Genomic DNA, 61,157 nt, shown 5'->3' on the forward strand with positions numbered 1-61,157 from the left:
CAGTCCCCAGCTGACTCTGAGAGGGAAGGACTTTCTGGTGACCATGCTTCAAGCTGATTGTTCATTACAAGTTGTTTCATTTTTCACTCAAGCTAGCAAGGATTTCCCATTTCCCAAAGATATGTTGCTGTATGTTTATTCTGCCATATTCAAGGCTGTTAGATGTGAAAGTAAAATCTGATTATTGATTTTGGTCCTGCTTTAATTGGTGAGAACATGAGGAAAACATGCACTCTGCATTGAAATAACTGCATTTTTGTCAGTTCCTGGTAAGTTATCAGTTTGAGTTATTGTGTTCATTGTCTCAGGGTCCACCAAGTCGCTGACCTACCACCAAGCAAAGAAACACCCTGCCCAGGTAAGGGCCGTCTCATTCATGCCATGGCCAACAGCCCAGTTAGATTTCTAGCTGACTTTCAGCTTCTCTTGGTGTTCATCCAGGAGTTTCAGCGTCGACCGTGTGATGGAGCGGGTGATGGAGCGCAACTATGACTTCGATCTCACCTACATCACGGAGAGGATCATCTCTGTCTTCTTCCCCCACTGTTGGAGGAGCAGAGATATAGGCTCACCTGAAGGAGGTGGCTGCCATGCTCAAGTCCAAACATCAAGACAAGTTCCTGGTGAGGGACTCTTCACTTCCGAGAGAGAGAGAGAGAGAGAGAGAGAGAGAGAGAGAGAGAGAGAGAGAGAGAGAGAGAGAGAGAGAGAGAGAGAGGAGAGAGAGAGAGAGAGAAGAGAGAGAGAGAGAAGAGAGAGAGAGAGAGAGAGAGAGAGAGAGAGAGAGAGAGAGAGAGAGAGAGTCCTTTTGCTTTCACACCATATCAGATAGAGCGATTCCATCGGTGGCCATGTTGTCAGGACTATTTTGTGTCACTCCTTTGACAAAAGCAAAATGAATTCCTTCTGCAAATTATTTTTACAGCATTTCTGCCTGCCTTCATACGTACAATGAACACTATTCAATGGAGGTAGACAAGAAATAAGGGAGAGATGTCGGTGTACAATAGATGGATTCATAATAAATAATAACAAATATAATAAATAGTCAAATAATAAATTATTATATAAATAAATCAAATTATTAAATAATATCATGAGATTATTATTGTTTTATGAATTATTATTTATTACTATATGAATTATTTTATATTATTTATTATAATAATATAATATGATTTATATTATAAAATTATTATTTTAGAAATTATTATTTATTATTGTATAAATTATTATTTATATATTATTGTGTAAAATAATATAATAATATTTTTTAAATAAATAAAATTATCAAATACTAAATCATAATAAATAGATTCTACAATGAATAGATTATATGTGCCTTAGCCTGATAAACCATCCGGATTCCACCAAATAACAAATCAAAATGTTATTTGGCTGCCCATCAAATATTTGCACCCTATCTATATTTCCTCATCAGTGTAAGCATAACAGAAATACAGCTGCAGGGATAGGTGTATGGCTGTGATACAAAACTGACTGGACTGAATGAAGACAGCTTTCATTTTATTTGTACTGTAGGTGGAAGCATCTAGGGAATGCTCAGGTATTAAACAAATGAATAGCAGGTTTAGTTGCATACCCAACAAGCTGGGGAGGTATCTTTTGGCAGAGTACTGAGCTGAAACTGAATTATTTTGCAGCTTTTCAACCTCTCCGAAAGGCGCCATGACATCACCGGCTGAATCCAAAGGTAGAGCGGCTCTTTCTGTCACCCACATTGTTTTGTATTCTTAATGCAGTAAATAGTAAATTCATATCAAATACTAACTCAGTATAATCCAAGTGTACTGATGGCTCCCCCCCCCCTCTCTCTCCCCTACCCTTCCCTGCCGTGCCCCCTTTCCACTCCAGGTCCATGACTTTGGCTGGCCTGACCTTCATGCCCCACCCCTGGATAAGATTTGTGCATGTGTAAGGCCATGGAGATGTGGTTGACCTCCGACCCCCAACACGTGGTGGTCCTGCACTGCAAGGTCAGAATTCACAGGGTCAACACGTTGCAAGCCTGCCCAGATGCCACGGCGTTTCCCGTGCTCTGAGATGGCGTTGTGGAATGGGGCCGTCTTTAGTTTCAGACAAAAAGAAACTCTGTTAGGCGTTTGTATTTCTGCATTTCAGGTCACAGCTCAGCAGGGGGCAGAATGAGAAGGACGGCACCTTCTATTTAAACACAAATAAGAGAAACACATCCTTGGGATGAATTGAACAACTTGGGTAAAACATTGGAAATGACAATTTTATCTTTCCACTGCTTCTCATTGCTTAAATAAGCAAATCTGCCAGGTTAAGCATAATCATGTAGTGATTTTATTTTAGTCATGTTTATGGGAAATTGTGGCATCCGGGTAGCGTAGCGGTCTATTGACTACCAACACGGGGGTCGCCTGTTCGAATCCACGTGTTACCTCGGCTCGGTCGGGCGTCCCTACAGACACAATTGGCCGTTTCTGAGGGTGAGAAGCCGGATGTGGGTGTGTGTCCTGGTCGCTGCGCTAGCGCCTCCTCTGGTCGATCGGGGTACCTGTTCGGGGGAAGAGGAGGAAATAGCGTACGCGCTATGTCCCTCTGGTGAAACTCCTCACTGCCAGGTGAAATCCTCACTGCCAGGTGAAAAGAAGCGGCTGGCGACTCCACATGTATGGGAGGAGGCATGTGGTAGTCTGCAGCCCTCCCCGGATCAGCAGAGGGGGTGGAGCAGAGACCAGGACAGCTCATAAAATAGAGTAATTGGCCGAGTACAATTGGGGAGATTAAAGGTGGAAAAATGAAGAAAAAACAAGTTTATGGGAATTATGTGGCAACTATCACTTTTGGGGTTTCTTTTTTCTTTTGGTTTGGCGCTCATCCGGCATCTGTAGAACGTTTTTCATTTACATATCATTTTCCTCCTGAACACTAAATACTGAGACCTGACTATGGCTCCAGTCTCTAGTTTTTCCAGCACAGGCAACTTTTCCCAGACTCAGATTATGCCAAGATAGAAGGAATCGTTTTTGTTCTGCAGGTCTAAACCTAAAGCTAGTTTGTCTGGGGGGAACCGACAGTGTGACGATGCAGGTCCTGTAGTGGAATAGCCTTCCCGTTCATTAGGACTGTCAGTCTGGCGTTGTCCGTAGGGGTCTGCTCAGGAATTTGAAGCTGGGATGTCTGGAATATTTCAGGAAGTAAGGAGCACTCTGTGTGTGAGGAAAAAAAAAAAAAAAAACACCATGGGAGCTTTTTAATTTGTTTTTTTTTTCAACTCAAAAGCAATCGACTTTATCCTGACTACAGCCTCTGTCCCCCAACAGGGCAACAAGGGTAAGACGGGCGTGATCATCGCAGCCTACATGCACTACAGCAAGATCTCTGCAGGGTAAGTGTGTTTCGGACAGCTTTCCACCCTGTGACGTCTTCTTATTCGTCAGAGCATCCACTCATGGAAACTCTCTGAGAGTTACATAAGAGGTGTTCAGAGACGGACTCGAACAGAGGGCACAGAGGCCACGTGTCTTTTTTTTTTAAAGATTCGGTACAATCTAGCGAAAGGCTTTGATTTTGGCCCGTCGGACATAAGCGTCACGATTTCCATATAAAGTCGTTGATAAATTGTTATTTTATGTTAAACGAAGCCCTGCGGATTTACACAGGAACAGTGGAAACTGGTTTATCCTGTGGCCAATGCCAGCTGTATCCTATCCATGTACTTTCTGGCAACCAGAGTCTGGTGCAAGTCCCGTGATGGAAAACATTGGCTCACAGTGTGTGTGTGTGTGTGTGTGTGTGTGTGTGTGTGTGTGTGTGTGTGTGTGTGTGTGTGTGTGTGTGTGTGTGTGTGTGTGTGTGTGTGTGTGTGTGTGTGCAGGGCGGACCAAGCCCTCAGTACTCTGGCCATGAGGAAGTTCTGTGAAGATAAGGTGTCCTCCTCCCTCCAGCCGTCCCAAAACAGGTACAAAACCGAGGAGGGTGATTTATGGACAAGTGAGGGGTGGTCACACACACCCCCCCAATCAGCACACTTGATTAGATTTAACCCAGCGGCAGGAAAAAACAGCTTTTTTTTGAGAATGTGCAACTTCATATGTACAACCGCTTTCTTTAACTTAAAGTAATTGTCATGGAAGACTGGAACGACTATTGTCATTTTGACGGTTTTGGATTTTCGAAGTTGGATAACTTTGTGAGAAAAAGATACGGACCGGAATGCTCCTAAAACTGCATATATTTGCTTTAATGAGTCTTAGATCAACTGCACAAAAAAGTTATAAGATCTACCCTAAAACGACCACGAGTCGTTAAAATGACCGTCTCGTAATTTGCGCGTCATCGTGTGCGTCATGTGACTATTTATGACGCGTGTCGGTGGCGTCATTTCCTTCGCGAAGTTCGTTGCTCTGTCCTAGAAACACACTAGCGCCCTCCAGCGCAGAGACATAGTCTAAAGTTGATTTCTGATTATGTCCAACATGTCTGGTTACAGACGCACCATGACTACCAACGAGGCGCTGCAGTATTTACAGGCGCTGGACAGCGGCCATTTTAAATTGTTTGAAAAACAGTATCAAAGTTGTTAAAATGTTAATTTTGGTGTCAGTTAGTTTCTTAACAGACATAGTAACATATGCAATGCATTAATATCTCAATTGGGTATTTATTGTAAACTACTAATAATACACGTTGGCCCCTAGCTAACGGGTCTGACCCTTTAGCCGAGCGGTTAGTGACGTTGCCTTGTGGTGCAGTTCACTCCGTATCGAATCCCGCTCCGGGCAAGAAAATAACCGGTTACCTTATCGTGACAGAATATAGAGTTTAAAAACGAGACTGTCCTCTACCAGAAAACGACGCACGAGCAGCTTATTACGACCTATAGTTGCGTTTTACGCTGCTTCCTCGCGGTCCTCCGTCATTATAACACGTCACTTCCCCTGTAACGATAAGCATCTCCTTCCATAAGCTCCCGTGAGAGGAATATTAATAAAAGCAAAGTTTAATGTCACATAGCGGTTATAATGTCCACGCTAGCTGGATTCCTATCTTGTGGCTAACGTTAAGTTAGCTCTTATAACGTTATTCATGGGTAAACATGCTGCCAATAGCAATCTCAGCTTCTATACTAGACGGCGAAACGACACAAAAACGCACTGAATACATATTGTATTGTTCTCACATTACTTTAAAATCCCACAATGCACTGAGGCGAAAAGTATCTGTTGCATATCTCCTGCCGCCGGTAGGGGGCGCTAATTTAGGAACCGCTCCTGTGGGTCGTATTAGAGGACAAACGACCCATGTGGTCGTATGGGTTGGAGGACTTAAAATCCGTGGTGGTCATTTTGACGGCCCACGGTCGTTCTCGTAGTTTTTAAGTTCCGGTCGTTGTTTGGGACTGTTTCAATATTTATTTTCAGTTCTTTTTCTCCATTCCACGTTTTATAGGCCTTGTCATGTTTGTTAGATTAGCAATATGTGTTTTCGGTTTTGTTTTTCAGGTAACAGTTTCCTTTTCAATTGCGCAATTCAAGTTCGACCATGTGTCTCTGAAGTTTAAACTGTTTAAAAATAGTATTATAGTTGTTAAAATGTTAATGTTGGTGCCAGTTAGTTTCATAACAGACATACTTATGTATGTAATGCATTAATATCTCAACTGGGTATTTATCTTGACAGAATATCGAGTTTAAAAACCGGCGGTCATTTTGACCGCCCATAGTCGTTTTAGGTAGGAGTGAAATCCCGGTCGTCACAAGACCTGCATTTTTATTATCACACCTCTCCATGCATCTGTCTGCTCCATTATCGTTCGCATTTTTGTCAACTTTGTTTGTTTGTTTTGCGTTTCTGTAGCCTCATCCACCCTCCCCTCTCAGTCTACTTCACTGGCATGGGTTTTTGTTTTCTCTTTCATATTCTCTCCTTCTTTCCATCTCATCGTTCCGCCCCGCCCCCCGCTCCCCCTCTCGTCTCTCCTCTCTCAGGTATATCTATTACTTCGGGGGTCTTCTGTCCGGGGCCATCAAGATGAACAGCAGCTCTCTCTTCCTCCATCAAGTCCTCATCCCTGCGCTCCCCAACTTCCAGGGCGAAGGAGGTGCCTGTTTTGTGTTGCCGTGTGTATGTTTGTGAGTGTGTGTGTGTTTGTGTGTGCCTGGATATGTGTGTTTATTTTCGTCTCCATTTATATGTGTTTTACCTAGTTTTTTATCGGAATCCAAATATGTGTTTCATATTTTATCCGTCCATATGCACCTAGATGCTAGTGTGTGAGTGTGTGAGTGTGTGTTCTACTGCTTGCCTTGGCACGACACTGAGATGCCATCTGAATGACAGCACTGTGTTGTGATAACAGCGTTCTTAGATGGTCATCTTCACTCACCCACCCACCCATGCAGACACACTCGTGTGTTTATCTTTAATCTGATGATGGAGCGCAGGAGGAGGGGTGGCAGTCAGCACATTCCACCACCGTGTTCATCAGAGTAATGCTGGCTCAGTCTGCCCCCCCTCCCGCAAACCCCCACATATATCTCTAAATCTATCTCTCTCTCTCTTTCCTCCCCCCCTCTCTCCCCCTCCCTTTTTCAAACCAGGCTACTACCCCTTCCTGAAGATCTACCAGTCCATGCAGTTGGTCTACACCTCGGGCATATAGTGGGTCTCCACCCCTATCATATCACCAATTGATAACACAGATAAGCAGAAGGACAAGGATGGGTTCTTCCCTGGGGGGGATTTTCTCAGCATTACAGAATGTTTTCCGTACAGTGGTGGTGTATTCAAAAGGACAAGTTTCAGAAAAAAAAGGGTCTGCTCACTGTGTCACATGACGTCACACCCAGTCCATCTGGTGTTACTTTCGCCGTGTCCAACCTTACCCCATACTTGGCTTGTCTCTTGTATCTTCATTGGCTGATACATGATATTATTTGCTGTGTTGTTGTAAATCTGTAGTTGACGTGCTTAACGTGTCCTGTGCTATCTAACACACGTGGTTGGCTGTACTGTGTTGTTAACAGTGACTTACAAGGAACTGGAGGCAGGCGGCTGTGTGTGACCATCGAGCCAGCGCTGCTGCTCAAAGGTGACATCATGGTGAGTGTGAGACTACAAGGAAATGACCGTTATGACAACCTCTTCGCTCCTCGGGGACGGGGTACCAGTGTTGACTCACTGACTTTGATTGTCTTCAGTAGAAACAATCAAAAACAAAACCTTAGGACGTCCAGATGGCATGGCGGTCTAATCCGTTGCCTATGAACATGGGGTTCGAATCCCCCGTGTTGGTCGGGCGTCCCTAGAGACACAATTGGCCGTGTCTGCGGGTGGGAAACCGGATGTGGGTATGTGTCCTGGTCGCTGCACTAGCGCCTCCTCTGGTCGGTCGGGGCGCCTGTTCAGGGGGGGAGGGGGACAGGGGGGAATAGCGTGATACTCCCACACGCTACGTCCCCCTGGCGAAACTTCTCAGGTGAAAAGAAGCGGCGGGCAACTCCACATGTATCGGAGGAGGCATGTGGTAGTCTGCCGCCGTCCCTGGATCGGCCACAGGGGTGGAGCAGCGACCAGGACGACTCGGAAGAGTGGGGTAATTGGCTAAGTACAATTGGGAGAAAAAAAACAAACAAAAACAAAACCTTAAAGCTACACGATGCAATTTTGGCATGGTGGTCACACTTGTTGGCTTCCTTGGTGCTTTCAGTATATATTACGTGGCTGCAGTGGCATACGTAATGAAGTCTCGGTGTTTCTTTGTCGACCCCCATTAATTAAACTAACCACAACTACTGAAGACGCAACTTCAGTGCTTGTCTTCCATAGTGTGTGATAGCCATCTTGGTTTGTCACTGACAATATCAAGAGACCAAAACTGCACGTGATATGTGAGAAGCCAGCTGGTCACACCAGACCAGTTGAGGCTCTAACAGCAAAATGATTTGGTTTATTGAATGGCCAGTGGATGCAGTCTGTTCTGTATAAACTCAGAAACACTTGAAGGGGCTTTTAGGGTGATTTTAATTTAGAACACATTTTATACCGGGGACCGGAGGGTGTGCTCCACAGCCTCCCTCAGAAAGTCTACTCTAAGGTGCTGGAAAGGAGGCTCCGACCGATTGTCGAACCTTGAATCCAGGAGGAACAATGCGGATTCCAACCTGGCCGTGGAGCAACGACCCAAATCTTTACTCTTGCGGAAGTGCTGAGGGAGGCATGGGAGTTTGACCAGCCAGTCTACATGTGTTTTGTGGACTTGGAGAAGGCTAACGACCGTGTACCCTGGGGCACTCTGTGGGGGGTACTGTGGGAGTATGGGGTACCGGGGCAGTTGCTGCAAGCCATGTGGTCCTTGTATAGCTGTCTCTGCATTCTCGGCACAAAGTCAAACACGTTTTCGGTGGGTGTCGGACTCCGCCAAGGTTAACCCTTGTCTCTGATTCTGTTTGTGATATTCATGGACAGGATCTGAAGGCACAGCCAAGGTGAGGAGTATGTCTGTTTTGGGAACCTTGAAATTGCATCTCTGCTCTTCGCAGATGTTGTGGTTTTGTTAGCTTCACTAGACACCACCTCCGGCACACACTGGGGCGGTTTGCAGCTGAGTGTGACATTGCCGGGATGAGAGTCAGCACCTCCAAGTCTGAGGCCATGGTTCTCTACCGTGAAATGGTGGATTGTTCCCTCCGGGTTGGGGATGAGTTGTTGCCTCGCGTGAAGGAGTTCAAGTATCTCGGGGTCTTGTTCACGAGTGAGGGTAGGATGGAGCGGGAGATTGGCAGGCGGATTGGTGCAGCATCAGCAGTAATGTGGACGTTCTACCGGACTGTTGTGGTGAAGAGGGAGCTGAGCCGGAAGGCAAAGCTCTCAATTTACCAGTCAATCTTTGTTCCAACCCTCACCTATGGTCATGAGCTTTGGGTAGTGACCGAAAGGACGAGATCGCGGCTATAAACGGCTGAAATGAGTTTCCTCCGTAGGGTGTCTGGGGTCAGCCTTAGCGATAGGGTGAGGAGCTCGGACATCCGGAGGGAACTCGGAGTAGAGCCGCTGCTCCTTCGCATCGAAAGGAGCCAGTTGAGGTGGTTTGGGCATCTGATTAGGATGCCTCTTGAGCACCTTCCTTTGGATGTTTTCCGGGCACGGCCCACTGGGAGGAGACCCCGGGGTAGACCCAGAACTTGCTGGAGGGACTACATGTCCAATCTGGCCTGGGAACACCTTGGGATCCCCCAGGAGGAGCTGGAGGGCATTGCTGAGGAGAGGGACATCTGGAGTGCCCTACTTAGTTTGCTGGCACCGCGACCCGACCCCAGAGAAGTGGCTGAAGATGAGATGAGATGAGATGAGATGAGATGAGATGAGATGAGATACTTAATTTGAATGCCCACAGTGAATTGTAATATGCCGTTTTTTAAAGTTGTATGCAGGCAGTTATCTCCCTTTTTGTTGCAGCTTGTTTTTTTGTTTTTTTTTATGAAGGCCAATAATGTGATGTATCTTTCAGGGAAATCCAATATCTCCTGATGTACCCGGTTCAAGTCAAGTCAAGTCAATTTTATTTGTACAACCCAATATCACAAATTACAAATTTGCCTCAGGGGGCTTTACAGCAACACAACATCCTGTCATTAGGCCCTTGCATCAGATAAGGAACAACTCCCTAAAAAAAACAAAAAACAAAAAAAAACCTTTAACGTTCAGTCTGTAAAACTCTTACAATGTTGCTAACAAACGACCTACTCTAAAGGTAAAAGGGACTTTAAAATGTATCAACTATCGCTAACAACATAGCACAATTTGTTTTAATGTGTTCCTTGAATCGTTTTGAAAAAATAGCCAAATACAGTTTTGACTCTCTCTCTCTCTCTCTCTCTCTCTCTCTCTCTCTCTCTCTCTCTCTCTCTCTCTCTCTCTCTCTCTCTCTCTCTCTCTCTCTCTCTCTCTCTCTCTCTCTCTCTCTCTCTCTCTCTCTCTCTCTCTCTCTCTCTCTCTCTCTCTCCCATCTTTCTGCGCCCCCTGCAGGTGAAATGCTACCACAGGCGAGCCCAGAGTGCTGACAGGGACACGGTTTTCCGCCTGCAGTTCCACACCTGCACCGTCCACGGATCCCAGCTGTGGTTCGGCAAGGGAGAGCTGGACGAGGCCTGCACAGGTAAAAAGAGTGACCCAGTCGTTTGCAGAGGGAAAGTGGGCTGTGGGGGGTGGGGGGGGGGTCGGGGAACAAGGCAGAGCCAGAAAATAGGTGACATGCGTGACTTCATCTATGAATTTCAGAATCAGAATCATGCTTATTGACCATGTAGGTTTGTACCTACATGGAATTTGACTGGTTTCGTGGCTCTCTCGGTGTACTTAACATAGAATATCAACACTACAACACAACAATCTTCACATATATACACAAGGACTGACATACAGGTGAAATAACAGGTGATAAGGTGCAAAGGTGCAGAGGATATAACGGAGATACTGAAATATATGTTAGCAGGTTACTTACATACATGCCTGAGGTAAATGTACAAGACAGAGAGTACCAGTATACGTACAATGTACAGTACAGTATATACAAAATGGTTGGATTTATTTGACAGTGCTAAGCATTTATTTGAATGACAGCCTGAGGAAAGAAACTTTTTTTGTATCTGGTTGTTTTGGGGTAGGGTGGCGCAGTGGTTAATGCGGTCATCTCACAGCAAGAAGGTCCTGGGGTTCGAGCCCCGGGGTAGTCCAACCTTGGGGATCATCCCGGGTCGTCCTCTGTGTGGAGTTTGCATGTGGAGTTTCCGTGTCTGTGTGGGTTTCCTCCGGGTGCTCTGATTCCCCCCCACAGTCCAAAGACATGGAGGTCGGGTGAATCGGCCATACTAAATTGTCCCTAGGTGTGAATATGTGTGTGTGGGCCCTGTGATGGGCTGGCGGGCCTGTCCAGGGTGTCTCTCCGCCTGCTGCCCAGTGACTACTGGGATAGGCTCCAGCATCCCCGCGACCCTGAGAGCAGGATAAGCGGTTTGGATAATGGATGGATGGATGGAGTTTTGGGGTACAGTGCTCTGTAGCGCCTACCAGAGGGGTGGTGTTGGAACGGGTTGTGACCAGGGCGTGATGGGTCAGCAGTGATGTTGCCTGCTCGTTTCCTGACTCTGGAGGTGTATAAGTCCTAAGAATTTGAAAGAATGCATAGCACCCCCCCCCCCCCCCGGGGAATGATGTGGTACTTTTGTTCTGTCCAATTTCAGTTTTCCTCTACGGCTGTTGGGGGATTATGTTATTAAGCTGCGGTGGGATAACCACCATGTTGGACTAATTGGCATAATGGCAGCTCCCTGTAAAACAAGCGTAGAGGGAGGCCATCCATTGTATTTGGCTGTAGCTAACCATAATAATATGGTTGAAAAATGAACTTTAATAGCGGACGCTAAATCCTAATATTGGACAAATGAATATAATCATGGATCTCTGGGGATTGGCACAGCGAGATTGTTCCATCTTCTACGCAGAGAGTTTCTGTCTTAAATGATCCCGCAGGAAGAGTAAAGCGAGCTCGGTGTGTACTGGGGTTGTTGCTTAATACCATAATGAACACTCTCATTACCTCATTTCCTCATCGGTTTCGCATTCTGTGAAAAGTAAGAGTACTTCCAGCAGAAAAGCGTGACTATGGAGCACAGAGGAGGCACTGTGTGCTGCAGTCATCCCACCGGACCAGATGAAGCATACGATATGTAAACAGGACGCCCGTCTCACTGGGATGCCTGGAGAAGCCACCACTATGTTTTATGTGTTAGAGTAGGTTTTAAAGAGCAAATCAAGACCTACTCAATAAGGGTTTTGAACTTTGGGCTGGGATCTGTTTTTTTAAGGGGGGGGGTCTCCTCATCACACAATCCGTGGAAGTTGCAAAGGATTTAAGGGGGCGTCCGGGTAGCGTGGTGGTCTATTCTGTTGCCTACCAACACGGGGACGGCGGTTCGACGGCGTCCCTGCAGACACAATTGGCCGTGTCTGCGGGAGGGAAGCCGGATGGGGGTATGTGTCCTGGTCGCTGCACTAGCGCCTCCTCTGGTGGGTCGGGGTACCTGTTCAGGGGGGACTGGGGGAATAGCATGATCCTCCCACGTGCTACGGCCCCCTGGTGAAACTCCTCACTGTCAGGTGAAAAGAAGCGGCTGGTGACTCCACATGTATCGGAGGAAGCATGTGGTAGTCTGCAGCCCTCCCCGGATCAGCAGAGGGGGTGGAGCAGCGACCAGGGAAGGATCGGAAGAGTGGGGTAATTGGCCGGGTACAACTGGGGGAGAAAAATAAAAAAGTAAAGGATTTAAGAACACATGATTTAGAAGCTCTGATAAGATCATGGTCGCCTGGTTTAACGATCTGCCATCATCAATAATGTCTGAGGATGTACAGACAATGATAACATGTAACTGCACAACTTCCAATCTTATATTTTGTCTTGTATTTCTTGGATCTTGTATTTTCTTTCCTCCCCCAGATGAGCGTTTCCCAGCCGACGCGACGGTGGAGTTTGTCTTCTCCTCTGGACCGGAAAAGATCAAAGGTTTTATCAGTCTTCCATTTCCTCATTCACGTTTTCATTTACTCATGTAGCAACTCGTGAAGTCAGTGGCATCAAGTAGCACATATATTCATGTGTCAACCTACATACTAACAGAGCAGCGGTTCTCAACCAGGTCCTCAGATACCACCGGCTCTAAAACCTCCCTGATTGGAGGCTGGAATAACTGGGGGAAAAGGGGTGAATGTATTGAACTACCAGGCGGAATAGAAAACCAGGGGGCGTCCGGGTAGCATAGCGGTCTAGCCCATTGCCTACCTACACGGGGATCGCCGGTTCGAACCCCCGTGTTACCTCCGGCTTGGTCGGGCGTCCCTACAGACACAATTGGCCATGTGTGCGGGTGGGAAGCCGGATATGGGTATGTGTCCTGGTCGCTGCACTAGCGCCCCCTCTGGTCAGTCGGGGCGCCTGTTCAGGGGGGAGGGGGAACTGGGGAGAATATCGTGATCTTCCCACGCGCTATGTTCCCCTGGCGAAACTCCTCACTGTCAGGTGAAAGGAGACAGCCGGCGACTCCACATGTATGGGAGGAGGCATGTGATAGTCTGCAGCCCTCCCTGGGTCGGCAAAGGGGGTGGAGCAGCGACCCGGGACAGCTCGAAAGAGTGGGGTAATTGGATGGGTACAATTGGGGGGGGAAACAGGGAAAATCCAAAAAAAAAAAAGAAAGAATAGAAAACCAGCAGCACTGGTGGTGCTCAGGGACCTGATTGAGAACCACCGACCTTGTTTGGATATTATAGCCAAAAGTGCATGTCATGTCAGGTGTGCGATTTGGGCAAGTTTGCAATGGATACATCAGCAATGGTGATGTAAATAATGGGGGATTCAAGTCACTGGAGAATGCCACCACAGTCATGCTCGCAGACTCTCTGTGAATTGAGGTAGGCCTGGAAAAGGAAAGTGTTTAGGCTTTTGTGCAATGAAATAAGTGATACAAGAGGCCAGGTAATGGAAAAGCCTGGGTGCAGAGCTCAGCCCCCAAGCAGTGGCATGGTTTTTTCCCTCTTATGAAGTCCAACACTTTTGTCTTTGTTCCCCTTCAAGAGTAATTTTAATCTCTACCCAGGGAGCGAAAAATAAATAACCTGGAACACTGGCAAGCCCAGAATACGCTGGTTCAGTTCAGTCTCGGAAAGGCGAAGCGAAGGAAAAAGCATTTCCGTCTACGCTGACGTGTTCCCATCTTCTCTGTTGCCCTCTGTGCTGTTAACCGAGCTACTCCAGCAGAAATATGGTAAGCATCATCTCAAGAAGGTTTCTGTGTTTCAGGCCGTGAGTACCAGAAGAACGACCCGGCTGTTACAGTGGACTACAACACATCTGACCCAGTGGTCCGCTGGGACTCCTATGAGAACTTCAACCAGCGATACCAGGACAGCTTAGAAGGTAATAACCCCCTTGCTAAATGACTGGAGAAGAAACATGGGTAACACTTTAGTATGGGGAACATAAAAAAACTTAATTACTAGTGAATTAGTAATGATCAAGATGTCACTTTAGTATGGGGAACATATTCTAAGTAACAAAAACTTAATTTAGAGTAATTTAACACTATGAACACTTGTAGTTTTGTGTTTTTTTATGTAAGAGCAGACCATATTCATTAAGTGTTAGTAAGGGAGAGTAACTCTTCTTGTGGTACTACCACCTTATAAAGTCCATACTAAGCAAAGCATATTGAGATGGTACTACTAATAAGCAATAATTCTGAGGTTATAGAGGGAAAACTCATAGTTAATGGCTTACTGGTTGTATAATAAGGCCATGCAGAATAAGGCATTAATGAGTACGTAATAATGACCAATTAAGAGCCAATACGTTGCTAATTTGCATGCTAATAAGCACCTAATTAATGGTGACTACGTTCCCCATACTAAAGTGTTACCGAAACATGTAATGGTTGGCACTCTGGGTCACCTGGGTCTGAAGTGAGGCAGACCGTTAGTCCAGCATCAGCGCCTGTAATTAATAAGGATCCGTCAATGTCATGGTAGGTGTTGGAAAAATTCTGTTATAGTCATTTTTTATGTTTTAGTTTTATGCATAATATTATGGTTTTTCATGTTCGCTGATGGGTGGCACGGTGGCGCAGTGGTTAGCGCGGTCGCCCCACAGCAAGAAGGTCCTGGTTCGAGCCCTGGGTTAGTCCAACCTCTGGGGGTCGTCCCAGGTCGTCCTCTGTGTGGAGTTTGCATGTTCTCCCCGTGTCTGCGTGGGTTTCCTCAGGGGTGCTCCGGTTTCCTCCCACAGTCCAAAGACATGTAGGTCAGGTGAATCGGCCGTACTAAATTGTCCCCAGGGATGAATATGTTGTGTGTTTCGGCCCTGTGTGATGGCCTGGCGGCCTGTCCAGGGTGTCTCCCCGCCTGCTACCCAATGACTGCTGGGATAGGCTCCAGCATCCCTGTGATCCTGAGAGCAGGATAAGCGGCTTGGATAATAGATGGATGTTTGCTGATATTACATTTTGTGTTGTATTTGTGTATCCTAATGTTTAATGCCAATGACACAATAGGGCCTTACTAGGGCTGGGCTAAACAAAAATATTAAAAGTTATGGAATATTTAAAAAAATCAGAATTTATTCATACTGCAGCAGGCGTTGCTACGTCCCATAAACGACTCGGTGTACTGCTGCCTGGTGATATTTGCTTTTCATTTTATTTAATTTTGCCGCGTGATATTCATTCTGCGCCACTCAGTGTAACCACGGGGTAACTGACAGGGACGCAAGTCAGAGGTTTCTCCTGAAGTCAACGAAGCCAATTCTTCTGTTGACTCTGTCAAAGTGGCGGAGGGAGTTTGGAATTATCTGTCAGTGCTTTTGAAATTGTGTGAATAAAAGTTGTGGTCAGTACAACCCCCGTCTGTCGTTGTGAATGAGTCCATCAAAGTGAGATTGGACAGCGGTTTGTATTTTTGACCCTCTCTTTCTTCCTCTCTCAGACATCGCCCACACCAAAGGTCCGCTGGATGGCAGTCTCTTACGCCCAGATAAAGAAGCGGCGTGGTCCTGGCTCCGGCTCCCTCACCTCAACCAACGGCAGCAGTCCAGGGGCAGGCATCCCAGAGGACAGACCCGGCCATTTCATAGGCTCTGACTCCGCCCTCTCAGCCCATTCCGGCCATTCAAACCAATCGTCTATCCACCCTGAGCGCCAGGAGGAACTGATTCATCCCTCACCCCCGACAAGACGGGAAAGGGAGGAACTTGAACGTCTTCTTGGAGGCATAGAGGGAAACGGTGACAGTGAGCGAGAGACCGCCATTTTGGATGACGGAGATTCCTTACCCTCAGAGCGCACTGGGACACTGAGGCCTCAGCCGGTCATGCTCCTGTCGGCCGGTTACAGGTCCCAGAGCTGTGCTGAGCCTGGCTGTGACCGTACCCTCCTCATGCCGAATGGGTACTGCCTCGACCGGGCACCTGGTACCAACGGGCACCACGGGGCCACCCTCTCTGCCAACCCTCACCTGGCAGCCCCTCCTTCGCACATGGATCTGTGCCAGCACTACAGCCCCCACTCCCACCAGTCCCTTCCACCTCCTGACCTGGTGTGGGACCGCCAGACTGGCTCATCACACTACTTACACCGCTCCTGTACGGACACTGCCCCCTCCACTCACCAGTTCTATCCCTATCCAGCCCCGGACCTTACACCTCACCCCCACCCCCACCCCCACCCCCATCCCCTGTCCGCACCGAGTCGGCTGCTTTGTCGAGGGGATGACTACAGCTCCTACCACCATCCTCCTCCATCCCACAGCCACCATCACCCCCATCCGCACCATCCCAAATGCTCCACCAGCCCAACCTACCACGATATAATGCTGCTGGATGGTTTACCACCCCCTGGCTGTCCCTGTAGGACTGCAGTGTCAGAAGAGAAGACTCAGCAGTCTATCATGGTATAAGGCTGGACCGCGGCGACAGCTTCCACTGGGACCGAGAAGCAGAGCTTCAGCAAAGGGAGGTGGGGCTAAGGAGAGCCAGGGAAGCAGAGCTCCCGAGAGGGTCGGAGCTCCACTGGAGAGGGATCCCGGGCTGAGGCGAGGCAGAGAGATGTCCCTGCACTGGGAGAGAGACAGGGAGGTCGAGATGCAGTGGGAGAGGGAGAGGGAGGCAGAGTATTGGCACAGGAGGACCACTGTAGCCTCCTACGGTCCACAGGGTCATGACCTGCCAGCGTACACCTTCGATCCCTTGCCATCGGGTCACCCAGCCTACCCAGAGGCGTCACGGTCCCATGTTCACTCCCATTTGGATCTGAAGTACAGCAGCAGCAGTAGTGGGTATCAAACTCCCCACCAAGCCTGCCCCTGCTCCCCCTACCAGCCCTCGCCATCTGAGAGCAGGGGCTACGCCTCAGGGTACCCGTCAGCCTCCACCTCTCCTCTGCCCCCCGTCTCCTCCATGCCGGGGTCCTGTAACCATGACAGCAGCCCGGTTGAGCATAATCACAGTCACCACCATCACCATCCAGACTCACAGCAGTCATGTGGCTCTGACTCACAAACTGGTGGGTCAGATTAAAACAAAGATGTTCACATGCAAACACATGTAGCCCAAGATATTTCTATCACAACAAGCTCAGGGTTTATATAACCTACAACAAGCAGCACGCAACATTTGGTACTGCATTCAGGGCTGTGCTCAGCCTACTAAAAGGGATGGGTCTTCTTTCTCAAAAAGTGGACCTTTTCATTCCAGTCACAGGATACCTTATGCAAGCTGGCCTTTGACCTTCAATGGCTACGAACGCACTAAATATACAGCACACTAAAGTTTGCAGTTTAGTGGTAGCATTGCCAAATAATGGATATTTCAGTTTAAAAACATCTTATGGTAGCGACTGTGAGCTTATTTCTTTCCTTAGGTTACTGCTACTTGGTTTCATTGAATACACTTTAGCTGGACTTTCTGGGGCGGCACGGTGGCGCAGTGGTTAGCGCAGTCGCCTCACAGCAAGAAGGTCTTGGGTTTGAGCCCCGGGGTAGTCCAACCTCGGGGGTCGTCCCGGGTCATCCTCTGTGTGGAGTTTGCATGTTCTTCCTGTGTCTGCATGGGTTTCCTCCGGGGGCTCCGGTTTCCCCCCACAGTCCAAATACATGTAGGTCAGATGAATCGACCATACTAAATTGTCCCTAGGTGTGAATATGTGTGTGAAGGCCCTGTGATGGCCTGGTGGCCTGTCCAGGGTGTCTCCCCGCCTGCCACCCAATGACTGCTGGGATAGGCTCCAGCATCCCCGTGACCCTGAGAGCAGGATAAGCAGTTTGGATAATGGATGGATGGACTTTTTGGACCTGACATTGTGTGTGTGTGTGTGTGTGTGGGGGGGGGGGGGGATAGATCAGGCAGCCCTCCTGAATTTAATACACATTACTAGAAGTTGACTTATCCCTTAAGTACAATTTGTCTCAACAGTGAATTATTTTTTTGCAGTTGAGCAGTATTTTGTGTGCATGTTTTCCGTCAAGACTGAAGCACAATAAATTGAAATTTGCTTGTTTTGTTGTGGTATTTTTAAGCTACCTTAGTAAATTTTTTTAAATTCGCTCTCTTTCCTTCTAAAGATGGCCTCCGTAGTTCGGGTGAGAGTGTTGGATGGAGAGTCCACAGAGATCGCCACGCTGCCTGCTCCACCCCCTCCGACATGTCTGGATCCCCCACGCCCGTCCACAGCAGCAGCCCCCTGCGCACACAGGAAGGGTATTCATATTTCTTTTTGTGTTTCTCTCCAGTTAGAAGGGTAAAATGGTACATGGACTGCATTTCATACCGCGCTTTCCTCGTCCACCCACCACTCAAAGCGCTTTACAGTGACGCCTCACATCCACACACACGTTCACACACTGATGGCGGAGGCTGCCGTGCAAGGCGCCAACCTGCTCACCCGGAGCAGTTAAGGGTTCGGTGTCTTGCTCGAGGACACTTCGACACAGGAGCGCATGTCGGGACCCTTTAGGGGCCCTTTAATTGACTGGTTAACATAGTCGCTCGTGGTTTGGGCGACCCGGGTTCGTGTCCCGGCTGCGGCGGTTCCCGGCTGCCCCGTGAGTTCACTACAATAGCTTAGTGTATTTTGACGTGCTTAAGGGAAGATACCATTTACCACCAATTCACGTGAATAGGAGGTGTTAAGTTAAAATCCCTTTTGAGAATGTCATCTCTGCTTCACCAGAAATATCAACACTCCCGTATTTATCTCGAGGCCAGTTCAGATCAGTGATTCACAATGGAGAGCGTGTATTTTCATAGCCGTGGGCTTTTGTTTTCAGGATAACGGGCTGTCAGACAAATGGGCTTTCAGTCCAAGGGGACATTAGTCAGACTATTGGGGTTTCAGAATAATGGGCCGTCAGATATGGCAAGGCACCTTATAAAGAGAGGTGACTATGTGCTCCTCGGGTGGAACGGGCTCCTTCGGACGTGAAACGTCAGGCGCCACGAGGGGTCCTGTTGCTGCATCAGTCATCCAATGTTAAGCAGGTTATTCTGACGTTTTGGATCCACTGGACCTCTGTAAAGGCAGCACAGTGACACAGTGGTTAGCGCGGTCGCCTCACAGCAAGAAGGTCCTGGGTTTGAGCCCTGGGGTAGTGCAATCTTGGTGGGTCGTCCCAGTTCGTCCTCTGTGTGGAGTTTGCATGTTCTCCCCGTGTCTGTGTGGGTTTCCTCCGGGGGCTCTGGTTTCCTCCCACAGTCCAAAGACATGTAGGTCAGGTGACTTGGCCATACTGAATTGTCCTTAGGTGTGTGTGTGTGTGTTTTGGCCCTGTGATGGCCTGGCAGCCTGTACAGGGTGTCTCCCCGCCTGCCGCCTAATGACTGCCGGGTTTGGCTCCAGCATCCCACGACCCCAGTTGGGATAAGCGGTTTGGATAATGGATGGATGGATGGATGGATGGATGGATGGATGGATGGATGGATGGATGGATGGATGGATGGATGGATGGCCCTCTGTAAAATCACTGCAGACAGTGACCTCCCATGAATCCCTGATATGTGGCCGCTGGCAGGTATAAGGCGTTTACCTTTCCGTCGTTGCATGCATCACATGCCCTCGTCGCCTTTGATTAAACACTACCACGGCTCTTGCGGTGCATGCAGTCAAAATCCCCATGCCAGCACATACAGGTCTCGGAGACTATCGCGATAGTCTTGGAGACTATCACATAACATCACTCAGCGGAAACACAGACCATTCGCAAGAGCTTGTTTGCGGTCACGTGATTGTGATGACGCGCGAGCTTCAGATGGAGGGCAGGAAGTGAACAGCAGGATGGGCGAGATGGAGCTAGTTTAGACGGTATTATGAGAGAAAGGTGTAAACAGGAAGTAAGATCTGTTGGACATGATTCTTATGTGATGAAGAGTGGTCACTGCACACACGCGCGTTATCCAACCACAGGCGATGGTTCTTAAGCCATTTCTTGCATTTTTCCCCCCTCATGAACAACAATTTTTGGTACTCAGTAAAAACTCCTTGTGGTTTCTCAGTTAATGACGCCGAACATAGGCATTTCGAAAGTTTGTGAATTGTGATAGTGCTTCCTATGTAGAAAATCACTTCCTGCCCTCCATCTGTAGATCGTGACGTCATATGCAAACAACCTATTGTGTTTTGTCGACTTTTTAAAAAAAAATTGCTTCTATTTTGCGCAAAACTGCAGCGGAAACCCGCCCGCTCCCCCTCATCCATGACTGGACTGAGCAGGTGTGTTCCTATTAGGGTTTCCTCTTAAGCGTGAGATGCATGTCCCTACAATAGACGTGTAACGCTCATCATGAGAGGGGCTACCTGAACGCTTTAACACCTTTCTTTGTCTGTTTTAGTCCCAGTCTAGGAGGAAGGGAGTATCAGATCCGGACCACTGACATCATCAGCAATGACTACGATGCTGCCAAGCCACAGGACAGACCATTACATTGTAATAAAAGCCAAGACCCCCAGCAAACCCATACACAAACACAAATCACAGACCCCTCGCTGCCAGCTGGGGCCGCCAAAGACACACACTCACATGCAGTGACCACAACTGCTCACGTTGAACCCACCAATCACTGCACTGTACCCACAGACCCGCCCTCAGCCACGCAACATAACCACTTCAGTTCAACCACAGCTTCAGCTCCGTCCACACAGAACCAGGACACTACCCCTTCTCCGCCTAACCCCATCTCCCCAGCTAACCAGGAAAGCACTCAATGCCCAGCCCCTTCTTCCATAACTCCAGCATCGCCTACATCCGTTACACATGCCCAGCCTGGTGCCCGCACCCTCCAAACACCCCATCCTTCAGAGACTGCTGCACTGACCCCCTGTGTTACACAGGAAACGTCTCAGCCGCGGACCGAGACCCAGATGCCCGGCTCTCCAGGACCGGCCCCAGCACCTGTCAAGGTCAACGGAGTGTCTCAGTCAAGGGAATCTGTCGTGGATGTCCTCAAACCCACTGGCACTATCCCCGAAACCTCACCTCCCCCCGTATCTCCCACCCCAGGGTCACTCTCCTCACCCCAGCCCCAACCCACTAGTATGGAGGGGTCCACTGCCTCTGAATCCCCAGTTCCTGGCTTCGCTACTTTAAGTAGGAGATTGATGTTGAGTGGGTTAGACCCCCACCATCTGAACTACAGTCAGCAACATGGACCACCACATCACCAGTATCCTTATACGGAGCCCAGCGCTGTTGGACACGCCGACAAGCCCTGCGCGCCTTCTCTGGAGACAGCCGAGAGACACTTCCAATCCACCTTTCCCACCTCGGCAGGCTGTTGCCCTGCTAACGCCCCCCATCTCCACCCTTCCTCCTATTCCAACTACTCCACCGTGTCCGTCCCTCATCCCCATCCCCAGCCTCCTCTGCCAGAGAAACGTCGCCAGCCAGGGTCCCCCAATGGTGGGGCGGGGACTCTGAGACCAGCTGTGGGCCACGTGCCTCCCTCCAATGCCACTCAGCAGCAGCACCACGTCACCTTCTCTCCTACAGTGGGGGAAATGTCGCCCCCTGCTGGTCATACTGAGGGAGGGACATCTGTTGAGTCGGACAACACCAACCGGGTCAGTGTGAAATTTGTCCAGGACAGCTCGAGGTTCTGGTACAAGCCTGGAATCTCCAGAGACCAAGGTTTGTATCCAAGAACCAAAGTTATTTCAACTTTTGATTGTTGCACCGAATACTTACATGTACCGAGACTATGAATCATGCAGTTGTTCTGTATCTGTCATACACAGTGCAACGCTTATCACATATATTCTCACTCTTATCATTAGTAGTCTTTACCATGACCAGAAGTTATGACAAAAGCACACATATATCAGCAAATACTGTACATACGGAGGATGAATTTTCAAGTCTTGAATTTATTTGGGTGCAGCAATTGCAGCTTTGAAGGAAAAAGAGCCAGGGGCCTTCTTGATCCGGGACAGTAACTCCTTCCAGGGGGCCTACGGCTTGGCCCTGAAGGTGGCAACTCCTCCTCCTAATGTCAACAACCACAACAGCAAAGGTATGAACTCTTTTTTTTGTCGTTCATAGTACCTTCTGTATTACATTATATATTTTTTTCTCAACTTTTTACCCAGTGGGTTTTTGCAGTGACGCTGTACATCAGTCATAGTGTAATGTGTTTTTTCAAGTTGGGCCAACATGCCTCGCTCACATGGCTGCTTTCTTTTTTAACCACAACTCTACGTCAGTGAAGTCGGTGTAGTCTGGCTGTGTGACGTGACAGTTATTCTGCCGGTGTCTGCTCGGTAGGCCATGTCTCCACCTCGGTAACGTTATCTGTCTCCTGTCCATCACAGCGGGTGACCCCCTGGAGCAGCTGGTGAGACATTTTCTGATAGAGACCGGCCCTCGGGGAGTCAAGATTAAAGGATGTCAGAATGAGCCCTACTTTGGTAAGCGGGGCCTCAAAGGTTGCTTCTTTTTCTGGTTTTCAGGGAAAACCTTTTCCAGGTAGCCATCACTTTGCATCATATCCAACAACGGACATTGTCCTTTCAAAGATTTTTTTTGGGAGGGGGGGGGGGGTTCCCCCTTTTTCTCCCAAACTGTAGTTGGCCAATTACTCCACTCTTCCGAGCCGTTGCGGTCGCTGCTCCACTCCCTCTGCCGATCCGGGGAGGGCTGCAGACTACCACATGCCTCCTCCCATACATGTGGAGTCACCAGCTGCTTCTTTTCACCTGACAGTGAGGAGTTTCACCAGGGGGACGTAGCGCGTGGGAGGATCACGCTATTCCTCCCAGTTCCCCCTCCCCCCTGAACAGGCGCCCCGACTGACCAGAAGAGGCACTAGTGCAGTGACCAGGACACATAACCACATCTGGCTTCCCGCCCGCAGACATGGCCCATTATGTGTATAGGGACGCCTGACCAAGCCGGCAGTTCAAACCGGCGATCCCCATGTTGGTAGGCAACGGAATAGACTGCTACACTACCCGGACGCCCTTTCAAAGCTTTCTGTTGCTCCGTCTTCGGAAAGAAGAGGGTTAATTTCACGTGGAATATATATTTAGAGGTGGGATGAATGGGGAGTAGCGTCCTCCGGTATGAATTCTTGCTGTTTCCTTGATGTTAAAAGGAAAAATGTGAGAGGGAAATGTGAACCCCTCTCATCTCTCGTTTACCGGTGTTCCGCAGGGAGTCTGTCGGCATTAGTCTACCAGCACTCCATCACGCCCATCTCGTTGCCTTGTGCCCTGAAGATCCCAGAGAAAGGTCTGTATCTCTGGACACTGCTTATTTTCTTCCAGCATACCGTCCCATGATAACATGCATAAGTCATTTTGAAATCATCCCTGATATGTAAAATCTTTTAAAGAGTTTTTAACCAATCTGAAATGCAGGGAGCACGTTTTCTAAACACAGCCCTTTAAGTTAAAGGATGCCAATGATAGGATTCACACTGTGAGATGCAGGACACTTGCTTTTATCGCTCTAAATATATATATATATTTTATTTTATTTTTTTTTGGGTCTCTTATCTCCATGCTGTCAGAGCTGATCGGAGAGGTCCAGGAGGTTCAGCCGGCCAGTAACATGAGCACCGCTGCCGACCTGCTGAAACAAGGGGCAGGTGAGTGAACCATCACTTCACATGGTGTTGAACTGACTCAAGTTTAGCTGTTCTGCTGTGTTCAGACCATTTCACCTTCCCTGTGGACCTTTTGTTCCAAAGTCACACTGTTTAGATGAGAACAAGTCAGCTCCTCTACAGCCGGTTATCAATTTAAATCTCAGCACAAATAGTGGATGAGCTGTTGCCTCAAGTGAAGGAGTTCAAGTATCTTGGGGTCTTGTTCACGAGTGAGGGTAGGATGGAGCGGGAGATTGACAGGCGGATTGGTGCAGCATCAGCAGTCATGTGGACGTTGTACTGGACCGTTGTGGTGAAGAGGGAGCTGAGCCGGAAGGCAAAGCTCTCAATTTACCAGTCATTCTTCGTTCCAACGCTCACCTATGGTCATGAGCTTTGGGTAGTGACCGAAAGGGTGAGATCGCGGATACCAGCAGCTGAAATGAGTTTGCTCCGTAGGGTGTCTGGACTCAGCCTTAGAGATAGGGTGAGGAGCTCGGATATCCAGAGAGAGCTCGAAGTAGAGCCGCTGCTCCTTCGCGTCGAAAGGAGCCAGTTGAGGTGGTTAGGGCATCTGATCAGGATGCCTCCTGGGTGCCTTCCTTTGGAGGTTTACCAGGCACAGCCAATCTGGCCTGGGAACACCCCAGGAGGAGCTGCTGGAGGGCATACCCACATAGTTTGAAAACCACTGGTTTTAGTTGACCAGAATCCTGGGTTCGAGCCCTGTGGTAGTCCAACCTCGGGGGTCGGCCCAGGTCGTCCTCTGCGTGGAGTTTGCATTTTCTCCCTGTGTCTGCATGGATTTCCTCCAGGTGCTCCGGTTTCTTCCCAGAGTCCAAAGACATGTAGGTCAGATGAATCGGACATACTAAATTGCCCCTAGGTATGAATGTGTGTGTGTGTGTGTGTGTGTGTGTGTGTGTGTGTGTGTGTGTGTGTGACGGCCTGTCCAGGGTGACTCCCCGCCTGCTGCCCAATGACTGCTGGGAGGCTCCAGCGGTCCCGCGACCCTGAGAGCAGGATAAGCGGTTGGATAATTGATGAATGGATGGATGGATGGATGGGCGGATAGATGGATGGATGGATGGATGGATGGATGGATGGATGGGTGGATGGATGGATGGATGGATGGATGGATGGATGGATGGATGGATGGATGGATGGATGGATGGATGGCCAGACCTCGCCAGTATTTAATGGGTCCATGCCCCGACTCTTTTTCAGCCTGTAATGTCCTGTACCTGAACTCTGTGGAGACGGAGTCTCTGACGGGCCCTCAGGCCATCGCCAAGGCAACAGATGCTACTTTGGGTCGGAACCTGCGTCCAGCTGCGACAGTGGTCCAGTTCAAGGTGACGTCCCAGGGCATCACACTGACAGACAGCCAGCGCAGGTAAGAGAAACCTCCCAGCTCTCCGACTAGAGAAAAGAAAAACTGGCAGGACCGTGTCAGTGACGGTACCACAGTGACCGTAGTCGCGCTTTGAGTCGCAGCATCTAAACTGTTAGAAAAACCTCCAGCGCTGGAACATCGCCTCTGTCAGTTTTAAGGAAAATGTCAACCCAGCGGGCTGACAGCGCCGCACAGAGGAATTGACATCTTATCTCTTCTGTTTGTTTGACCAAAAAAATATAGTGATAACTGACACGAGCGCAAGCACACAGTCACACAACTGGTGTCAGGGAAGTCAAGTTAGTTTTATTTGTGTAGCCCAATATCACAAATTACAGATTTGCCTCAAGGGGCAACAGCAACACAACATCCTGTCCTTAGACCCTCACATCGGGTAAGGAACACCCCCCGCCCCCAGGAACCTTTAACAGGTAGGGAAAGTAGGAAGAAACCTCAGGGAGAGCAGCAGAGGAGCCCAGATAGCAAAATTGCTGTGGCCAGCACCCGTCCCACACCCGACACTTCATCCGGCCCACATACCGCGTGGATTGATGGTTTGTTTTGTGGTATTTGGGCCATATTCACCATTTACCACACGGGGGCACTTCAGGGTCACATCCAGATCACATGTTGCTGAGAGAACCGCATCTTTGCCAAAAAAGGCCCACATTTGATTTGGCACATTTGGGCAATATTTGCTATGATACATGTGGGCCACTTCAGGCTCACATCCATTTTGTCAGGGCCAGAAGAAGGCCATCGTTGCCTGAAGTGGCCCACATCCGGGTGCTATCCGGGAGGGATCTCTCTCCCAAGACAGACGACGCGCGATGGAGGTTGCGTTTACACAATTTACACAACACAACACTGAAAGAGGATAACAGAATTATAATGGAATTATAATATTACATATTACATGATATGACATGATATATACTGTTACAGTCGTACTGTAATGACAACAGAGTGCCAGTTCTGGTTCCAGAGCTGGGAAACTCATGATATTTGAAGGGAGGCCTGTTTCTCTTTTTTGCACTAATACGTCCTCTTGTCTGTTGCCCTGTCCATCTTTCTGCAGGGTGTTCTTCAGGAGACACTACCCAGTGAGCAGCGTAACGTTCAGCAGCATCGACCCTAAGGACAGGAGGTAGGCCCGGGCAGGGGAAACAGCAAACCTAACCCTGAATACATGAACGTGTAGCTAGCATGTCACCACGTACTTCAGCAGAAATCATCCGTCCGTCCGTTGCATCCGTGATCATGCGCCGCTTTTCGCTGTTGCATGGGTGCTGCGTTTGTTTTGCTGTGAGTGTATTTGCTGGTCTAAGTATGTGTGTGTGTTTTGTAGAGTATTTGCAAAGACAGAAGAAGTAAAAAAAAGGTTGGGCATTGTGTGGGAGTGGTGCGGGGGGGGGGCATGTTGGCTGCAGCTGATGCTGCGTCTGTACGTGAGCTCGTCCTGCAGCTGCAGCTGCCTTGCACGTGTCTGAGTCCGGTCTCTGTATCTCTCTCTGCTTCAGGTGGACTAACTCAGACCACTCCGGTGTTAAGTAAGTGCTTGTGTGTGCGGTCTGGTGTGAGACTGAGAGAGTGAGTGAAGTGTGTGTTGGAGGGATGTGGGTTTGCATGTGAGCGGAAATCTTTATTTGTGTCTTTGTAGATGTACTGACTTGCCTGTGGCTGAGAAGTTAATGGTATTAAGCTCGTGCATGGCCTCGTATTGCATCCGAGCCTCGGCAGAATCATAACCAGACACGTGATTTAATAACAGCGGTCAGCCTCCGTGTCGCCCCACATCCCACTTGACTCTAATCCTCCTGTGTGGTGAAGCCAGTGCTGCTGCTGCTGTGTGGTTACACCGCCCTGCGTTTAGCACTTGATGCTGGCGTGAATCTGGTGTGTCATTTCCTCCCAAAGCTCCCACCAAACTCTCCCCTCTTTCCACTCGTATTGTTCTCACCCTCCACCTGCTCACCCCCAACGCCACCCCCTCAGCCCCCGTCACCCCCTTTCCCCAATCATTTCCTTCCTTGTAACTCCCTCTTGCTCTCTTTCTTTCTCTCTCTCTCACTATCTCATTCTCTCTCTTGCTCTCTCTCTCGCTCTCTCTCACTCTCTGTCACTATCTCATGCTCACTCTCTCACTGTCTCTTGTGCTTGCTCTCTCTCATGCTCATTCTCTCTCTCACTCTCTCGCTCGTGCTCTCTCTTTCGCTCTGTCACTCTCTCTCTCACTCTCTCGTGCTCACTCTCTCACTGTCTCTTGTGCTCGCTCTCTCTCATGCTTACTCTCACTCTCACTCGCTCGCTTGTGCTCGCTCTCTCTCGTTCTCTCTCTCTCTCTCTCTCGTTCTCTCTCTCTCTCTCTCTCTCTCTCTCTCTCTCTCTCTCTCTCTCTCTCTCTCTCTCTCTCTCCCTTCTGCCTGCAGGGTGTTTGGTTTTGTGGCCAAGAAGCCCGGCAGCTTGGCAGAGAACGTGTGCCACCTGTTTGCCGAGGTGGACCCCGAACAACCCGCCACGGCCATCGTCAACTTCATCAACAAAGTCATGCTGGCCCACCGCCGATAGAGGGAGACAGAGAGCGAGAGAGCAAGGGAGGGGGGGGAGGTCAAACATCAGAACAGACAAGAAAAATAGCATACATCACATGGTGATTAGCACCATTTACATCAATGGCCATGTTTTTTCAAATGCGTCATCGCAGTAAGATGCTCTTTAACCCATTTATTTTTTGTTTTGTGGGATGAAGGTTTTCTTACTGTCGTGCATAGTGACTATGGAAGTAACGCTGTTAAAGGCAACTACAAACTTGTTTGTCTTTGGTCGTTTGGTCTTTTCTTCCTCTCCGTCCTGGTCTGCCCCCAGCCTTCTCCTCTACGTCATAAGGGGCTGGCTGCTGCGGGGCTGAGGGGGGCTGCCAGCTTCTGTTCCACTGTTAAAATCCAATAAAGCACTATTTACACAGACAGTCAGCACACGTCAAACAAGAGATAAGAGGACGGTCGTGTTGTCTGTAGTATCACGACTCCTTTCCAGGACCAGGAGGCGTGGAAGACATGACAGTCTTCAGGCTGTCCTATGTCTTCCTCCAGCCTGCCTGTTTAAATAAAGGTAGATAGATATAGCTGACGTCATCTTCGTGTATTGCTCTTCAGAGAATTGTATAAAATAACTGCACAGATCAACATTTCTTGCACTGTGTGGCCCTGATGAGACTTTCCAGACGTCAACAGCCTTCATGATATATCACAGGTGTTTATATTTGTATTGCTACAGACAGCCTCATTTTTAGTATCCCAAGCCCTGTAATTTTGTTGATCTGTCAGTACCAATGCAGAGGTGTCGCTGGTCAGGTTGTGACTTTACCTGATCAATAACGTTTCACGGTGGCTTCGCTGTCAGTCCTGCCAAAGTATTATCGGTGTAAATACGGTTGATGTCTTCTTTACGTTAGTGCTCCTCGTTGCTGACAATCACACGGTCCACCTGGGTTACCGGAGCTTCACAGTGGGGCAGAGACGCGTCGTTTTCATGAAAGTAAACATGAATGTAAAGTTTCTGACTTTAATGACACAACCGAGTACAAGGTGAGGTAGTGTGTGCATGTGTGCGTGCATGCATGCATGCGTGCATGCGTCTGTATGTGTGCATGCATGTGGGTGCGTGCATGTGTGACGCGTGCACATGCACGCGTGTGTGTGGGTAAAGGTTAGTGGTGTGCAGAGACCGTTGAGGGAAACGTGTAAGAAGTGGTAGTGTTGATAACAGGGTATTGTCACGTTCACTTGTGGGATTTTCCGGAAATGTCGTCTCGAAAGTGAGGAAAAAATGTGAGAGGATGGACTTACGAGTGTTTTTCCACACAGCTGCCATGAAATACAGCCAGGCTTTCAGTCATTCACCATCTCACATGTAGAAGCTGCAGTCATCCGTCAACAGGCTGACTCTTGGTTTGAAACCTCAGCAAACCACATCAACGTTGGCCTCCCAGGCCGGGCCAGGCCGTCCCTCCGCCGTACGGGTGTGGTCAGACCGGAGGTGGACTCGCTTCTTAGTGAATTAAGGGTGAAATTCTCATTTAGTTGAGTATAATAAGTTCACTCTGTTGAAAGTGATGCCACCTACACACACACACACACACACACACACACACACACACGCACAGGTCAGATCACAGCCGAAGGACCGGAGTACTTCACCAAAGACGGAGCACTCCTGCATTAATAACGTGTTTATCTCGCGCTATGTTTGCCATTTTTGTTGTTTTGCTTTGTGTATTTGTACTCCGCATTTATTAAGTGTTGACTTCCTTCATAAACCATAGAACTTCAGGACTTGTATTGCACCAGTAAATATATAAATATATATATATATGTTATACATGCAGTAGGTTGTGTGTTCTTGTTGGTCTCTGTATTATGTAGTAATATATTTTCTCACAAGCAGCTATAAGACGAGTGTAAGAGAAATAAAAGAGAAACGTTTGTTCATAAAGGAAATTATCATACCTGATATTTTGTATGCACAAATGAAGAATATTATTAAACTGAAATACTGTTGTACCAAGAGTGTGTCCGGGCTCAACCATCATTATAATGAAAAGCAACGTTTCATTAGAAAAACTGTCGGCAGGTGATGAACAACAAGATGAACGGCTGAAGACATTATATTAATTTTATTAATCACTTATTTATAGACATCTTTTTTTAATACAGGAAAATAAACATTCTTCCAAAAAAATCATTTAAAATTGGCATAAAGTATAAATGTAACAATGTTAAGCAAAATCCCTTTAAAAAATTTTTTTTTCAAATTTCAACCTTTTCTAGCTTGTTTATAGATTATTGATCGATAAACACTGCAGACGACCCAGATCATTGACAATTACATCAATGTATGGTCACATGTGCTCATTAAAGAAGTATTTCAATTTATCAGAGTGAAGTAACAGTGCAACAATATCATAATGAAGTAAAGCTCGAGTCTGCCCCCCCCCCCACACACACACACAGTTCATGGTTGGAGTTACTCTGTCGGCTGTGCTTCATTTTCTTTCAAACTGTTTAAAAACCAGTCATCCATCTGATATGCTGATGAGATGATGGACAGAATACACAAGTTGCTCAAGAGCGCACAACACAAGGTAAGTTAGGGGGCTAATGTCTGGGGGCCACGGTCACGGTGGTCCCGTTAAGTAGCTCGACTGTAAATGTCAAGTTTGGAGTGATTTCCCTCTTTGGAAATGTGGGAGTTTTGTAGGTCAGGAGTACAGATTTGCATTACTGCATTTCTATAATTTAATAAATATTGAAAAACAAGTACACTATGGATTTAGACCCTGAATTTAAAATGATGGAGCTGTGCAGGCTTTTTGAAAAGCAGTGTAACGAGACGCTTCAAAAAGGTTACAACTTAATCCCTCATTTAAAAATGTCCAAAAACAGTGCAAACCCCAAAACACCATTTTCAACTGCAAAAAATAGTTACACACCGAGCAAAAAAGTAAAAAATTGCAACTTCTCGTTTCTATAGCCAATCCCAAATCTAAAACAGCAAACCAGTCTTGTCTCCCTTTTCAAAATTTCCATTATTGGTAGCCAGAGTCTGCCGAGGCGTCACAAACCAAGTTCTCTCTGCTATACAAGCTAATGCACGATAACGCCGCCCTGATGGTCACAGAGAACAGGGACAGGAACAGCAGTAAACAGACAGAAACATTTAGCAACAATAAAACGCCTGAGCAAAAATTACCATTCCTTGCACAACTTTGTCAAGCGGGAATGCTAGCTAGCCACTGCCTGCAAAGAAAGGAGCTTTCTGCATTGTTTGGCCTGGTCTCAGCAGCAGCAAAGGCAAACAGTGAAGCTACAGACAACTCATTTACCACCTCAGCCCCCTTTCCCCAAGAAGAACATATTTCTAGTCCTTTATGCTGAGACAATTTGGTCAGCGGAGCTATTATGCTGACAAATTTTGCTAAGAACATTGCCCTCTAAAGCAATAATAAGCTCTGCTTGGGGCTAATAAGGAAAAGTGGCTGTTGAGTTTAACCTGGCTACACCCAAATACTGGATAGGTAAGATAGCCTCACAACAACCCAGTGTAATGGCCGACAATGACTTGAGTTTACTTATCGGGTCTCCTGGAAAAAGGAAACATCGGTGAATTGGCAATGAACTTTCGTGTGTCCTGGTCCTTACTCATCATGGTTAAACGTGCAACAGTAAAGGTAAGAAGTTGATGGTGGTAAATGTCTGCATCAGCGAAGGCAAAAATCAATCCCAGGATTCATCCTGACAGGGGATGAAGGAAGTCGAACAGTTCCCACCTACGCCAGTGACATGATGAATCCCATGCTCTGGAGACGAGCTCTTGTCATTGGCCCTCCCTGGACCGTTACGCTCGTAGAAGAGGGGGGTGTGAAGGCATGGCCCGCCAGTGGGTTGGGGTGTGGTGCGAGCGTTGCCTGACTGGCTGGTGGTTCAAGTAAGTGGTGTTTGTGCCACAGTCTATGTAGCGATAGGCTTCTAGACTGTTCTGGGCCATTCGCACCATGTAGGAGGTTTTCACCGAGGTCCTGGAGGTCAAACAAGACAATCAGAAACAGACTTGAAACAAATACAGAAGCTCTCCCCGTACACAACTGCATATGCGTGTTCATTGTGGGTAGCCGTTTCACATATACAGTAACGACTGGGAGGCAGCCGGTTCTTGGGGTTTCTTAACACTAGAACAACCGGGATTTCCCTCCTACCTAAAACGACCATGGGCAGTCAAAATGACCTCCGGTTTTTAAACTATGTTCTGTCAAGATAAATACCCAATTGAGAAATTAATGCATTATATATGTTAGTATGTCTGTTAAGAAACTGACACCAAAATTAACATTTTAACAACTTTAATACTATTTTTAAACAATTTAAACTTCAGAGAGCTATGGTCGAACTTGAATAGCCTAGAAAACGTGAAATGTAAAAAAAGAACTGAAAATAAATGTTGAAACAGTCCCAAAAAACGACCGGAACTTAAAAAGTACTAGAACGACCGTGGGCGGTCTAGTTCTAGTAGGTTCTAGTAAGTTGTTCCAGTTCTTAAACTCAAAATACCCAGTTGAGATATTAATGCATTGCATATGTTAGTATGTCTGTTATGAAACTGACACCAAAATTAACATTTTAACAACTTTAATACTATTTTTCCAAACAATTTAAAATGGCCGCTGTCCAACGCCTGTAAATACTGCAGCGCCTCGGTGGTAGTCATGGTGCGTCTGTAACCAGACATGTTAGACATAATCAAAAATCAAGTGAAGACTATTTCTCTGCACTGGAGGGCGCTAGTGTATTTCTAGGACAGAGCAACAAACTTCACGAAGGAAATGACGCCACGAACACGCTTCATAAATAGTCACATGACGCGCACGATGACGTGCAAATTACATGCGGTCATTTTGACCACTCATGGTCATTTTAGGTAGATCTTATCATAACTGGGTTTTTTTTGCAATTGATCTAATACTCATTTTAATGCAAATATATGCAGTTTTAGGAGAATTTGGGGAGCGGCAGGTCCGTATCTTTTTTTTCCACAAAGTTATTAAACTTTGAAAATCCAAAATGGTCAAAATGACCACCGTGGTCGTTCTAGTTAACCATACCGACGACAAAGCCACACATCAACTTTCAATTAGGTGTAGCCCAATAAGAAGAGAAGAAGGTAATGTGAGATGAATAAGACAGTTGGTGGGGGGGGGGGGTGGGAAGATGTAGAACAGTCAAGATACACTTACTGCATAAACACCACTATGTTGTGCACTTTAATGCTGGGCATGGTGCAGAAGGCGCTGAAAAAACACAAACAGAAATGGTTTCGAATGTAACAGTGAACCGTCGTCTGTCAACTGTGGTCACAGTCCTATAAGACATGAACACGGCCAGAGCTCTGTAAAAGGGAAACTTCCTCTATTCTTGTCTGTAATTTATGTCTGACTCCGTTCTTCCCCATACGGAAGCTGTTCATGACTTGGGTCGTGGGAAAATTGTTGAAAATGCGTTGCATAAAACATGAAGATTGCAATGAAATGATTTGGAAACACCAAGTTTCTGCAGAACGCTGCTACGCTGCGCAAACAAAATGAGCTATCCGAAGTTGAGAAGGACAAATAAAACTTACTAGACATAAGATGCGCTGCTACCGATCTCCACACTGACAGTATAGTTCACCTGCAGAAAACACGTTACACAACATCCTGTGTTATCAACAGCTCAGAAGATATTATGTGAGAGATACTATATTGACCGCAGGCTGACAGCGTGAAGGCCAGATAAACAAGGGTTTGTCTCTGAAGTAAGGTTTGATTTGCATCACAAGCCCTCATGTACAGCAGGTGGCTGCTAATCTTCGCAACAATAGATCGAAGGTGACGGAACCCACATCCTGGAACAGCCCTACCTACGCTTATGTGATGGTGGTAGCATGTTCATCATACGAAGCAAGACATGTGGAGAAGACTTGAGGTTTCATGGGTCTTATGAGTTTAATGGCAGAACTGTCAATGTTTCTGATGATCTTTTTTCAATGCAGGTTTGAAGGAAATGGCATGTACTTGTGCAAATTCATGCACTATTGTTAATTGTTGCAAGCGAGGCATAGTTTGAAAGCATGTCATATTTGGAGTGGCTCATCTGGGCAACAAGGGGCACTTGTTTGTATTCGACCGCTCTGTCTAACTATGTGTGTGTGTGTGTGTGTGTTTTGTTGCAGCAGGCAGAGAGAAGAGTGTGGGAAGTGCTGAGCGATGTGCAGAGGCTAGCGTTTTCTGTACCTGTCTCTGACTGAGGGGCTGGATGGTGATGACATTGTCTAGCTGCTGAGTCCCTATCACGGTTTTCATGTAGAGGACCTGGCAGCTGACGCTCTGCACTAGCACGGTGAAAAAGTTGGGGTTGCTGAAGTTCAGCGTGCTCTAAAGGAAGGAGAGACCTATTTATTAGTGGAAGGACACAGTAAAATGAAGAGATTCGACAGCATCATGTATAAACAGCATTTACTGAGAATCCACAGATAAATATAAATTCAACCGAGGTTTCCTAAAATGTGACTTTTCATACAAGAGTTGGACTTGGACTCTGTCCAAGACATTTTATTTCAAGTAAACATTAGAAAATGCAATCAAACTGGAAGAAAGTAGTGTCCAGGTAGCGTAGCGGTCTATTCCATTGCCTACCAACACGGGGATCACTGGTTCGAATCCCCATGTTACCTCCGGCTTGGTCGGGCGTCCCTACAGACATAATTGGCCGTGTCTGCGAGTGGGAAGCCGATGTGGGTATGTGTCCTTGTCGCTGCACTAGTGCCTCCTCTGGTCGGTCAGGGCACCTGTTCGAGAGGGAGGGGGAACTGGGGGGGAGGGGGGTGTGGTGATCCTCCCACGCGCTATGTCCCCCTGGCAAAACTTCTCACTGTCAGGTGAAAAGAAGCAGCTGGTGACTCCACATGTATGGGAGGAGGCATGTGGTAGTCTGCAGCCCTCCCCAGATCTGCAGAGGGGGTGGAGCAGCAACCGGGACAGCTCAGAAAGTGGGGTAATTGGCCGGATACAATTGGGGAGAAAAGGGGGGGGGGAAACTGGAGGAAAGAACAAGAAACCAGCTCGAACAGATGGGACTACTAATTACATCTGAGGTGAAACTGAAGTTGGGATCAGGTCCTGGTTTAGCCGATACACAAATGTTACGACAACGAAGGTTATCGTTGTGTTGAGGGTACACAGACACGACAAGTGCAAGTAAAGTGTAAGTGGAGGAGATTTCTTACCGTCATGTTCATGAGGACCCTCATGTTGGAATGGTCAAACCGTACGGTCACCGAGCGTATCCCGTCATCCACCACAACCACTGCCCGAGGGAACAAGAAGAAAGCCACGAGAGAAGAAGCCAGGAGGCAAAGCACAGCGGACATGACCACGTACAGTTTCCTGGAACAACAATGCAGTTCAGTTTTTTTAGTATGTTGGAATGGATGCAAACAGTTACCTCAGACACACTAAGCATTTTGGTCCCCTTGGAGTGACTAAATAACTCATAATACTGCATTCACGACTTATTTGCTGTGAAGTATCACAAGAAGTTACATTCAGAATGGCCCGGCCAGACTACGCACCATTTTGGAAGTAGCAGTAAAGTAAGAGTGAAAACATGGCTATTCCAATATATAAATAGGAACTACATGTCTTGATGCATGCTCAATAATCCAGGTAAAATCAAAGAAGAGGGGCGTCCGGGTGGCATGGCGGTCTATTCCACTGCCTACTAACACGGAGATCGCTGGATCGAATCCCCGTGTTACCTCCGGCTTGGTCAGGCGTCCCTACAGACACAATTGGCTGTGTCTGTGGGTGGGAAGCCGGATGTGGGTATGTGTCCTGAAAGCTGCACTAGCGCCTCTTCTGGTCAGTTGGGGTGCCTGTTCAGGGGGGAGGGAGAACTGGGAGGAATAGCGTGATCCTCCCACGTGCTACGTCCCCCTGGCGAAACTCCTCACTGTCAGGTGAAAAGAAGCGGCTGGCGACTCCACATGTATCGAAGGAAGCATGTGGTAGTCTGCAGCCCTCCCCGGATCTACAGAGGGGGTAAAGCAGCAACTGGGACAGCTTGGAAGAGTGGGGTAATTGGCCGGATACGATTGGGGAGAAAAAGAGGGTTAAAAAAAATCAAAACGTTGTATCCAGATGAACTGATTCAACGTTCTCTGAATAGGGATTAAATGATTAGTAGATTAACTGATTAGTTTACCGCTAGAAAATTCATCGATTATAATTTTGGTAATCGATTATTCCTTTTAGTCATTTATCAACAGCCCCACTAGTGGGTGTTTAGTCTTGCTACTCAGATGCCTACTCCTTACTTCACTACTGTCTAAGCGTGGCAAAAGGATTTCCTGAAAAAAAAAAATCTCTTGCATTGCTTATCAACCAAAACATATTTAGCACCCATTTCTTTGAGGCATCTATAAGGTAGCAGAACACTGGAAATGGTGATTTATATGAATACTTCAACAACCAAAAAAAAAAAGAAAAAAAGAAGCAGCAATCCATAATATTTCTCCATGAAAAAAAAATATTTTATCCATCTGGGTAATGGGGTCAAGTTATATAATACTAACTAGTATCTTTTTCACAGTTCGAGACAGTCTCCAGTTTCCGTATACAGCTGTTACATTTTTTTCGTCAGGTTGCAGCTGCTGATGCAGTGGCAAACATATGTGTTGGAAACAACGCCCAACAGGAAAAAAGATTGGAACATCATTCCAATGTGGCCCTGCCTCCGTCAGACTGACAATCGACGTAACTGCAAGACAATGTGGCGATGCAGTATGATGAAGTTTAGACTGCCTGTGTTAGCTTCGGTCTGAGGATGCAGAAGATTATTTACTGGTAAGCTGATGGTACACAAGCCACAGTGGCTGCTACATCTTGTTTGTAATTCATGAAAATCAACTGCAACAGGCCTATTTCTCTCTGGCTCCTACATCCAATTATATCTCAGTACTATTCTACTGTAATACTGAGAATACTCTATTCTTATTCTCCTAGATTTAACTGCTGCCTTTGATACCATCGATCATGCCATCTTACTTGATACGTTGGAGAACTGGGTTGGCATTTCTCGTACAGCGTTAAATTGGTTTCGCTCTTATCTGAGCAATAGATACTTTAATGTTTGTATTAACAATCTTTTATCCTCGCCAGCTCCTACTGTGCGGAGTCCCTCAGGGGTCTGTCCGTCCCTCAGGGGTCTGTCCTTGGGCCAATCCTCTTCTCTTTATACATGCTTCCTCTGGGTCATTTGTTTAGTCACTTTCAAGACACATCGTACCACTGCTATGCCGATGATACTGAGATCTATTTCTCTGCCAAACCCAATAACCTGAATCAACTGTTCTCCCTCCATGATTGCTTAGCTGCCACCAAAGACTGGATGTCCCTTAATTCCCTCCATCTAAACCCCACAAAACCAAAGTTCTCTTAATTGGTCCTGACAACTTTGCCACTGCAGTTGATTAGTTTATTGGCCCACTTCATTCAAACATCTAACCTACCACTACAAATCTTGGTATCATCTTTGACCAGAATATGTCTTTCGATCACCATGTTACTAAGCTTGTCCAATCCTGTTTTCTTCAGCTATGAAATATTGCAAAAATCCGAAAAATTTTGTCTTTTAAGAATATCGAAAAATTAATTCACTTTCGTTTTCTCTCATCTAGATTACTGTAACTCCCTCTACTCTGGCCTCAACCAAGCTACTTTAAATCGTCTACAGTTGGTTCAGAATGCAGCTGCTAGACTACTAACTAGAACTAGCCATAGGTCCCATATTACCCCTATTCTTGCATCCCTCCATTGGCTTCCCGTAAAATTCAGAATAATCTATAAGATCAAGCACTGCATGATCTTGCCTCCAGTTATAGTTCTGATCTTCTCATTCCTCATTCCACTTCCCAACTATTCCGATCCTCAATCCTCAGTCTTTTATCCATTCCTCACTCCAACTGCAAAACAAGGGTGACCGTGCCTTTGCAGTTTTAGTCCCAAGCTTCTGGAATAAGCGTCCCCAATCCATTAGATTCGCTGAATCTTTGGACTGTTTAAGCGGCTTCTAAAAACCCATCTTTTCAGGCAAGCCTTTTTATAGATTACCCCTGACTTCTGTTTTGTTTCATTTTTAGCTGTCTGTTACTCCCTATGCCATGTTTTTATATTCATTCAATTTATTTAAAGTATTTATTTGTATTTTGTGTATTGAGTGTAAAGCACTTTGTAACTGTATGTTTTTAAAAATGCCATATAAATGAAATTTGGCTTTCTTACTTGCTTAATATTGTTCATCTGTCAAAAAGAATTGCCACATCATCATTACACACAAAACAGCTTCACGAGAAGAGATTTACTGATAAATATTTTTACATGCATGGATTGCCAAATACAATAAAGTTTCACTTTGGCATTTCCTGATTGTATTAAGAAGGCACAGCCCATGTGCCTAGTCTGCATAAGAGTGAGTGTGAAACTCCAGTCAGGCCCTCTAGTAGCCGATATAGGTACAGCTCATTAAACCCTACGGAGCCAAATCGGTCAACAGACCAACCAAACAACCAACTGACTGACATTGTGATTTTCAGGGCCCGGCGCTCTCGCTAGCAAGGCTAAAAACACCAAACATTTGTAGTTTATAGTGAATGCTAAAATTTGCTTACCTCTCTCCAACTGATGCCATTACAAAATTAATACTTTTGGAGGTTTTCTGGCTGCTGGTCATACTAAACGGTGCTAAGACATCAATTCAGGTTCTGGGTGCTTGTGATGCATATTTGTAAATATTTTTCAACTTTTTATAAACTAAATTATCAATCTAAAAAAATCATTAGTTGAATCAATAATGAAAACAAGTGTCAGTTGCAGTCCTAAAATGAAGACATCTTTAAATCAGGAATAAATAAAAAAATCAGTAAAGCTCTATGTTTCCGGTACCGAAGTGATCTGGAACAGAAACATTGATACTCACGTTCTCTGAGGCTGCAGCCTTTGATCACTGTATGGGATTAAAGCCACCAGCTCATTCACTTGCTCTATTGGGTAGGAGAGAAAAAAAACTGATTGGGGTGAGAAGCTAACTTAATGGACACATTGGAATGTATTAGCTTAAATTTAGGGGCTTGGAAACCCCTCTGATGCAACTCTTATAGCACCATGGCACGAATCCTGTTTCTAAAAACAAAAGCAATGTAAATACAAATGCTATGCTATCAGGAGTGGGATAGACTGTTACATTCACTGCGTGACAGTGCTAATGTTACTGTGCAACCCTAACGTAATGTCTCACGTAATGACGGGAGGCGATATTTCAACATGCTGACAGTGAAAATTTTAATGGGCAGACAGGAACAGGAATACAAAAAGAACGACATGAAAATAATACTGTCGCCCTCCTGCGGCAGCCAGGGGAATTTGCCCAGAACAAACACCCAGCCCAATACATAATATCTCTCCCCACTTATTTAGATTGCAGTCCCTGCCACACAGACAAGACTTACTAACTAAACTGGTGGGGTGAGTGCCCCTTACCTAAGGTCTATTAAAAGCTAAGGCGGTCAGGGGGTTTGACGACCCACAAAGGGTACCTCCTACCAGTCTCTGGAGCAGCATGAGCCTCCACTCATACTTTTGTTGATCCTGGGTTGGCAGCCTCTGTTTGGGTGACTGGGTAATATTTCTGGGGGGATCCTGCCCACCCATTGGGGGAATAGTCACCGGGTCTTTCATGGGGACAGTGGGCTTTTTTTTTCTAAAGAGAGAGGGGAGTAATATGGATGCCTAAATAAGTAAATCCTGATGGAGACCGTCGAAAAGGAGACGCATCAGTGGCTACACAAGGATCCTGCTTGGAGAGAGACATTGCCTCAGATTTGGGGAGTTAATCTTGTAGCCAGAGAATGTAGAGAACATATCGATAAGCTCAATAACTCTGTTAGCAGACCTGGCAGGATTACACAGGTAGAGTAATATGTCACCAGCATACAATGATATTTTGTAATGCTTTGCCCTTGTTTGAATGCCACTAATGTTAGGATCTATATGGACGGCCTCTGCAAGTGGCTCTATTGCTAATTCAAAGGGTAAAGGTGACAGCAGGCAGCCCTGTGCAGAGCCTCATTCAAGTGGATAGATGGGAGATTGTTTGCCATTCATAATTACAGAGGCTTTTGGAGCAGCATAGGGCACCTTTATCCATTTAAGAAGGTTATCACCAAGTCCCAAGTTAGCAAGGACATGAAACAAGTATGGCCATTCTATCCTATCAACAGCTTTTTCTGCACCCAATTATACAACTAATGCCTTGTCTTTTACCTTAGCACCATATTGTATTATATTTAATAACCGCCTTATATTATTACATGAATTACTTCCTTGTATAAAACCCACTAAGTGTGGTAACACATCCTCTCAACACCGCACTAATATTTTGGCCAATATTTTCCTGTCTAGATTTAATAACGAGATTGGTTGGAAAGAAAAGCACTCATCTGCAGGTCTGCCCTTTTTGTGAATCAAAGAAATACAGGCCTCCATTGTTGAGCTAGGAAGTACACCCTCTTCAAAAGACTGAGCCAGCACAGCAAGCAGTGACTCTATTAACCAGTCTGAATTCTTTGTAAAATGCTGCCGTTAGGCCATTGGGCCCAGGGGCCATATTGTTCCAAATTCGCTAATTGCAGCAACCACTTGGCTGATGGGGTTATCCACAGAGGTGGAAAGTAACGAAATACATTTACTCACGTTACTGTATTGAATACTTTTTTTGTGTATTTTGTATTTTTTAAGTACAATTTAAAATCGGTATTTTGTATTTTACTTGAGTACGTTTTGACTCAAGTATTGTACTTAGTTACTTTATAAATCCTATCCGTTACTGAGTAAAAATAACAATTCAACCTACAGGGGAAAAATATGCGCCAGAACCATAGACAGTAAACCAATGGCCAGAACCAACAGTGACAAATGATGATGTGATTAGCACTGGCGCGTGAACATAGAGGGCGCGCGCGGACAAGCTAGGTTAGTGGGCGCGAAGTTTTTAGTTTCTAGTGCTAGAATGGAGGTCAACAAAGCAGGCACGGCCAGCGGTCGCGGTCCTGAAGACCCGGACCTAGAAATAATAGATGAAGCTCAAGCTGAAACATCGAAGTCTGTAGAACTAGATGCAGAAAAAAATCCTTGGCCACATTTGGAAGATTTCTTTTTGTTCAAGCGTAGGAAAGGCAACAGCATCATCATGCAGTGCAAGATGTGCCTCCCAGCAGTGAAGTACCTGTCTGCTTTCAACAACTCCACTTCAAATCTGCAGAAGCATGTTTTGGTAAGTATTTCTGCAGTCTCATTAGTAGTTTTATTTAATATAGCCAACCCAGGCTCACCCCATTTCGTGGGCATTTTTATGCTAGCACCTGCAACCATTGACAGTAGAAGAAACCCACAGCTAGCCAGCACATTCTAATTAGCTGCTATGCTAACATAATCAAACGTGACACATCATTAAGTACCAAATGAACTCGCTCCAGCCGACAATCCGCATGTTTATCGTACTTCAAACAGATACAAAATGCGTAATGTATATTTGCAGTCTGTTTAAGTCTTTAGGACACTGGCTAAATTTGCATAACAGCTAGCCCCTGGTACTTGAGTGTGTAAAGGCTAGCTGTTAGTTGCTAGTAGTCTTGAGTGGACTCGGGGAAATTAGTCTTGGTTAAATTTAGCTGCTATGAATAGTCGGTGTTACCCCGTCGAAATTGCCACGGGTTTAAATTTGATTGTGTCTTTGAATTTACAGTCAAATCAAATGTATCAACTGTGTTAACAGAGAGGGTTGTAGTGTGAGGCACTTTGGCTAACCAACATTACAGGGCACTCAGCGCTCCTCCACTATAGGCGGGGAGCTAAGGGGCCTTACCGTGCACCCTCCTTACAATCGAACGAAACCAACTTTTTTTTAAAACGTCTGACCATGCTGAACATGTTAACAAATGTTAACATTGAACATTTTGGGTTGCATTCCATGTTTCAGGTACTCAATGCATTTCAATGTATTTCCCTCCATTGGAAATGCATTACAATTACAGGAACATGACTCTCCATGAGCAAGGGGAAAGTGTGACATCTGTCTTTGCAAGTTTAATCACATCTAGTGATAAATGTATGGTTTTAGTGGTATTATTGGCTTTCTCTAAATAATAAAGGCCAAAATGTAAAGTCTTTCTACTCGATTTACAAGGCAAATCAAGTAGAAAGACTTTAAATTTTGGTCTCTACTATTATGGAAAGCCAATAATACCACTGAAACCACATTTTCCAAAAGCTTGTGTCCTCTAGATGTGATTAAACATGCAGAGACAGATGTCACACCTTCCTCTTGCTCATGGAGAGCCAATGGAGGGAAATACATTGAAATGCAATGAGTACCTGAAACATGACGTGCAACCCAAAATGTTCAATGTTAACATTTGTTAACATGTTCAGCATGGTCAGACCTTTCAAAAAAAGTTGGTTTCGTTCGATTGTAAGGAGGGTGCACGACTGCACGGTAAGGCCTCGTAGCTCCCCGCCTACTAGGCAGACCCAGAAAAGATTGTTTTGACTCCTTCATATCGACGACAAGGGATTAGATCACTAGTAGGCGATTGTTGCTCTGTGTGCATGCAAGCAGCTATGATGATTACACATGCATTGATATGTCTCCTTCCTCTGTATCATAATACTGGTAGGCTATAGAAACACATTGGCTTTTGATGTTGATTTGAAATCTCAATTTTAGCATTCAAATCCAAATCATTGATTTTGTTGGGAAGGGTGCAGCATTGTAATGCCCTCTGGATTGTGGCATATTGTGCTTAATACAATGTAATAGACAAAATGTGATGACTAAAGAAATAGAAAACTTTTATTTATCAAAGTTTTAATTTCAGTGTGTTTAATAAGCACCACATTGATTCCTCTACTGATAATACCCTTTTCTTTTTTTTCACAGAGGAAACATCCATCGAAACAGTTGGCTTTTAGCCGAGCAAAGCCAGGGAAGCGAACTCACCAAGCAAATCCACCAAGTCCAAGCAAGCAAACAAATATGAAAGGTGCCATGACAGTGGGAGGCAACCGCCGTGTGCCACAAGGCAAGATCGACAAGATCATCATTAGGCTAATATGTGAGGGCCTTCATACATTTAGTTTGGTTGAACAACCTGCGTTCAAAGAACTTTTGACAACGCTAAATCCACAATGCAAGGTCATTTCCAGGCCCACTGTCTGGACAAGATTAGAGGCATCTGCCATTCAGATGAAGAAGAATGTCATGTCCCATCTCAGTAAAGTGAGCTACGTTGCCACCACTACAGATTGTTGGACTGCACACCAGCAAAGTTTTATTGGGGTGACGGGTCATTGGGTGGATGAAGAAACCTTTGAGAGGAGATCAGCTGCGCTTGCATGTAAGAGGTTAAGAGGGTCCCACACCTTTGATGTCCTTGCAGGGGCACTTGACGACATACACTGTCAGTATAGAATTAGGGGCACAGTGGTGAGAACCACAACAGATAGTGGCTCAAACTTCGTTAAAGCTTTTAGTGTCTTCGGAGAACAGAGCCAGTCTGAGGATGCAGAATCAGATGCTGAGTCGGACAGAGATTCAATTGATGATGAGCCCACAGCCAACTACCTGGACACATTCAGCATCCTGGAGCAAGATAATGGCCTGGAGTACCAACTTCCTACACACCAAAGGTGTGCATGCCATCTTCTCAACTTAGTTGCCACAACAGATGCTGAGATAGCAGAAAAGAAGATGGACACATACAACAGACTATCACGTGCAGCCTTTGGGAAATGTCAAGCCATGTGGAACAATACAGGTCGTTCATACATGGCAGCAGAAGTTGTGGAAGATCATTGCCGACTCCAGCTCATCCGACCAAATCAAACGCGGTGGAATTCAACATTCATGGCTGTGGAGAGAATCATACGGATCATACAAGAGAAAGGGGAGGAGGCAATCAGGAATATTTGTGAAGAATTCAAATTGAAAACGTAAGTTTTGATTTGCATTTCAACAGTATGAAAGTGTGAATGTGTGTTTACATACTTGAAACTTAACTTTTCCTGCTTGATTTCCTAACAATTGTTTGTATTCTATTTATGCCAGGCTGACTCAAGCAGAAATTGCTTTCCTGACTGATTACTGCTCGGCGATGAAACCTCTGGTAAAGGCCTTGAACATACTTCAGTCAGAGACCAACACACACTTAGGGTGGCTTCTTCCAGTGATATGTCAGCTACAAGCAAAACTCAAAAGGCAGGAGACCTCATCCAAGATGTGTCTACCACTCATCAAAGCCATTCAGGATGGTGTCCAAAAGCGTTTTGGTGAGATGATGATGGACCCAGAACTGATTGCAGCAGCAATACTTCTACCGAAGTTCAAGACCACCTGGACAGAGAGGCCTGATGTCATTGAAACAGGTATGATTGCATCTTATAATAAACTGCTTTTCAACAGTTTATTGGAGATCTACTTTGTTTTATACTCAATACAATGTGGTCAGTGCTATAAGGCATTATGCATTATGGTGCACTCTTGGTAAATTAATCAAGTCTTAATTGTCAGAAATGTGTTGTTTGTCACTCGACAGGTCTGGCTTATGTCAGACAACACCTTGACCAGATGGCAGAGGTGGAAGTGGAGCAAGTTGGACAACATTCCTCAGATGAAGATGATTTCTTCTCCTCAATGAAGTCCAGAAGGTCAGAAGGTACAGGGGAGTTGGAAGGGTACCTAGCCTGTATCCCAAACGATATGGATCTGCTAAACTCCTTTCCAAATTTAAAAAAACTCTCTCTGAAACTCAACACTGGCCTGCCTGCTTCAGCTGCCTGCGAGCGGCTTTTCAGTCGTGCTGGATTACTGTTCACTGCAAAGCGAGCAAGGATGAGCTCAACTAACTTTGAAAATCAGCTGCTGCTTAAACTGAACAAGAAGCTTGTAGACTAGGTTATAGGTGATTTAGGGTGTCACAAAACTAGTGGCCTTTATTTGCAATATTCCTCTCTGGAATATTGCTGCTCTTTTATGTTAGTTCCTTTAATTTTGTAACACTTGTGAGCGTCATCATGTGGACATTACTTTGTAGTTTGTACCTCTCTGAGAGAGAGAGACAGAGAGAGAAAGTAGGCGTGCACAAGCCTGTTTAATGTTTTTACCACTAAATGGATGAGCTCAATTAACTTTGAAAATCAGCAGCTGCTTAAACTGAACAAGAAGTTTGTAGACTAGGTTACAGGTGATTCAGGGTGTCACAAAACTAGCGGCCTTGATTTGCAGTATAACAGCTGTTGCTGTTGGTGTTGACATGTACGTTGTTGTAATTACACTTACATTTGTGTAGGTATTCTTTGTTGTTATCGCACTTACACACACAACTGCCCTCTATAGCGCTCTTGCAGCTGTGGAGATGGCATTAACACATTCTCATCCTCTGACGGTTAACACACACACACACACACACACACACACGCACGCACACACACAAGCATGTCTCCTCTGGAATATTGCTGCTCCTTTATGTCAGTTTGACTTTGTAGCAACACTTATGAGCGTCATCATGTGGGCATTACTTTGTACTTTTTACCTGTGTGTGTGAGAGAGAGGGTGAGAGGGAGAGAGAGGGAGAGTGTGTGCGTGTGAGAGAGAGAGAGAGAGAGAGAAAACGTGAGAGTAAGCATGTTTAATGTTGTACCACTAAATGGATGAGCTCAACTAACTTTAAGATGCTACTTAAACTGAACAAGAAGTTCAGTTGTTGTGAAGCTGTTGTTATTGCGCTTACATTTGTTACACTTGTTCTTTAATTAAAAACAAAATAGTTATGGATTTCTGACCCCTTGTCCTATTTTTACTACCCTCACACCCCACACAAAGAAAGTAACTATGTAACTTTTACTTAAAGTACATTTCAAATGAACTACTTTTTACTTTTACTTGAGTACATTTTCAGATGAGTACTTTTACTTCTACTTGAGTAATATTTCATCAAAGTATTGGTACTTTTACTTCAGTACAATATTTTTGTACTTTTTCCACCTCTGGTTATCCAGCAGCTATTTTTCTTCTGACGATACAAGCATTATGTCAAAATTTGACAAATAAAAAAATGCAGCATGTTTTGTGTGGACATATTGTCCTCAGACTCATACAAACATTCGTAAAATGACCGCAAGGTGGCATTGATATCTTTATTATGGTGCAATCTATCACCGAGGTGGTCTTTTATAGCCGAGACATGTCTACTCATTATCCATGCTCAGCAGCGCCCCCGACAGTAGCCATTTAACCCAATAAGGTAAGTTGTGGTGGCTCTCTGGGTGTGAGCATTTCCAGGTCACAGGCTTGCATCTGGTCTGTGTGGCATTTCCAGTGTAGTGCTCAGCCCACATCAACTGTATAAGACACTGACCCTGCCTGAGACACCACCATACCCGGCATCCACTTCTCCTCCCCCCGCCGATAATCACGGACCAGCACAGAGTCCAAAACTACAAAGCCCTTTTTCTTAGCGAATGGAGCCCTGTGACCCTGCTGGTCTGTCTGTGCCTGATCCACCAAAGCTGCCACATTTCGTTTAAGGAGGTCAAAGCGGGAGCAGAGCCAACGGTCAAGGAAGAGCATGGGAAGAGACTCATTAGTTGTCGCGTAAGGAGTATTTCTGTAGCTGAGCAGGAACGAATCCAGTCTATGTTGCACTGTGGTCGACCCCCTGGAAGCTTTCAATGAACACTTCAGTGTCTACACAAAATGTTCCGCCAGACCATTTGTGGCTGGGTGAAAGGGTGTAGAGCACACGTGTTTCACTCCATTCGCTTTGAGAAAAGCCAACAAAATCACTCAAAGTGAACTATTATGACTGACCAACACTTCAGGCAAACCATGATGACTAAACAAAAGTCCTCAGAGCATGAATAGTCTCAGAGGTTGTGGTGGATTCCATCAGTTGCACTTCCGGCCACTTAAGAGTAGGCATCCAGCCATCCACCACAAACAAAAACATATGTCCCTCCAAATGACCAGCAAAATCCACATGTATTCTCTGCCATGGTGTCCCCGGCCATGGCCATGAGTGCAGCGGACTTGCAGACTTCTGGTTGCGTTGACATGAATTACACACTTTGGCCTGCTGTTCAATCTGAGCATCAATCCCCAGTCACCATATGTAACTACGACCAATGGCTTTCATTTTAACCACTCCTGGGTGCTCCACATGCAGCTCTTTTAGTAATTGTGGTCTTTAAATAAAATATTGCGAAAGCATTTTAAAAAAATTTGTAAAATTGAAGCACTGAAATAACTTTTTGAAAGTTTTTAAAATATTGACACTGCATTTTAACAGCCGTATTGGTTCTGCAAGACAGGTTTGTTTTCCCTCACTGTGGTGTGTGTGTGTGTGTACTAAGGGACACACATCTGTGCAATAGCACAGATCTACCAAAATCTCACATTGGCCCATGCCTACTTAGACACAAGGAGATCAGTTGTCCAGCTGCTTGTGTATGTCATCTAGCATGCTTAGAGGTCAGCCAGCGGTCCATGGCAGGAGTGGAATCCTCATTAGTTAAACCTTGCGAATCTCCCTTTCCAGATTCCTCTTTCTTCTAGTCTCATTTTCACTCAAAATAAAAGTTATTGGGCTTTATTGTTAGCAATGTCTTTGCGATACCTTTTAAACACATCTCCCCCTGACTGACTGAGTGACGAAGTTACACCATTGGTCGGCCTTGAGTCGCCACTTTCTGTATCCGTTGTTTCAAATTGAAAGCCCTCTAGCATTTCACACACGGTCCAGCCATGTACTAGGTTTTAACCTAGTCTTGTTTTCAGTTTTGTTCACCTTTCTCTTACTTGACATCGGCTGTGTCATCACAGAAAACTCTACTGTGATTGGGGCATTGCAGCTTGTGGAATGTAGAACTTGTAGTTTTTGAACAGTTAGCATTCGGGGGGTGGGGGTGGGGGGGGATTACGGTAGGTTGTAATCTTTACTTACACACTGTGCTCATAAATTATTTTTCTGCTTCGCACATATCTATTTTTAGGGGAAAATGTGAATGAAATACTTGCATTATAGAACCCTGCTTTGAGTCTGCATTCAGCTATGACAAACAGACTTCATTTTTATAAATAATGGCTCATTTTTTAGGTCTAATTTGATCGTAAGCACCTAGTTGTTCCATCCCTGAGTCACTCGCTACAATACCGGTGGGCATCATGATGACATTCAACTTAAGTCTCACCTGAGGGTATGCGCCCAGTTCCTTGACATGTTGGACAAGTGATGCTGTCCCTGCCAGTGAACTCCACGTAGGGAAACTTAGCTATGTCCTCTTGTCTGTCCAGCCCATCCAGAGAATCATCATCATTGTCCTTGTTCCCTCTCTGCTGCCCGGTCTCTTGGGTCTCTGGAAGGAGCAGGAGGGTGCTACCACTTCGGGACCAACGATTGCCCATGGTAGTTTAACTCGTCTTTTGGGGCTTTTCCCTGAAAACAACAGTGTTTAAAAAACACTTTAATGGAGAACATTGGCTTTAAAAGGTAGAATCTGTTACAGAATCTGTCATGGCGAAGTCATGACCCACCCCACTCTGCCTCTAAACGGCTAACCCTGATATTCCTACCCTAATCCATCTCTCTCCTCATGCCTAAACCTAACCAACCCAATCAGCGAAGGCAACGAGTACTAGCCAATCAGAGGCAGAGTAGGGCAGGTCGTGACTTCGGCATCCTTGGAAAAAAAGTATTGCTTGCGAGAGATCACACCCACTCAACCCTAGTTACATAGTGATAGAATAGGAGTTCAGAGTGCGGAGTGGGGATGATAGAGGCACCATTCACCCTATTAAAAGCCAGTGAACCATTAACATGATTTTGAAGCTGTTATTTTAAGGTAAAAAAGTTGCTTTAAAGAAAATTAGGGTTCCCAATTCTTAAGGACTGGCATATACAAGACCTCCTCTGTCTGCTATTGACCCTGACACCCACGTAATGCCAACTCCTCGTTTTATGCTACAGCTGCTCTCTCCTGCTGACTACTGCTGTCACATTATATTCGAATATCGAATTTAGTTTCGAATTTGCATAAAAACACGAGATTCGAACGTAAATGGGGAAATTCGAATTGAATAAATAAATAAATAAATACATTGATTGTACTTTAAAATGATTAATTAATCAATGTCAAAAATGCCGAAAGTAGGGTACGGCAAGAATTCCCGCTCTAATTACCCATAAGTCCATCACCCATAAGTCCATGGAGCGGAAACGTAGGCCTAGCTGCAGCCAGAAACGAGAAAATGGAGGAATTTGGTGCTGCCGACAACGAGCCCGATGATCAGCATACCAGAAAGATCGTCACTCCAGAGAATCTTAGGAGTGCGATTTGGAAACACTTTGGTTTTTGGACTGTAAAAGGAAAGACTGAAAACAAGGACAAGGTAATATGCAAACTATGTGAGCGTGAACTAGCATACCATAGTTCCACGACCAACCTACATGCAGTTCCATCATCCGGCCGAATACAAAGAACTGCAGGACCCTGCTGGTGCGTCTGCTGCTGCTAAACAACCCAGGCTGACAACGTTTTTCTCACCTTCGGCTGCTCTGTCCTCTACACGAAAAGAGGCGATCACTTCACAACTCACCAAACTCATATGTAAAGACATGCGGCCAATAAGCATCGCGGAAGGTGGAGGCTTTAAAGATTTTCTCCGTGAAATTGAGCCACGTTACACTATCCCAGCAGAACCACAATAACTAAAAACATTGTGAAACTCTACGATACTACTCGTGAAAATGTACGCCAGATACTAAGCGATAAGGAAATTGCACTCACTACAGATGGGTGGACGTCTATAGCCACAGACGCTTATGTTACAGTTACAGCACACGTAATGTCGGAGGCATGGGAACTGAACGATTTTGTCCTACAAACGAAAGACTTGAGAAGTAGCCACACTGCAGAAAACGTCGCGGAGTGCATTTCTGGCACACTGAGGGATTTTCACATTCTCCGTGAATCGGTGATCGCAGTCACAACAGACAGTGCACATAACTATGTGAATGCTGTGGAGAGGTACCTCGATACCGTTAACATACCTTGCATGGCACATACAATCAATCTAGCTGTACGTAAAGGGCTAGACGTCAGAGCCATAGACACGACACTTAGCAGGCTAAAGAAAGCAGCCGCACATTTCGGCAGGTCTCCTACCGACAGCTACCTATTGGAGGATAAACAGCCTTTGCTGGGCTTGAAAACTGATAAATTAATTAACGATTGCATCACGCGATGGAATAGTACATATGAAATGATCTGCAGGGCATCGGAACAACAGGCAGCTGTTGCAGCTGTAATATTTGAGAAAAAATGGTCAAATCTCGAACTAACCACAACTGAATGGTCCATGGTCGAACAGATGCGTGAAATACTTAGACCGTTCAAGATTGCGACTGAGGCTTTGTCAACTAACAGATATCCCACAGCTTCTGCTGTATTGCCTTTACAGCATGTACTACTACTGTGTCAACTTGGCTCACCCATTCCTAATGCAATGCCCAGCTTGAGGGAAATGACCGCAAAGATCGACACAGATTTGAGGAAGCGTTATGACAAAAATAACGAAGCAACATTCATGTTATTGAATAAAGCAGCATACCTGGATCCCCGCTTTCATAGTTTAATGCATTTATCAGAGGAACAGAAGGACCAAGTGCACCTAAACATTAAGAAGAAATGGCCGTGAGATTTGAAAGTGGGACAGATGAGCATTCATTAAGCTCAGACACTCACGCAAGGAAAACAGCCCTGACGGCAATGGGCGATCTGTTTGGAGAAACATACAAGGGAAGGGGCGAGACGAGAGACCACCAAGACAATGTACTGCACCAAGAGATGTGGTCCTGCCGAAGAGAGACAACGATGCCAGCAGACAGCAGTCCTCTTCTATGGTGGAAGACGCTGGGTAGCGCAAAATATCCCCACCTGGCGCAGCTTGCAAGAAAGTAGCTGAGTGTTCCCGGGACATCAGTGCGTTCTGAGCGAGTCTTTTCCACAGCTGGGAATATTGTTAACAAGAAGCGCTCCGCTCTAGCTGAGTGTTCCCGGGACATCAGTGCGTTCTGAGCGGGTCTCTTCCACAGCTGGGAATACTGTTAACAAAAAGCGCTCCGCTCTTGACACTGAACACGTTAACCAGTTGATATTCCTGGTGAATAATTTGTAGCCTCCCAGTCCAGTTAGGCCTATGTGTAGGCTATGTATAATCGCATTTACAAAGGCCACATAACCCACTATTTTTTATTTTATTATTACTATTATTATTTATTTTAGTTATTTAGTTTGGTGGGCTTGCCTAGGCTACTTATAGGCCACGTTCTGTCAGTAGCCTACGTTACATTGCCATGGCAGCGCTGAATGCAGCCCAATTGCCGTGAGGATTATTGACATTAATATTACTTGTTTGAGAAGCATACTCTGTGGTAATTGTTTTTGAAAATATGGCAACATTTGACTTCATAATTTGCATTAAACTTCACTAACTATTTCGACCGAAATATGTTGGGTCTGCTTGTCCCCTCTTGTGGATACAAATGGTAAAACGCATGATCAAAATAATTACAGGTTATTTTTAGTCTTGCCATTTTAAAGACCGTTTTTTACGTGGAAATTCGAATCCAAATTCGAATATGGGTACAATTCTGCCACGAATATCGAATATGTTTTTTTCTTAAAGTGACAGCCCTACTGCTGACATGGCTAATGCGTTACTAACTGTAGACATAAAGAAATCAGCTGATGAGGATAAACTTGACCAACACTTTTTAAAGCTTGCCACTCCAAATGTAGTCAGCTATATAACATACTTTTAACCTTTCAGTTTTAACTGGTATAGTTCCTATGGTCTGGGAGGCTGTTTATGTAATTCCTTTACATAAAGGCGGTGAACCAACCGTAAGAAATGTAGGCCTATATCTAAACTATTTTGCCTAGCAAAAATACTAGAATCCCTAGTAAACAGTGAGCTTAAATAATTTCCCTCAGCACATTCTATTCCAAGTATACACCAATCAGGTTTTGGAAGAAAGCACAGCACTGTTACTGCCACCATTCTTTAAATGACATTATTTTGGTTTTGGATAGAAAAATACTGTGCAGCTCTTTTTATTGATCTTTCAAAAGGTATTCGATACAGTTGACCATACATTGCTTTTAAAAAAGCTTCATGGGGTGTCCGGGTAGAGTAGCGGTCAATTCCGTTGCCTACCAACACGGGGATTGGTGGTTTGAATCCCTGTGTTACCTCCGGCTGGGTCGGGCATCCCTACAGACACAATTGGCCCGTGTCTGCGGGTGGGAAGCCGGATGTGGGTATGTGTCCTGGTCACTGCACTAGCACCTCCTCTGGTCGGTCGGGGCGCCTGTTCGGGGGGGAGGGGGAACTGGGGGAATAGCGTGATCCTCCCACACGCTACATCCCCCTGGTGAAACTCCTCACTGTAAGGTGAAAAGAAGCGGCTGGCGACTCCACATGTATCCGAAGAGGCATGTGGTAGTCTGCAGCCCTCCCCAGATCTCAGCAGAGGGGGTGGAGCAGTGACCAGGGACGGCTTGGAGGAGTTGGATAATTGGACGGATACAATTGGGGAGAAAAAGGTGCAAATAGGCAAGAAAAATAAAAAAGCTTCATAATATCGGATTTGATGAAATTGCTTATAAATGGTTTCAGAGTTACCTCATGGACAAACAACAGTGTGTGGCTATTGGAAATGTTAAATCTGAGTTTGTGCATATTACAAAAGGCGTACCTCAAAGCTCAGTCCTGGGACTTGTTCTGTTCAATCTGTATATAAATGATAGTTTCTTCTGTAACCGGGTGTAAAATTCATATTTATGCTGACGATACAATTTTGCACTGCAATGTCAATACTGTACATTCTGCTGTTAAATCCTTTTGGCACTGGTTTATTGATTTACAAGTTGCACTCAACAAGCATAAATTAGTTCTTAATGCTGATAAAACTAAATTGATGCTTTTCACCTGAGGCAAAACTATCGATTATGATCATCTTATCATCTCTACTAAAAATGGTACAAATACTGACAGTCATAGAATAAAAGTCTGTTGGAATTTGGATTGATGAGAAGATAACTTTTAAATATCAAATGAGCAAATTAAGCAAACAATGGGTTTCCTTTATAGCAGGGGTCGGGAACCTTTTTGACTGGGAGAGCCATAAAAGCCAAATATTTCTAAATATATTTCATTGAGAGCCATATAGTATTTTTAACGTATAATAAATTAAATATGTCTTACTTTTAATGCGACTTCTGGTGCTGCATGGTTTTGCTGATGGCCTTGTAGTCTGGTTCATACGTGGTGAGGTTGAGCTTCATGCAGGCGTTGAGGCTTCCATCAGTTAAACGTGAGCGTAGGTTGGTCTTAATGTTCCTCATATGCGAGAAAGACTGTTCACATGCATATGTAGAGCCAAACATGGTCAATACGGCAATACTCACACGCTGCATTGTGTGGTATGTCACAGGAAGCTCGTTCCAAGTTTTAAGAATCAGCTGGTCTTCAGTTTCAAGATTTTTAATTTCTGTCCACTTGTGTTCCCTCGCCAGCTCTGCTCGCTGTCGCGCAAGACTTTCCAACTCTCCATTAAGTGACTTGAACTTACTCATCCACATGTCTGATGCCTTCAGGTCAGCAACTTCCAGCTCAAAGTCTCCGATAGAGACCCCGGGGATGCATGTCAGGTCGATTTTGTCCACTGCACACTCATGTGGATGAGTGATGAACTTGAAAAGACCAGTGCGCGCACGAAATTCTCCAAAACGTGCTTTGAATGACTGCAGGAGATTGAACGTAAAGCCAGCTAGCTGCTGGAGATCCAGATGTTGAGTGGAGTCACTTGCTAAGCATGCATCTCTAAATTGTTGCAGTCTTTCAAAGTGCAGAAGACGACCTGTTTCAATGTCCCTGAGAAAGACTTCCAGCTTGCTTTCAAATGCAAACACTGCTTGTTGAAGGGATGAGATTGTATTTCCAATACCTTGCATTTTCACATTGAGCTGGTTCAGATGGCCAGTTATGTCCACGAGATAGTGAAACTGCAGGAGCCAGTCAGTGTTGTCTAGCTCAGGATGCTTGACGCCTTTCATTTCAAGAAAAGTCCGGATTTCACTCAGGCAAGCTGCAAAACGGCTGAGCACCTTCCCCCTTGACAACCAACGCACGTTGCTGTGTAAAAGCAGACCGGGATAATGATTCCCAACTTCTTCTAACAGAGCTTTAAACTGGCGATCATTTAAAGCTCGGGCAACAATAAAGTTGACCACTCGAATGACCAGAGACATCACCTCGCCAAGCTCCTGGCCACACGTCTGAGCGCAAAGCGCCTCCTGGTGCAGGATGCAATGAAAACTTAGGATGGCTCTCTTTTCATGTTCACGGAGAAGCGCTACAAATCCTTTGTTCTTCCCCAACATACAGGGTGCACCATCAGTACAGACAGAAATAAGTTTATCCATCGGTAGTTTTTTTTCTTTAGCAAACTCCATGAAAGACATGAATAAATCCTCTCCTCTTGTTGTCCCTTTCATTGGCAAAACAGCCAAGCTTTCCTCACGCAGTGTGTCACCTGCAGCATACCTGGCAATGATACTGCACTGAGATAGATGGCTAACGTCTGTTGACTCATCTAACGCGAGAGAAAAGTATGTCCCGGCGTTTATGTCCTTAATTTGTGTTTCCTCGACTTGATTTGCCATCATGATGCTACGATCGTGCACAGTTCTTGCTGACAGGGGCATGTCTTTTATTCGTTTGATTATCTTGTCTTTATTTGGGAAGTCATCAAACAGTTCATTGGCCACATCAAGCATGAATGTTTTGGCATACTCGCCATCTGTGAATGACTTTCCATTCCTTACTATTGCCAAAGCCCCCGCAAAGCTAGCGGAATTCCCGTCACCTTGCTTGGTCCACACACGTAGTTGCTGCTGACTCGTCTACACTCTCCGCTGTAGCTCCTCGCATGCCCTTTTCCTGCTGTCCCCCGCTGGATATTTCGATGCAAATGAAGCATGGTGCGTATCGAAGTGCCGCTTTATATTTGACCGTTTCATCGATGCAATTTTATCATTGCATATTAGACATACCGCAGATCCTGCTCTCTCCACAAATGCAAATTCCTCTGTCCACGCAGCCTGGAATGCACGGTAATCATCGTCTTTTTTTCTTTTCGCCATCTTTTCCGTTACAAGGGTTGAAGCGGATAAACTAGTTGGCTATCTGATAAAATTGATTTCTTCACCTTTACAATGACCCGGACATGCTCGCGAGCCATTGGTTCCCGACCCGACCCACGGGTGACCCGTGACCCGTGAAATTTATCTTCAAAACTAATTTCTGTTTACTTTAAAATGACACAGTATTATTAAGAAATATCACAAGTATTTTAAAATCAGTTCCAAACTGATTTTTTTGAAAAAAAAATAATTTTCAACTCAAAATTGTCTGGGAGCCATATGCCGTCACCGGAAGAGCCATATATGGCTCGCGAGCCATAGGTTCCCGACCGTTGCTTTATAGGAATAAAACATGTTTCATCTGCATTGTAGAAGGATACTTACTGAGGCAACTTTTCTATCAGTATTGGATTACAGGGACATTATATACATGCATAATTCAGCTGCGACCCTGAAGCCCTTGGACACTGTTTATAAATCTGCACTGAGATTTATTACTGGTGATAATGATAACACTTGTAAGTTGTATGCTAAGGTTGGGTGGCCTTCTCCCTGTAAGGCATGATAAACACTGGGTTTTTATTTATTTATATGGCCCTTGCTGGTTTTTTTTTACCCCCTTACATTATTTCATTGTTGTCTTTTAATGCGGACCCTTGTCGAACACGCTCAAATGATTGGATTGTGTTACAGGTGCTGGCTGTTTTTACTGAGCTTGGAAAATCCAGTTTTTCACACTGTGCACCTGCAACCTGGAACAACATGCAGAACATTCTAAAATGCCCTGTGATGGCCTGGCGGCCTGTCCAGGGTGTCTCCCCACCTGCCACCCAATGACTATTGGGATAGGCTGCAGCATCCCCACGACCCTGAGAGCAGGATAAGCGCGGTTTGGATAATGGATGGATGGGACATTCTAAAACATACCTCATTTTTATCCTTAGGGCAATTTAAAATTTTAATTTAATCTAATTTCACTTCCAACTGCTCTTTAGCCGACTAATTTCCTGTACATTTTAAATTTTTTTGTTTTAAGGTTTTCATATGTTACTAATTTCTAATTTGTTTTTTTTTTATTACTTGTACTTTTTTTTCTGTCTAAGGTATCTTTATCTGTGTTTCTTGGCACCTAGGATGTGTTGTTTTTGTTTTGTTTTTTTGCTTGGCTAGATTGTAAATGAGGTCTCTAACTCATATTTCCAAGCCCAAATAGAGGTTGAATGAATAAATTAATGAATTATAAAGAATATATTATTTTCAACGGATGACATTGTTGGGATTATTGTGAAAATTCTTCGCCCGGGTCAGGATGAAAGACGAGGGCAATCCAGAAGCTGTGGCTTTGTCCTGAATGGAATTTTTTTTTGGTATATATATATATATATATATACATACACACACACACACACATTAAGATAGATGTAGGGAAGAAAACTAATACATAGCAGAACAAGCAGTCAATGTGGTTAACCACATTGGCAGTTGATGAGTACGTGACGCACGAAACATGCTTGTTCTGCTATGTATTAGTTTTTCCCCCACATCCATCTTAATATTCCACTCCTCATTTGTTGAGCACTTTCATCAACACCACTGACGGTTTCCGGAAGAAAAAAACCGCTATTTAGAGACGGCGAGGGAGGGGGGGGAGGGGGAGAGAGAGAGAGAGAGAGCGCGAGGGAGAGAGAGAGAGAGAGAGAGAGAGAGAGAGAGAGAGAGAGAGAGAGAGAGGGAGAGAAAGAGGGGGAGAGAGGGGGGGGGATAGAGAGAGAGGGAGAGAGAGAGAGAAAGAGGGAGAGAGAGAGAGAGAGAGAGAGAGAGAGAGAGAGAGAGAGAGAGAGAGAGAGAGAGAGAGAGAGAGAGGAGATAGACAGAGAGAGAGGGAGAGAGAGAGAGAGGGGGGGGAGAGAGATGTAGGAATAAACTTTTAATATATTAAAGTACAAGCTTGTTTCGTGCGTCGCGCATTCATTTGCTGCCAAGTTGGCTATATAAAAAACGCCATATATATCTATATATATATATATATATATATATATATATATATATATATATATATATGTGTGTGTGTGTGTGTGTGTGTGTGTGTGTGTGTGTGTGTGTGTGTGTGTGTGTGTGTATATGTGTGTGTGCGCACGCCGCAGAGAGAGAAACACACGCAGACAGTGTCCGGCGCAGTTAGGTAGGATGAAAGGTTCATTTCAGCGACGCAACGCCGAGGCTGAGACGGCGAGCGCTGCCGGACCCGCGCTACAGACTGCGGCACACTTATTACAGCTGATAATGTTACATCGTAACCATGGCAGCACTTGGGATGGTTATTTCTAAACTGGGCTTTACATTTGCCTACCCAAACGCAGGTGGTCAGCCCCCGTCCCTATCTATCTATATCTATCTATAGATAGATAGATATAGATATAGTATTCACCGTTTACTCAGGCTTTCAGTAGTAACGTGTTTGGCAGCGGATGGCGCAACTCGGTGGACCGACCTGTGGCCCCTTGCTTTTGTTTGCTGATCTCCCGGATAGGAGGTCGCATGGACTTGGCAAAACCCCCGGGACGGACGCGCTTGAGTCATGCGACCAGAAAAACGTGTTTAGTAAGCAAACTGGCTGACAGAGACCCGAGTGTCAACAAACCGCGACCAGCAGCCAAGACCCCCCCTCCGCCGAGCAACACCAACGGACCCCGCCGATCACAGGGTCCATCGGACGGCAGGCGCTAACGCGACGCTCTGTTTACGACGGGGAGCTCGCTAACAAAGCAAGCCGTCAACGACGAAATGTAACGTAAAACAAAAGGCAACTCGCACCAAAGGTTCCCTTACCTTCACGACTCGCTTCCACCGCAGTTTATTCGTTTGGTTTATTTTAGCTCTCCGAACACATCTCTGCTGTAGCGCGGCCGGCCGCCTTCCTCGCGTCGTTGTTCACGTCACTAGCGTCTTCTTCTTCCGCTCTCGGTTTACTGGCGGATCGCAAACAACTTTAAAGTGCCTGCCGCCACCTGCTGGACAAGAGAGTGTAACGTCGTGTCGTTTTACCCAATTAGAGTCTACCCATCAACCTTGTGTCCGTCCGTCCAGCCGTTATCCGAACCGCTTATCCTGCTCTCAGGGTCGCGGGGATCCTGGAGCCTTATCCCAGCAGTCATTGGGCGGCAGGCGGGGGGACATCCTGGGCAGGCCGCCCAGGCCATCGCAAGGCCGACACACACACGTGATTTTAATCCCCTTCACGTCAGTATCGCCGCGCCTCGTTGGTGTCTCGACCGTAAAGGTGGGTGAACATTCATTGGTGTGCTCACTACCGCCACCTGCTGTTGTGGATGTTGTAATGTCCGTAGACGCCTTGTCTTACTGACAAGAATAATTCAAGAACGAGCCGACTTCGTAGGTTCTTAACTGTGTAGCTTTTACTAGCGTTCATCCGAGTTACAACCTTCATAACATGCGCTTCTCACTTCCTGTATACGTCACATGCACTGCACGTACATCCGTGAGTAGGTCAAGTTAAACACGTGACCTTTCATTCATTACATCTCCCCCTCTAAGATTATTTTCTAAACATTTCTCTGAACATTTACTGCCAACAATTTTAACCTGTATATCACCCCCCTTTTCACAAAAAATTAAAAATCTCCCACAGTACACAAGTCCATACGCCTCACAAATCCAGCCGGATTGCAGGCTTGCTCACCCTGCCAGAGCGAGTAACATATGGTGTGGAAGTTGGCATTTCTGCTGCTCGGGACTCATCCGTGTTTCCACTCTCCCCTGGAGTGACATGGTCAGGATCCCTGCTGACAGAGGTGAGTGTTTTGGGTGTGGCCAACAGGTGGCGCCTGTTCCTTCTGTAATGTTCACCTTGAGCTGTCTCCACTATGTAGGATCTGGGAGTGGAGCTCTGACTGTGAACAACTGCTGGCATTGTCCATGTTTTCTGTCCATCAGGTTTGGTGAGTACTGCGTCACCCGAGTTCAGTGGGCGCAGTGTCCGCACGCCGTTCCTGCGGTTGTAGTAGAAAGCCTGCCTCGATTTGGCTGCGGCGTCAGCGGTTTTGATCAGTTCCTTTTTAGGCCAGGCCGGTTTCAGGTTATGCTGCAATGTGGGTAAGGTGGTTCTGAGTCTCCTACCCATGAGCAATTCCGCTGGACTGGCTCCAGTGGAAGAAGAGGGTGTAGCTCTGTATGTCAACAGGGCGAGGAGAGGGTCTTCCTGCCTTAATATGCTTTTGGCTATCTGAACAGCCCTCTCTGCCTGTCCATTACTCTGGGGGTAGTGTGGGCTTGAAGTCACATGGATGAAATCATAATCCTCACTGAACCTCCTCATCTCTTCTGAAACTAGCTGTGGCCCATTATCACTAACTACAATTTCAGGGATACCAAAACGTGCAAATGTAGCCTTCAGCCTAGCTACAACCTGACTGCTAGTAGTTGTTGGTAGATTTAGGATCTCCAAAAACCTGGAATAATAGTCAGACACTATCAAGTAGTTTTGCTTTTTGTACTCACACAGGTCTATGCCAACTTTCTGCCATGGTCTGGATGGGAGCTCACTTGACATTAAAGGCTCTTTTCTCTGTGTGTTCTTGTGTTCTCTGCAGAATTGACATTGCTGTATCTTTGTTGTAATGTGCTCTGTCATTTTGGGCCACCACACTGACTGGCTAGCTCTCTCTCTGCACTTAGCTATCCCCTGGTGCCCGTCGTGTATTCTGTCTAAGATCACCTCCCTCATCTCTGTGGGAATGACGATACGACTGCCTCTGATGACTAAACCTTCTACCTCAGATAACTCCCCTCTCACCTGATAAAAGTCTCTGACTGTCTCCGGCACTTTATCGACATACTCAGGCCAGCCGTGTCTGATGAAGCCCAACACTGTCTGGAGCTGCAGATCCCCATCCGTGCTCTGTTTTATCTCCTGCATCCTTTGAGGTGTGGCAGGCACCTGGCACACGATGGCATCAATGTGCGCTGCAACATCATCATGAGAAGCACCATCTCCGTAGCACTGCTCTGGGCCTCTGGAGAGTGCATCAGCCACAGCTAAGTTTTGCCTGGTGCGTATTCAGCCACTGCATTGAAACGCATCAGCCTCATTAACAGTCTCTGGCACCTAATGGGCACATTATCCAAGTCTTTGCTGTTCATGAGGGGCACTAGTGGTTTATGATCGGTGACAAGTCTGAAATTGTCAAGCCCAAACAAGTACTTCTCGAACCTTTCACATGCCCAGACGCTGGCTAAGCACTCTTTCTCGATCTGTGCGTACCTTGTCTCTGCGTCACTCAGCCGTCGGGAACAGTAGGCCACGGGCTTCCAGTGTTCCCCGTGCTGCTGGAGCAGAACGCCCCCCAGCCCGTAGCTGCTGGCATCTGCTGACACCACCGTAGCCTTAGTGACGTCATAAAAGGTGAGTACCGGGGCGGTGGCGAGTGCTGCTTTAAGGTCTTGGAATGCTGTGTTCTGTGCAGGTCCCCACAGCCACTCTGTCGTTGCTTTAAGCAGTCCATAAAGCGGCTGACCTACAGTGGACAGCTCTGGGACGTATTTTGCCAAATAGTTCACCATCCCGAGGAACCTCTTGAGTTCCGTCACGTTCTGGGGCTGAGGAAAGTTCTCTATTCCGGCCACTTTGTCCGGGTCAGGTCTGATGCCTGCCTCGTTGATGATATGACCAAGGAAGCGGACTTGTTTCTGTTTGAACTTGCATTTCGCTTGGTTCAGTTTGAGACCTGCTGTTTCAATGACCCCCAGCGCCTCTGCTAGGCGCCGGTCATGGATTTCCTCAGTCTCTCCATGTATAAGGATGTCATCCATGTACACCTCTGTGCCCTCTAGCCCGGTCAGAGTTTCCGCCATCTTTCTCTGGAAAATCTCTGGAGCACTCGTTATACCAAATGGAAGGCGGCAGAAAGCATACCTCCCAAATGGGGTGATGAAAGTGGTGAGCCCCCTGCTGTCTTCATGCAAGGGGATCTGGTAAAACCCACTTGCTGCATCCAACGTTGTGAAGAACTTTGACCCTGCGAGCCTTGGCATTATTTCCTCCATAGTGGGCAGCACGTATTTCTCACGTTTCACCGCTCGATTCAGCCTCCTGAGGTCAGCGCAGCAGCGAACCTCTTTCTTGTTCGGTTTCAGCACCGGCACCATAGCGGCGCACCATTCTGTGG

The 61,157-nt window shown here is 46.0% G+C and overlaps 2 protein-coding genes across 3 annotated transcripts; one reads left to right on the plus strand and one right to left on the minus strand.

Moving 5' to 3' along the window:
• Positions 1-460: 460 nt before the first annotated feature.
• LOC130106686 (tensin-2-like) lies at positions 461-29,633 on the plus strand. The gene is given in 29 exon segments (XM_056272890.1): positions 461-533; positions 536-568; positions 571-623; positions 1,665-1,695; positions 1,698-1,714; positions 1,876-1,927; positions 1,930-1,997; positions 3,315-3,379; positions 3,869-3,952; positions 5,982-6,094; positions 6,594-6,654; positions 7,020-7,095; positions 10,021-10,150; positions 12,491-12,556; positions 13,850-13,966; positions 15,526-15,563; positions 15,565-16,444; positions 16,447-16,604; positions 16,607-17,099; positions 18,157-18,292; positions 20,420-21,714; positions 21,965-22,096; positions 22,395-22,490; positions 23,236-23,313; positions 23,594-23,671; positions 24,899-25,067; positions 26,146-26,214; positions 26,588-26,617; positions 27,497-29,633. Coding segments are annotated over 29 exon segments (4,827 nt in total). The 5' UTR covers positions 461-463; the 3' UTR covers positions 27,636-29,633.
• A 94-nt stretch (positions 29,634-29,727) lies between these two features.
• tmem106c (transmembrane protein 106C) lies at positions 29,728-58,036 on the minus strand. 2 transcript variants are annotated; one of them, XM_056273668.1, is made up of 8 exons: positions 57,802-58,036; positions 47,956-48,200; positions 38,633-38,696; positions 34,884-35,043; positions 33,892-34,032; positions 33,240-33,289; positions 32,857-32,910; positions 29,728-31,644 (listed from the first exon to the last, which is right to left on the minus strand). In XM_056273668.1, the coding sequence occupies exons 2-8, from the start codon at positions 48,167-48,169 to the stop codon at positions 31,464-31,466; spliced, it is 864 nt and encodes a 287-aa protein (XP_056129643.1). In that variant the 5' UTR covers positions 48,170-48,200; positions 57,802-58,036; the 3' UTR covers positions 29,728-31,463. The 2 variants fall into 2 exon arrangements, with proteins under 2 accessions (XP_056129643.1, XP_056129644.1); XM_056273669.1 differs by lacking the exons at positions 32,857-32,910; positions 33,240-33,289.
• Between the last annotated feature and the right edge of the window lie 3,121 nt (positions 58,037-61,157).

This window comes from Lampris incognitus, chromosome 2 (assembly GCF_029633865.1).
Source record: "Lampris incognitus isolate fLamInc1 chromosome 2, fLamInc1.hap2, whole genome shotgun sequence".
In the NCBI taxonomy this organism is placed as follows: domain Eukaryota; kingdom Metazoa; phylum Chordata; class Actinopteri; order Lampriformes; family Lampridae; genus Lampris; species Lampris incognitus.

Excerpts from the sequence above, each read along its gene's own strand:
- tmem106c (XM_056273668.1), bottom strand. The coding sequence starts at position 48,169 with ATGGGCAATCGTTGGTCCCGAAGTGGTAGCACCCTCCTGCTCCTTCCA. Across the intron at positions 33,290-33,891 it reads AGCCCCTCAGTCAGAGACAG|GTGAACTATACTGTCAGTGT; the intron begins GTACAGAAAACG and ends TGTTTTCTGCAG. Across the intron at positions 31,645-32,856 it reads AACATAGTGGTGTTTATGCA|GACCTCGGTGAAAACCTCCT; the intron begins GTAAGTGTATCT and ends TTTGACCTCCAG.